Genomic DNA, 72089 nt, shown 5'->3' with positions numbered 1-72089 from the left:
GACGGTTTAGAATTCACAAATGAATTCTCGTTGCAAGTATAGTTTCTAAACCAAGCAATAATCCTTTCATACAAAAGATTGTTTGTCACAAGTAACAAACCCCTAAATTCTATAAACCGAAGTATTGGAACCTCGGGTCGTTCTCCCTAGGAATTACAATGAAGTGTCTTGTTATTGGTTATGGATTGTATTTTGGGGTTTTGGGATAAGGGACATGAAATGTAAATGACAATGAAAATAAACTAACAACTAAAAAGCACTTGGCAAGGTTGTGAGAATTAGAAGTCCTATCCTAGTTATCCTCCTCGATTGTGACCACAATTGTCCATTGCTACCACTTAGTTAACCTCTAATAATGGAGGAAAGTCAAGTGGACGAATCAACTTGATTCCACAAGTCCTAGCCAACTCCCAAGGAAAAGACTAGCTTTAGTGGTATCTAAATCAATTAGCAACTTCTAATTATCAATCAACAAAGACATTAGATAACTCAAGCGTCACTAATTACTCTACCATAGCCAAGAGGAACAAAATCTATACTAAAATCCAACCAAGCATTTCATCAAACACTTGGAAGGCATAAAAGAAAAGCAAAGTAAATTGACAACAAAAATAGAATTTAACAACAATTATGGCAATGAATTAACAACAACAATCAAAAGGAACACAATTATTATGAATTACCTCTAATTGAATTGAAAGAAAATAGAAGGAGCAAAAGTAGATCTACAACAAAACATAAGAACAACATAAAGGAAATTACAACAAAAGAATAGAAGAAGAATGAATGTAACAACAAGGAATTGAAAGGTAGAAGTAGAAGAAAGCAAAGATTAAAACCTAGATCTAAGAACTAAACCTAATCCTAATCCTAATTCTAGAGAGAAGAGAGAGCTTCTCTCTCTAGAAACTAACTCTCACTACTAAACTAAGCTAAAACTAAACTAATGGTAACTAACTTCTAAAGTATGAAAAGTATGTAAAAGTATGTTGATTCCCTTTCAATCCTTGGCTTAAATAGCATCAGAAATGAGTTGGATTGGGCCCACAAGGCTTCTAAAATCGCTGGCCACGTTTGCATTAAGTGGGTCATGTGCCACCATCGGCGCGTCCGCGTACCGTGCGCGTGCGCGCCCCTATGCGCGATGCAACTATGGCAAATCTTATATCGTTTCGAAGCCCCGGATGTTAGCTTTCCAACCCAACTGGAACCGCATCAATTGGACCTCTGTAGCTCAAGTTATGGTCGTTTAAGTGCAAAGAGGTCGGCTTGACAGCTTTCCGGTTCTTTCATTTCTTCATGAGTTCTCCAACTTTTCATGCTTTCTTTCTTCATTCCCTTGATCCAATCTTTGCCTCCTAAACCTTAAATCACTTAACAAACATATCAAGGCATCTAATAGAATCAAGGTGAATTAAATTTAGCTATTTTGAGTCCTAAAAAGCATGTTTTCACATTCAAGCACAATTAAAGGAGAATATACAAAACCATGCTATTTCTTGAATAAATATGGGTAAAAGGTGATAAAATCCCCAAAAATCAATACAAGATAAATCCTACAAATGGGGTTTGTCAACCCTTTGTTAGCCAAATTTGAGCCTACGATTAACCCACTTTGTTCTTAATTTAGCACATTACAAGCCTTAAAGCGGAAAACAATAAAAGTCCTTATTTGGATCTTTGATTAGCTTAGGCTAGTGTGTGTGAGTATCATTCAAGTGTGGGAACCTTGGGACATTGGGTGAATAAAAGGGTAGTTTTGTATTATTATTGTAAATATTGGGAATTGGGTACATACTCATGCGTTAATTAAATGTAAGACCTTATGCATTGATATTCTTGAAAAAAAAATGAGAAAAAAAAAAGAAAAAAAAATGTGAAAAAAAAAGAGAAAAAGAAAAGAAAAGAAAAAGAAGAAAAAGAAAGAAATAAAAAGAGGACAAAATGTCCCAAAGTAAAGTCCAATAAAGATCAATGCATAAGTATTGTGAAATGAAAAGCGATGCATGAGTATGTGAAAAAGTGAGGAAGGGGTAGTTAGATTAGTACTTAATTGTATAGGTCATTATATAGGTTAGGTGGGAAAGCTTAAGTTAATCAAAGATTCAAATCTTAAGTCCACAAGCCATGAAGAAAAAAAAATTAGAAAGAAAGAAGAAGAGAGGAGGAAAGAGGAAGGAGAAAGGAGGAAGGAGAAAAGCAGGGAGCAAATCCCCGCGCGCGCGCACAGCGCGCTTACGCGTGGATGAGCTTGTGCTCCCAGCACAATGCTGGCACAACGCGCGCACAGCGTGCTAACGCGCCGATGGCCGTTTTTTTTTTTTTTTGCACCAATCTCAGCATTCTAAACCTCCAAGCATCTACCAAAACACCTAAAACCTTATTTAACATACTAAACTACCAATTAAACTCAACTATCTAAACAAAACATGAAATTAAACTAATTCTATCAATATGTACAAAAGAGAAAATGAAAGGATTTTACCATGGTGGGTTGTCTCCCACCTAGCACTTTTGTTTATTGTCCTTAAGTTGGACTTATGGGGAGCTCCTCATCAAGGTGGCTTGTGCTTGTATTCATCTTGGAACTCCCACCAATGCTTGGTTCTCCATTGTGCCCCAAGATTCTTCATGAATTGAGCCAAGTCTTGATGGAGTTCTTCACAAGCTTGGGGCTTCCAAAGTTGATCCTCTTCTTGTAATCCGGGATCCCACACTTTGTTTTCACACCCGTCTTGAGGTTGATCATCATTATTAGTCCAACCGGGTGGTGAGTGAGGTGAATTCTCTATATAGTGGCCAACAATCCTCCTAGATCCATCTAATTGAGCACTACTCCAACCTTTATATCTCATGTTTGATGCATCAACCATAATGAGCCTTGATTTACAACGCCAACCACGAAACATCTTTCGCTTACGCTTCATCCCACAAAGGATCCTAAGTTGACCATCCGTTTCAAGCAAGCCATACTCAAGTGGGACAATAAAGCTAATAGAAATGAATTTTACCCACTCAAGTGAAGGAGTAGATGGCCACCTAGGCAAAGATGCTTCCAAAGATCTTGACAAAGCATAACCAACCCCCGTTCTTTTATTTCTAGGGACTTCCACCTCTTCACAAGATTTCTCTAATTCAATCCTTTGTTCATTAATAATCAAACTATCTAAGCCTTTTCCCTTAATCAAACTATAATTGGGAGGGTGAAAGGAGTTTACCTCCACAAACTTTTCAAATGCACCGGGAGAAGGTTCTTCAAGTTCAAAGGATTCTCCACTACTAGGACTTGATGCTTGCTCTTTATTGCCATGGGAACTCAGTTCTTGCTCTATCCCATCCAAGTCTTCATATGGAATATGCCTTGGAAGGTGTGCACTTTCCTCCCTAGCATCAATTTCAATCATCTTGGAGGGGTTTTCTTCAACTCTATGTTCCCATGGAAGCTCCGCATCTCCTAAGTCTTCTACCACTTCTTCCTTGTCTTCAACAATTAAAGCTTCCTCCAATTGTTCCAATACAAAGCAACTTCCCTCATTTTCCGCCGGAGTTTCCAATCTCTCCTTCATGCTATGTTCTTCATTTGATTCTCCACATGTAGCCATGAGAGTTCCTTGAGTGTTCAAGCATTGGGAGGCTAATTGATTTGTTACCGCATCCAAGGCGGCCATGAAATTTTGCACATCCCTTTTCATCTCTTCTTGCCCTTGAACAAGAACACCAAGGGTTTCATCCCTTAGAGATTGGGGTGGGTGGAAGGTTTCATTAAATTGGGGGGAGGGTTCATAGTAGGAAGGTGGTTCTTCTTGGTAGAGTTGTGGTGGTTCTATGTTTTCCACTCTTTCCACTTGTTGCACAACACACTCCATGGTTGCTTGAAATTGATCCAATGCTTCCTTGAGACGATCCCTTGACTCTTGTTCCTCTTGGATAATATGATTAGGATCATGTGGCTCTTGGATCAATGGATATGAGTATTCTTCCATGGGAGGTTGTGGTGGAAAGTAGTATTCATCTTGTGGTTGAAAATTTTCATATATTGGAGGTGGTTCATCTTGGTAATAATGTGGAGGAGGTGGCTCTTGAAAATATTGATGTTGGAATGGTGGTGGTTCCATGTATGGTTCATATGGCTCATAAGGTGGTTGGTATGGTGGATAAGAATTAGGGTCATATGGAGGTATTTGGTGAAAATAGGCTTGTGAGTGTGGTTGAGGTTCATGTTGAGGATATGACTCATAGGCATATGGTGGTGGTTCTTGAAAGTCACAAGGAGATTCACCATAGCCATTGGGTTGGTATGCATCATAGAATGGCTCTTCTTCATAGTGCATTGGTGGAGGTTGTTGCCATGAAGATTGATCATATGTATATGGCTCCACCCACCTTTGGTCATCCCATCCTTGATGCACATCTTCATTGAAGTTCCCATTTCCTACAACATAGTTGTAATCACACTCATAGCCAAAGTGAGAATTCATAGTAAAAGTAAAAATAAGAAACAAAAGCTAACAAGAAATAATGAAACAAAGTCCTAGAACAAGCAAAACTAACAAGCAATCCAAAAATCAAGCTATTCACAATATTCACATATATACAATAACCAATAACATAACACCATTGCAACTCCCCGGCAACGGCGCCATTTTGACGAACGGATTTTTGACGGTTTAGAATTCACAAATGAATTCTCGTTGCAAGTATAGTTTCTAAACCAAGCAATAATCCTTTCATACAAAAGATTGTTTGTCACAAGTAACAAACCCCTAAATTCTATAAACCGAAGTATTGGAACCTCGGGTCGTTCTCCCTAGGAATTACAATGAAGTGTCTTGTTATTGGTTATGGATTGTATTTTGGGGTTTTGGGATAAGGGACATGAAATGTAAATGACAATGAAAATAAACTAACAACTAAAAAGCACTTGGCAAGGTTGTGAGAATTAGAAGTCCTATCCTAGTTATCCTCCTCGATTGTGACCACAATTGTCCATTGCTACCACTTAGTTAACCTCTAATAATGGAGGAAAGTCAAGTGGACGAATCAACTTGATTCCACAAGTCCTAGCCAACTCCCAAGGAAAAGACTAGCTTTAGTGGTATCTAAATCAATTAGCAACTTCTAATTATCAATCAACAAAGACATTAGATAACTCAAGCGTCACTAATTACTCTACCATAGCCAAGAGGAACAAAATCTATACTAAAATCCAACCAAGCATTTCATCAAACACTTGGAAGGCATAAAAGAAAAGCAAAGTAAATTGACAACAAAAATAGAATTTAACAACAATTATGGCAATGAATTAACAACAACAATCAAAAGGAACACAATTATTATGAATTACCTCTAATTGAATTGAAAGAAAATAGAAGGAGCAAAAGTAGATCTACAACAAAACATAAGAACAACATAAAGGAAATTACAACAAAAGAATAGAAGAAGAATGAATGTAACAACAAGGAATTGAAAGGTAGAAGTAGAAGAAAGCAAAGATTAAAACCTAGATCTAAGAACTAAACCTAATCCTAATCCTAATTCTAGAGAGAAGAGAGAGCTTCTCTCTCTAGAAACTAACTCTCACTACTAAACTAAGCTAAAACTAAACTAATGGTAACTAACTTCTAAAGTATGAAAAGTATGTAAAAGTATGTTGATTCCCTTTCAATCCTTGGCTTAAATAGCATCAGAAATGAGTTGGATTGGGCCCACAAGGCTTCTAAAATCGCTGGCCACGTTTGCATTAAGTGGGTCATGTGCCACCATCGGCGCGTCCGCATACCGTGCGCGTGCGCGCCCCTATGCGCGATGCAACTATGGCAAATCTTATATCGTTTCGAAGCCCCGGATGTTAGCTTTCCAATCCAACTGGAACCGCATCAATTGGACCTCTGTAGCTCAAGTTATGGTCGTTTAAGTGCAAAGAGGTCGGCTTGACAGCTTTCCGGTTCTTTCATTTCTTCATGAGTTCTCCAACTTTTCATGCTTTCTTTCTTCATTCCCTTGATCCAATCTTTGCCTCCTAAACCTTAAATCACTTAACAAACATATCAAGGCATCTAATAGAATCAAGGTGAATTAAATTTAGCTATTTTGAGTCCTAAAAAGCATGTTTTCACATTCAAGCACAATTAAAGGAGAATATACAAAACCATGCTATTTCTTGAATAAATATGGGTAAAAGGTGATAAAATCCCCAAAAATCAATACAAGATAAATCCTACAAATGGGGTTTGTCAGTCCAGCTGCTTCTCCTATTGCTGCATGATGCTTATCAAAATTGACGACTATGCACAAACCTTCTGGCAAATTATGCACATCCTTCGCTAATAAATGAAGGCGTGTACTATTTTCGTATTCATCTAAAATAGACAAATGAGTATAAATAAATGAGTAAATGAGCGACTAAAGAATAAAATAAATAAAATTCGCTTTACTAATAAAATGGTAAAGTCTTATTTAATTAAAGCCCTAAAATACAGTTTAGTTAATGTTAATCTACTTTAATTTTTTGGGTATTGCTGCCAGAATTTTGTTCCCTTCCCATTAGAACATTACTCTGATCTGTTGCTTCTTTTTTTTTGGACAGAAAAATTTCATTAATAATAGGCCTAGCCTTTTACATAGATTTATCATTACAAAGCACTATTCTATATTAAACCAATAGTTTTAAACAATGAAAAACTAACTATACAGCATTAAATCACTTCAGATTATGTAGCATTCTGCACCAGACCACTAATATTCATTAAAGCTGGCACTCCGATCTGTTCTAACATGGATATGATAGTTTTTCTCTGTACACTCCGATCTGTTCTAGCATTCTGCACCAGACCACTAATAATTCATTAAAGCCTTGCTATTCCTTCAGAGCTAATCAAAATCTTTCAAGAAGGTGATAGAGGAGCCTCTTAGACTGAGTAGTTTGCATCTAATTTCGTTATTCTTTTCGGGCTTTTAAGTCCCGTTTTAATACCCAAAAAAAAGCCTTGATGTATGGTGCTACTCCCTAGGTTCAAAAGTAGATCTAAATGATTTTTAATTCTTGTACTACAAGTCTACAAACTTGAGACTTATTCATGGGCATAAAGAAAAGTAGTATCTTTTCAGATTTCTAATGCTATTGATAATAATAACATAATAAAATATCTATACATACCTATGGCATCAACAGTCCAATGATGTTTAGATTCACGTCCACGTTTACGTTTAGGTTCGGATGGATGCTCAGAAGAATTTGAAGCTACCGACTTGTCTCGGGATGAACTTGCAGCTGCTGCCGACTTGTCTCGGGAGGAACTTGCAGCTGCCGACTTGTCCCGGGAGATCGATGCTCAAAAGCGAAATCCAAAAACTTGTTTAGACCATCTTTATACTCGTGCGTGTTTCGTGGTTTTCCAATCCATGACTTATCGATTGACATGACGAAGAGGGACTACAAAGAGGAATATTAAAAAATCTATTCATTAAAAATAAATCTCTCTCTCTCTCTCTCTCTTTCTCTCTCTCTCTCTCTCATATTTACTAGGCAACTAACTAGTATACATCAGCAGGCGCTATTATAAAAAGAAATTCTTGTGTGTGGAAATTAGATATCAAACAAATACTTAAATAGTATTCTAAAAGAAATTATAAAAAAAATTATAATTACCTCTTTCAAATGATAATTTTGTGGCTATTACAGTGGCTTTATGAACTTTTCCTTCTCAAGTAGTTGTATATATGCAAATTAATTTTTTTCTACAAGATAAAAAGAGACAAAAAATAAAGCAAATATATTATTCTCAAATTATAATTTATAAAAACAATTCGTATAAAATTCGTATTATATTAACTAACTAACTAATTAGTTTTATATTCATATATTATACTGTTTTATTTATTATTTAATTAAACAGATTATATTACAACAATATGTGGTTGTCAAGCTAATGGGTGCAGAGTACAAACTGTTAGTAACTTAGTATTATAAGGTTTAGTGTAACTGGTGGAGTCCAAACTCCAAACTGTAATATATTCATACTTGATTACAATCCCAGTGACATACAAATAGATATAGGCCCCACCTATATATATTCACATGATTTAGATAACATCACATACGTATACATTACAAATAGAGCTATATTCCATCCCTAATATGAATAAGAAATTAAAGGACACACTTTTATATAACTCCAAGACCAATTATGCACCTTGATACTTATCTTCAATAATGACAAACAGCTACAAATAATAATAATAATAATAATAATAATAATAATAATAATAATAATAATAATAATAATAATAATAAATAGTTATAATAAAACAGAAAAACCATAGAAAGGACATTATATATATATATAATTGATTGAACACATAATAATAACAAAAACAAAATATATATATATAAGGAAAAATAACAAAAAGAGCATGCATTCAATTCAGGCACTGCTGCTCTTCACTCAGAAAGGGAAGTCTTGGTCTTCAAGTGATAGAGGGAATCTTAGAACCTTAGAACTAAGCTATTAAATACGGAAAAGAAACAACTGAACCAAAAAGAAGTAACGTAAATCATTAAAAGAAAACACTAAAACTTATTTTTTACAATGTAGTGGCTGCATTCTTTGGAAGACGTGATGACCGCGAAGCACTAGCCTATGGTATGAGTTCTTAAGTGTATGCAGTTTTGGTCTGAGTTCTTAAGTGTATGCAGTAGTAGTGAAGAATCTATAGTGTATGAGGAAAGGTTGGTGGAAAACAAAGATGATGTTAAAAATGTATTGATGGAAAAGAGTAGGAGCAATCTAGTTTTGGTAGGTAGGATTCCACAAGCAGCACCTTTGGTAAACACAAGTGATTATTCAGAGCTTGGTCCTGTTGGAAGCTACTTGGCTTCTTCAGATTTCTCCACTTCTGCTTCTGTTGTAGTGTTTCAGCAATATAATCCAAAATCAGACATACACCCACTGGTACTGGAGGTTTCTGATTACTCAAATATGCCAGATACACCAAATCATCCTTTGTAGAGTTCATAGATAGATTCATTTTGTTACATAGAAATGTAGAAGTAAAGTTTGTGTATGGAGTTGTTGACTCTCAAGACATGTACAAATAAGATACCAAAAATAAAGGCAGAACAAAATCTGAAACTACTAGCTGGTTTGTAAAAGTTAGAAAATATGAACCTTTAGAAGTTAGAATTTCACTCCATATTGAGATACCATTTCTGATTCCATTGTTTCAAATAATGGAAATTCAATCATTAAACTTAATGATTAATGAGCAAGACACACAAAGAAAACACTAAAACTTCCAGAACTAAGTCTAGCAAATTCACCAACTAAGAACATAAGAATATGGAGAATAAGACTAATTAGTAAACAACAATTGCATCAAGAATGGTCCCCAAGCTCAAAAACTGCAATCTGAATGACCAAAACCCAACAAACCAATTGCAAAGTAACATCACCTACCAAACACAAGTTCAAATGTTCTGTAAAAAACAAAACTTAGCAAAGGATATATGAAACCAGCTGGTAACAGCTCAGAAAAACAAATAAGAAGAAACCTTCACATGAGAAACAATAAGAAAGCGTTAATAGCACAGAAAACCAGCAATTCAATTATCACATAGCAAATGAATTGTAAAAACAAAATCCTAGTAAACAACAGAGCCTAGAGTATATATGTTCTGAACAGCTCAATCAATCACTATATATATATGAACGAGAACAAGGAAGAGAAATAATTATTATTAATACCATTATCAACAACAAAAACAATTTTAAATTAATCTCCAAAGAAGGATTTACCGTCGTGGCTTTCTCTTTCTCTCTTTCTGTAAATGAGATCTGACTATCTAGCTTTCACGGCCTCTCTGGTACCATGTTTTCAATTTTCTACAAACAAACAAAGAAGAGAGGTCAAACGGTGAATATAATTAATTAATTAATCATTATTAATTGTTGTGAATAAATAACGAGCATGGAAATTGGGAAATAAGGATTTGACAAAACTTCATGTACAGATTTATTGATCAACGATTTAAAATTACAATTTTAAATAATTAGGGATTTTAAAAAATGACAATGATTAACCAACACAAGATACCGGTGAAAACGACGGCGATTGCAAAAACTGCGCAACACAGTGAAAATTCAAACGAAAAGAAGAAGAAGAAGAAAAGTTGCACTAGTGGATCTGGATTGAGTTAGGTTGCATGGAGGTGAAGGATGAGAGAAATGGAGAAAGGAAACTGGGTGTGCAGTGTAGAGATCTATGAGTGGCTCACACCTTGATCGAAATTCATGAGATTTTCATTTAAGCAAACCAAAAATCAGCAAAAACGAAGAAACCAAAACGAAGAAGCTCTCCGTGTAAAGAACTTGAGAGGGAGCTGCAGAGAAACAAATCAATAACTATTTCAGTTTAATTTGAGAAGGAGAGGTACCTAGAGAAATGGTAACCGGCGGAGAGAGGAGAAGCCAGAGGGAAGAACGGCGTTGTCGGAGGGCTTCGTTACACGGAGGAGACGAAGGAGAGAGAAGGGAGATCGAGAGCGCTGTCTGGATGTGTTTCGTTTAATGAGCTAGGGTTCCAGTTATTTTGTTTTATATACGTATGAAAATGGCGGTTCAAAACCGCCATAATCACCTGAACCGCCACCAAACACAAAGTTAATTATGGCAGCAACTAACAATGCCATAATAACCGGGTATTACGGCGGTTCTTTAAAACCGCCGTAATATTAATGCCATTTTAAACTCTTTTTTTGTAGTGATACCTCAGATAAAACAACTAATATTGGCACGATCCTGAAGGGAGATGCAAAAGAATTACTAGTACAGTTCTTACGAGATAATGTCGATCTCTTCGCATGGAAAGCTGCAGACATGCCAGGTATAGATCCCAAGCTAATGTGCCACAAGTTGGCGGTCTACTCAGGATCTCGGCCGGTACAGCAGAGACGAAGAAAACTTGGGCCAGAACGATCCCAAGCTGTGGAAGAACAGGTACAAGCAGTACTGGAGGCAAGATTCATAAGAGAAGTCAAGTATCCACTATGGCTAGCGAACGTCGTCTTGGTGAAAAAATCAAATGGGAAATGGCGAATGTGCACCGACTACACCGATCTCAACAAACCCTGCCCAAAAGATCCTTACCCACTCCCAAGTATCGACGCTCTGGTAGATGCTTCATCCGGATATAGATACCTCTCGTTTATGGATGCATATTCTGGATACAACCAAATCCCCATATATCCACCAGATCAAGAAAAGACCTCATTTTTGACACCAAAAGTAAATTACTGCTACATTGTGATGCCTTTCAGTCTCAAGAATGCGGGAGCTATTTATCAAAGGCTAATGAATAAAGTCTTTTCAGATCATATCGGAAAAATCATGGAAGTCTACGTGGACGAAATGTTAATAAAGACACAAAGCGAAGAGACATTATTGTCCGACCTGGCTCAAGTGTTCGACACTATAAGGAAGCATGGCATGCGACTCAATCCTGCAAAATGCACCTTTGCAGTAGAAGCGGGCAAATTCTTAGGTTTCATGCTCACACAAAGAGGAATTGAAGTAAATCTGGACAAATGCCAGGCCATACTCAACATGAAGAGCCTAACTTGTGTCAGAGAGGTACAACAACTCAACGGGAGATTGGCAGCCTTATCCAGATTCTTAGTGGGATCAGCGATAAGATCTCTCCCCTTCTATGCCACTTTAAGGAAAGGAAAGAAGTTCGAATGGACAATGGAATACGAGCAAGCCTTCCAGGATTTCAAAAATTTCCTGGGATGACCACCTATCCTAACTCGACCACGAGAGGAAGAGCCACTCGTATTGAACCTTGCGGTAGGAAGTCAGGCAGTAGCCTCAGCACTGGTTCGAGAGGACGACAAAGGGCAACAACCTGTATACTTCATTAGTAAAGCGCTGCAGGGATCCGAGCTGAACTACCAAAAAATAGAAAAGTTCGCCTATACTCTCATACTGACATCTCGACAACTTCGCCCGTACTTCCAGGCTCACACCATTAAGGTTCGGACCGACCAGCCCATAAAAGGGATATAGCAGAAAACAGATCTAGCAGGCAGAATTTTACAATGGGCAGTCGAGTTATCTGAGTTTGACCTCCAATATGAAGTTTGAACATCCATCAAATCACAATACTTGGCCGACTTCATTGCAGAATTCACAGATACCCTGGAGACCCCCTGATGAGCGGATAATTTATACGCTTTTTGGCTTTATTTTTAGTATATTTTCAGTAGACTTTAGTTAGTTTTTATTATATTTTTATTAGTTTTTATTTAAAATTCACTTTTCTGGACTTTACTATGAGTTTGTGTGTTTTTCTGTGATTTCAGGTATTTTCTGGCTGAAATTGAGGGACCTGAGCAAAAATCTGATTCAGAGATTGAAAAAGGACTACAGATGCTATTGGATTCTGACCTCCCTGCAGTCGAAGTGAATTTTCTGGAGCTACGAAAGCCCAATTGGTGCATTCTCAATTGCGTTGGAAAGTAGACATTCTGGTCTTTCCAGCAATATATAATAGTCCATACTTTGCCCAAGATTTGATGGCCCAAACTGGCGTTCCAAGTCAGCTTAAGAATTTTGGCGTTTAACGCCAGAACTGGCATAAAAGCTGGAGTTAAATGCCCAAACTGGCACAAAAACTGGCGTTTAACTCCAAGAAAAGTCTCTACACATGAAAGCTTCAATGCTCAGCCCAATCACACACCAAGTGGGCCCCGAAAGTGGATTTTTACACTAAAACACCCTAGCTTACTCATTTTCTGTAACCCTAGGTCACTAGTTTACTATAAAAACTACTTTTAGTAATTCATCTTGTACCTCATGACATTCTACACATTTCAGATTGTATCTTCTACGGCATGAGTCTCTAAACCCCATTGTTGGGGGTGAGGAGCTCTACTGTATTTCGATAAATTAATGCAATTACTACTGTTTTCCATTCTATCACGCTTGCTTCTATTCTAAGATATTCATTCGCACTTCAACCTGATGAATGTGATGATCCGTGACAATCATCATCATTCTCACCTATGAATGCGTGCCTAACAACCACTTCCGTTCTACATGCAATCAAGCTTGAATGTGTATCTCTTGGGCTCCTAATCTAAGATTAGAACCTTCGGGGTATAGGCTAGAATTATTGGCAGCCATTCCTGAGGTCCGAAAAGTCTAAATCTTGTCTGTGGTATTCCGAGTAGGATCTGGGCAGGGATGACTGTGACGAGCTTCAAACTCGCGAGTGTTGGGCGTGTGACAGACGCAAAAGGATCAATGGATCCTATTCCAGCATGATCGAGAATCGACAGATGATTAGCCGTGCGGTGACAGCGCATTTGGAATATTTTCACTGAGAGGACAGGAAGTAGCCATTGACAACGGTGATGCCCAACATAAAGCTTGCCATGGAAGGAGCCTTGCGTGTGTGAAGAAGAAGATAGTAGGAAAGCAGAGATTCAGGGGACAGAGCATTTCCAAAACCTCAACATGTTCTTCATTACTGCATAACAAGTATTTATTCATGTTCTTTTACTTTTTACAATTAAATCTGAGAATTATTGATATCCTGACTAAGAGTTACAAGATAACCATAGCTTGCTTCAAGCCGACAATCTCCGTGGGATCGACCCTTACTCACGTAAGGTATTACTTGGACGACCCAGTGCACTTGCTGGTTAGTTGTGCGGAGTTGCAAAAGTGTGATTGTAATTTCATGCACCAAGTTTTTGGCGCTGTTGTTGATGATTACAATTTCGTGCACCACCCCTACAGAATGGAATCTCTACGTGGACGGGTCCTCGAATAAGATTGGAAGCGGCGCAGGTGTGATAATAGAAAGCAACCAAGGAACCCAAGTTGAGCTTTCCCTCAAATTTGGGTTCCCGGCCTCGAACAACCAGGCGGAATATGAAGCATTACTTGCTGGTTTAAAGCTGGCTAAGGAGGTTGGAGCTCAAAAACTCAACATCTTCAGTTATTCACAAGTAGTCACCTCACAAATAACAGGGAGCTACCAAGCCAAAGACCCCACCATGAAAAAGTATTTGGATAAAACCAAGGAACAGCTCGGACAACTCGGGGAATATAAGATCTGTCACATATCCCGCGAACAAAATGCCTGTGCTGATGCACTCTCAAAACTAGCCAGCACCAAACCAGGGGGCAACAATAGAAGCCTCATCCAGAAAATGCTGCAGAACCCGTCAATCTCGGAAGAGGAAAAGTCCTAGCCATAACAAGTCAGGATCAAGGATGGATGACCCCCATAATTAATTACCTCAAAATAGAAACACTCCTCACAAATGAGAAGGAGGCAAAGAGGTTAAAACAGGAGGCTCAGTACAACACTATCATAAACAACACCCTATATAAAAGAGGGATTTCAATACCACTACTAAAATGTGTGCCGACCTCCAACACAAGGGAAGTTTTAGAGGAAGTACACAGTGGCATTTGTGGTAATCATCTCAGAGCACAAGCTCTCACCAAAAAAGTACTCCGGGCGGGATTTTATTGGCCAACTCTACAAAAGGAAGCTACAGAATTTGTAAGGACATGCCCACCATGCCAGAAACATGCCAACTTTCACATCGCCCTGCCAGAAGAGCTCATCAGCGTAACATCGCCTTGGCCATTTGTAAAATGGGGACTCGATCTTCTCGGACCCTTTCCCCAGGGATCGGGACAAGTTAAATTCCTCATAGTCGGGGTAGACTATTTCACAAAGTGGATCGAGGCAGAGCCCCTAGCCAATGCCACTGCTCAAAGGAGCCGGAAATTCCTATATAAGAATATTGTCACAAGGTTTGGGGTTCCATACTCCATCACTACAGACAATGGCACCCAATTCACAGACGCGGGCTGCAGAAAGTTAGTAGCCAACTTAAACATAAAATACCAGTTCACCTTCGTTGAACATCCCCAAGCCAATGGACAAGCCAAAGCGGCCAACAAAGTCATATTGGCTGGGCTAAAACGGAGACTGCAAGATGCAAAGGGAGCCTGGGCCGAAGAACTTCCACAAGTCCTATGGGCATATCGAACAACGCCATATTCCACCATAAACGAATCACCATTTCGACTAGCATACGGAGTGGAGGCAATGATCCCAGTAGAGGTCGAGGAAAGGTCGCCTAGAGTGGTTCATTAAAATGAGGAAGCCAACTCCCAACTTCAAAGGGAAGAGCTCGACCTACTTCCTGAAATCCAAGAAAAAATTTGGATCAGGGAAGAAGCACTAAAACGTTGAATGGCTTCCAGATATAATCAAAAGGTACTGCCGAGAGGTTTCGCTGAGAATGATCTCATCCTAATCCAAAATGATATTGGAACAACTCGACCCGGAGAAGGAAAGCTGGCAGCAAACTGGAAAGGACCCTACCGAGTCATAGAAGTACTTGGGAAGGGCTACTACAGACTGTCCGAACACGAGGGACAAAAGCTTCCCAGATCATAGCACGCCTGCAACCTAAGAAGGTACTATAGCTAGAAAAAGTAAAAGATCTCATCATAGGATGCACTCTTTTTCCTGAAAAGGTTTTTTAATGAGGCACCAAGTTGAGATTCAGAAATTATTCGACTTAAAGGGATGAAAAACTCCCACATGTATATATTTACATTTTCTTTTAAATAAAGCATATTTTAGATATTCTACAAATTCTCAAGACGCATTAATCTGAAGCATTCATCGTCCGATTATAAAGCAACGGATCGGCAAAAAAGTGAAAAACAGATTCATTGCATGATCACGATAAAGACCAATAGAGATGAAAACGCGATTCATCTAAAGGTCAACCAAACAAAGATAGAAACCACCTTCTACAAATCGGTAAAGATGAACACAGAATAATGTAAGAAGTTATCGAAAGTGATCCGGAAAAAGAACCTGATGAGGTCTTATGGATTGCTAAATAATAACTTAAAGACTGGCCGACGTTAAAAAGTCGGACCAAGTCAACCCAAGTTATCAGCAAATCCCTGGAAAGAGGTCTGGCCAACCCTATAAAAGAGGAATTGCTATAACTTAGAAGAGATCGACATGACGAAGTCGGTCTCCTACGAAAAATAAGTTATAAAAGTAATCCCTGAAAGAGACCTGACAAAGGTCCAAGAAAGAGGATTACAAAATAACTTAGAAGAGATCGACATAAAGAAGTCGGTCTCCTACAACAGACAAGTTATAAAAGTAATCCCTGAAAGAGACCTGACAAAGGTCCAAGAAAGAGGATTACAAAAATAACTTAGAAGAGATCGACATAAAGAAGTCGATCTCCTACAAACGAACAAGTTATAAAAGTAATCCCTGAAAGAGACCTGACAAAGGTCCAAGAAAGAGGATTACAAAATAACTTAGAAGAGATCGACATAAAGAAGTCGGTCTCCTACAACGGACAAGTTATAAAAGTAATCCCTGAAAGAGACCTGACAAAGGTCCAAGAAAGAGGACTACAAAAATAATTGGAAAGAGGACCAACGTAAAGAAATCAGTTATGGATGGCCAGAAATAAATACAAGTAAGAGCCAGAAAAATGAAATACAAGTTGGATCCACACATCCACAACCTCAAAGGATCCAAGCTACAAGCAATAGGTACAAAGCAATCCAAAGAGGCCGAGCAGCAAGGCTTCAGCATTCTCAAAACCCAAAAAGGTGCCAAGACAAGTGCAAACAAGCATGATATGAAATACAATATTATAAACAAGCTTCAGGATCAGGCCCAAAGCTTGAAAGCTACTTGTTGTTTTTTCAAAATGAAAAGTTGCTAAACAAGCAACTAGAAGGAGTATCAACAGTCAGCAAAATATTCAAATTACAAAATAAAGAGTTTAAAAGCCCACAAGTCGGGCCATCTACACAAACACCCAAGAAAAATCAGCTAAGATCGAGAGCCTTCTCGGCAGCATCAGTACGGGGAGAAGAAGGGCGAGTCTGAATAGGCACAGCATCCACGGTACCATCATCCCAGTTCAAGATCTGACAGTCCGGATCAGAAACGGAATGACCGACCTCACCTGGAGGAACAATAGAAGTTGACACTTTGACAGAAGGCACAGGGGGAGGCTCGATATCGTCATCATCTTGGTCATCAGGGACAATCTTACCATCCCTCACAATATTATCCAGGCTAAAAAGACTAAGATCGGCCTCGGGAGCAATAATTCGAACCTGCTCCTTCAGGTTCTCGTAAGCAGCATTCACACTGCCAACAAGATGACCCTGAAGCTCAGAATAATCAGCTCGGGCGTTCTCCAACTCCCCCTTCAAACGCATTCCCTCCCGATAGGACATAATGTAGATGTCTTTATGCCTCAACGCCGTGTCCTCAGCCAACCACACAGAAGCCGCCAGAGCAAGGGAACTCGCCTTCTCATTCTCTAGATCCTTCTCCAGTTTGGCCACCTTCACCTCAAGCTCCTCTTTCAAGCCCTTCATCCGATCGAATTCCTGTTTTGCCTCCTCCATGAAGGCTTTGGTGGCATGGAGAGGAAGATTTTGAGTCGTTCGATACAAGGCAGCTCCCATATGTGCCATTTTTACACTACTCTGAGTTATAAAGTCCAAATGACGAAGGAGTGATACATCATCCATAGGGAGGACACCGTATGGACCGATCTGCTGATCTACGAACTCGACTGCGTCAAAATCAGGGGCATCAAGGTTGAAAGGCTCAATTGTTTTTTGTTTCTTGTTGGGAGGAACACCAGAAGTAGCAGCAGAAGACTGTGGAGGCTCGGCCAAGCGAACCCGAGGAGTGAGAATTACCCTCCTCGGGCCAGGAGAACTCGGCACGGGCGGCTTCACCGGAACTTGAGAAGATCCCTCTCCCGCCACCTTGGCCGAGATATTTTGAGCAGCTGCAGCCTTCTTTGCTTTCTTGTAGGCCTTCATGGAATCGTTGTTTTTCCACATCTCTGAAAATACAGAATCGACCACAGTAATGGGTTACAATCACAAAAAGAAGAAGCAAAACTAAAAAGCAAGTATAGAAATAAGTCAGACAGTACCCAAAGCAGTTCGAATCAAGGATGGATCACTCAAAAATCTTTTCGTATCAAGATGGGGTGGTTCCCCCCATAAATCTTCAAGAACAATTACAAAAGCCCGCTCAACCTCGTCAAGCATCTCCCATGTATAGCGAGACACTCTCACATTCTTTTTCCATTCTAGAGGAAAGGCAGGCTCATCATTTTCATCAAGAAAAAAGGGCCGGGCCCCCTCAACAGCACGGACTCGAAAGAAATAATTCTTAAAATCTTTAAAAGACTCATCATACATGGCAAAAACTTTATGCCTCTTGGCCGACCTGAAAGAAACCCATGAAGCTTTCTTTTTGGAAGACCCTCCAGGCTTGGCAGAAACAAAAAGATAGAGGAAAAGAGTCTGAGAAGTTGTTATGCCTAACTCTTGGCAAAGCAGCTAAAAAATCTTGATAAAACCCCAGGAATTCGGATGAAGCTGGGATGGGGCAATGTTACACGACCACAACAAGTCGGTCTCGAAAGCAGTAAAAGGAAAAGTAATGTCCAACTGACTAAAGAAATATTCATAGGCGTAGAAAAAGGGACGCTCCCCCTCGACAGAAGTAGGAAAACAAACCCTCTCGTCAGAATCGGGTGCCACAAGCTCATAATCTCTCTCTCGGGCACCACCACCACAAACCCTATGACGTTTCCTCAGCTCCACACAAAAATCAGCATCCACAACAGAGACACACATTAAGACAAGGGAGTCCAGCCAATCGGACATCCCCTCGAGAACTTTAAAAGACATCTCTACAATGTTATTGCGAGAAGACATGAGGCCAACTAATCCTACAATAAGAAAAGAAGATTGGATTACTAAAAAATATCTCGGACGAGGGGCAAAACAACTCGACTAATATGATACAGAAGAACAAACAGAAAAGGAAAACCCCAAGACTCAAACCAAAGCCCTGGGGCATCCTTTGGAGGCAGTAACAAAGCAAGATTTCAGGAAAAATCTACAGCTCACGTCCCGACATTTCTCAAAACAAGAAAAGAAGATCTCAAATAACAAAACGTTTCGAAAAAGGAAAACACGAAGTCATCAAAAGCCACTATCTTCCCACAGTCTATCAGCAAAAGAGCATCGCCAACATCAAACATGCCAAGCGGAAATCGTCAAAGATGCAATCTTTTTGTGATTCAAACAAAATCATCATTCCAAAGCTTCAAAATCAAAAGCACAAACAGAAACGGAACAACATGCAAGCATCAAACAAGAGGAAAAGTGAAAAGGTTAACGCGAAAGGCGAAAAAACTCCCAGAACACACATTACAACAGCAATCAGGCACAGCAAAAGCAGAAAGATCTAAACTTTCTCCAAACAAAATCAAAACTTTCTCAAAATCAGACATGAAAAAGTGACACGGAAAAGAGAAAGGAAGAAAAACCAACCTGAGCGAAGAAGCCTCGAAGGAGATTGAAGACGGAGAGACGGAATCACCCAGAAAAACTGCCAAATGATGCCACAACTCAAGAAATACAAAAGGCGAAAATAGAAAAGCGAGAGAGTAAAAGAGAAGTTACAAAGAGAAATGAAGAAGAGAAACCATTTTCTGTGAGCAAATTTCAAAATAAAAGCCAAGGGAACGGGGTAATTAAAACCAATTAATGAAGGTATTAAACCCTTGCACGTTCCCAAGAACAGAACGCTACTATAAAAGCGCACGCTTTCAGAGGAAAATGTTCCACATTCAAAAATTCTACAAAAAGAAAGAAGTCGACAAATGCTCGAGTTCGGCTTCACCAGAGAAGGATCGAAGTCTAAGACTCGACCTCAAAAAGAAAGACCAAGCTCGAGCAGGGGCACTGTTCACACCCTGGGCCGAGCTATCCGACCCGAGATGTTCAGTGACAAAGCGACCGACCTCTTCAGGTCAGGCTATCCGACCTCTTCTCAAATAGGTCGGCCAAATCGACAGGAAAGCCCAATAAGGGGCCCAAATAAAGGAACACGGCGGTTCCCTTGAAGATAAGCTGACCTCAACTCAAAGATAAAGATAAGATAAGATAACTAACTTATCTTATCTAGAAAGGTCACTCTACAACCACTATAAATACACTGGAGCACCCAGGTATAACTCATACTCTGATTCTACAATAAACATGCTTAATACCCATGCTAACTTAAGCATCGGAGTCTCTTGCAGGTACCCCCCACCCTCCGGTGACCAAGGATCAGAAGTGCAGCTAGTCCAACAAGTCAGACACAATAGCTCCGGCCGCCACCAGCCAACCGGACACGTCATCTCTGACCAGTACAGAAGATCTCATCCGAGATCGACCTACAGTTTCAGGTAACCCTCGGAACAAAAATCAAAGGCGGTTTTGATTTTACATTAAGTTACATATGTATGATTAGCATATGCGAGAGAAAAGGAAAAAGAAAACGGGAGTGAGAAGAACGTAACCGCGAAAGACCGTAAACCCATCAAACTTCCGACTTCGATTTCTTGCAATCCGTAACTCCAATCAAAAAATCTAATCCGGTAAAAGTATTCGTATCCTTCTCTTCTATACGTTGGCACCACTTTTGACCGGTAGAAGTTGATGGTGACGTAGCTCCTCTACCCCTTGAGTTTGACCAACTGGAGTTTTAGGAGGCATAGACGATTCTGGACATTTTCTTCTTCGATAGCTCAGCCAAAAAGTTTCTCCGGAGCTTCGAATATTTTGATTCCGTACGAAGGTATGGTTTTGGTTTCTCGTAGTTAATGTTTAATGTCACATGAAAATTTAGGCTAGAAGACCTTAAGATAGGAATGAATTGAATGTATAATTGATGGATTGTGCATATTGGATAAAATGTGTGGTTTAGCTATTGTTAATAATTTGCTGTTGAAGTTGGTCGGTTTGGAAAAGATTTAATATTGGTATTTGTTTGACTTTGAAATAATTTGTTACCGGAAATGATTTGAAGGACTGAGAGGTGTTTGATTTGATAGTTGGGACCCTTGAAGGATGGCAGAAATTTGAGCTTTAGAGGAAATACTGCCAAAACTTCTATAAGAATTGGAGTTTTGAATTGAGGTGGTACTTTAAAAAGAAAGAGATTATTATGTGGCTTGTGTATTTGAGACTATTTGTTGACCCTCTGTCGCAAGATGTGACCGGGCACTTTAACTCTCCGGATTCCCCATGGGCATGCATATATATGAATATTGAATATTATATTTGAGCTTGGAGTTCGACTCCATGGAATACTATATTATTGAGCTTGGAGTTTAACTCCATGGAATACTATATTATTGAGCTTGGAGTGTGACTCCATGTAATATTATATTTGAGCTTGGAGTTTGACTCCATGGAATATTATTGAGCTTGGGAATGCGCACACAGAGGGACTATCCAATGGTTAACTACCAGGACATGTCGGGTTGGCTGTATAACCAACAGATGAGACTCATCAGCCATAGGACAGGCATACATCATATGCAATTGTTTGTTTGCTTAAGTGTGCATTGTTTTGGTTTGCTTAACTGTTTAATTCTGCTTATCCGCTACTTGTTCTACCTGCTGTAAATGCTTCTCTATCTGTGGTTTCCTTGCTTGAACTGTACGTGTATGTTTTTTGAGAAATCCCTCTTGACAAAGGTGTGAGGGGAGAGGGTTGTTCCACCAGTGATTCGGAGGATTGGAGGCGACAGAAAGTGAAGTATTAAGTTAAAGTTAGATTCAGAACTAGAATACCTTAGACAACTTACCTAATTTCTGGTTTAGTTGAATTCTTAAGCTGAAATCTGAGTGTCGGAGTATAGGAATGCCTCTGGCTTTCCTGAGACCTTTTATATTAACTATGTGGGCACCTTTACTATACTGAGAACCTCCGGTTCTCATTCCATACTATGTTGTTGTTTTTCAGATACAGGTCGAAAGGTATCTCATTAGGTGTCTGGACACCTGAACCGAAGTGGTTACTGTGTTATTTTGTTGTGCAGTGATGTATATACACGTACTTAGCTTTCTCTCCACACAACTTATCCTTTTTTATCTTCTTAGAGGTTTATGGAGAGGCAGGACTTTGTTTATGTACATCTTGGGTTTTGGATATGTATGTATGTATATATATATATATATATATATGTAAATATTCTCCGGCCAGCCTTGACTTCGCAGACTGAGTTAGGAGCTTGTTATTTTGTACCTATGGCTTTCGATTCCTACTTTTATTGTCTTACGTTTTATAGTTATAGTTTGCCTCACACGCAAGTTGTTCCGTTTCCGGAGCGTGGCGCTTTTCAATTTGCGATTTTGTTTTACCCATTTTTCAAGGCTCCTAGTGTATTATATTCTTTCTACTATTACAAGTATGTATTTTAATTTTTAGAAGTCGTAATACCTCGCCACCTCTATTTTACGACTTAAGCGTAAAGTTTTGGGTGGTAGGGTGTTAATATTTTGATACACTAAATAATATTTTGATACACTAAATAATATTTTAGAGTAATTTTAGAGATTTAATTAAATTTCAGATTAACACTAAATCCCCAAAACACAACCCTAACCTTAATTCCCTAACCCTATCCGTCATACTCCTTTCCCCAAAAACAAACCAATACCTACAGATAATAGGTTTTGTTCATAGTTGGAGTTGCACCAATCTCTCTCTCACTCGATAACTCTGTAAACTGCGATCTTTCATAATTATTTATTTATTTATTTTATTTCTTTCGGATGGTGCAAGAAGTCTGTGAATAAAGCTAGTGGCATAAGCTTTAGCTGATTTCTAGCTAACTATATGAGAACTGAGGGCACTAACCAGAAAAAAAGAAAAAGAGAAAGAAAGAAAGGGAGAAGAGAGAACGGGGAGAGCAGAGGGGAGACGGAAGTAGGGGAAGGGGAGAAGAGATGGAGCTACGATCCATAGAGGAAGGAGGAGGGAGACCACTGCTGCAGCTGCGCCATCGCCACCGCGTCCTGCTACTAGCGCCGCCGCCGTTCGTCCTCTCCGCTGCTAGACGCCACCGTTGGAGTTGCGAACAGAGAACGCGCGCAAGGGAAACCATCGCGAAGCTGCCGTCGCCGCTGCGTTGCTGGGCTCGCCATCATTCTGCCCGCGCGGCGGCTGCGTTGCCGGAGCTCCTCGCCACCACCGTTGGCTCCAGAAACCACCCTTGAAGCCTGTGTCTGTTGGTAAGCCCTAACCCTGCTTCAGCTTCTTTATTCGTTAAGTTTCCCTTTACCGTGAGAGTTGTCGCTGAGGTTGTCTGTACCAGGTTATACGGTCACCGTGAGTTTCTCTACCACCTTTGCTCTGAGATGTTGTTGTTGTGAGTTTTTCCGCTGCAGGCTGAAGCCGCTGCCGTTGGAGCTTGTCGGAGTTAACCTCTAGAGCTGCGGCTGTGCTGTACTTTAGTTCCTTGCTGGTACAGTAAGTTATTCTTGCTTTAAAACTCTTTTAGTCACTGTTTTGTTATGTGGCTGAGGTTTTGTGATGCTATTTGCTATTTGATTGAGTTTCGATTATTTCTTGTTGCGATTAGAGTAGCTATGGTTGCTGCAAAAGTGGTTTGGAACTGCGATTGTGGCTGCCGCTGTGATGAGCCGAGGAAAAAAGGGATTCAACGCGTTTAATTATGCGGATTGCGAATAATTGAGGTAGCAGTTTTCTTAAAATTTATTTTATCTTATAGAGTTGTTATAAATAGATATTAATGTGAGAAACATATTTCTGTGATTATGATTGTCTTATAAATGTGGTTGTTTGCTGGACTGAATGACAGATTGCTTGATTGCTTGAGTGGTGTGTGATTGTTGAAAAGAAATTAGTTTTAAAAGTTATTTAGTTGATTATTATGAAAAGTGGGTTTTCTTGGTTTTGAAGTTATTTTTGATAATGTAAATGAATCGGCTTTGGAAATGATTTGAGATATGAAAATGAATTAATTTTGAAAGCGGTTTAATTTTGAATTAGTTTGATTTTATAAATGATTTAATATTTGAGCTGGTTTAATTTTGAAAAAGATTTATTATTGGAAATGGTTGGATTTGAAAATAACTTGATATTAGAACTGGTTGAGTTTTGAAAAATGATTGAGATTTGAAAATTGTTGAAAGGGGTTTGAGGAAGGTTTGGACAGACCCAAAAAGGGTGGCAGAGTCCGAATTTTAGAGGAGATGCTGCCGAAATTTTATAAAATTGGAAGTTTTGTTTTAAGTAATTATTTGGAAAGGTTTGGTTTTAAACATTATATTTTTTAAGATTGATTTATTTAGAAAAGAAAGAATTATATTTTAAATTGGGATTGTTGATGAACGGAATGGAAAGAAGGATGATGAGAATTGACTTTGAAATATGATTTTTGAATGAATTTAGAAATGAGATATGGATTGACGAATGATGATGATATTGAGAATGACTTAGATATTGATGAATATTGAATGAATTATTCATATGGCTTATGAATTTGAATTATCTGAGACACGAATTTCCCTGGGTGGACGCAGTGGCTTACCAACACTTGTTCCAGGTTGAGACTCGATACTTTATTGACCCTACGATGTAAGGGTGACCGGGCACTTATAAATTCCTGAGAATGGTACCCCCATTGAGCAATTTGATATATATGAGAAAAACTATGCATAGACTCATGGGGATGCGCATTGGGGGACAGTCCAATGGTATAACAAACCGGACTTGTCGGGTTGGCTGTATAACCGACAGATGAGCTCATTAGCCATAGGACAGGCATGCATCATATGCATTTGTATGCTTTTCTTGGGTTTAAATTTGTTTTGGTTTGCCTAATTGTTAAACTGTTCTTAACTACTACCTGAACTATTTGTTGTAACTGCTACCTAAACCTGTGCTTTCCTTGTCTGTTTTGCCTGCATTTGTCCTTGTGTGCTACTTTTGAGAATGAGCCTTGGTGTTGAATTGATGATTGTGTTGATTGATTGTGTGGTTGGTTTCTGATTAAGATTTTCTTATAAGAAAAGAAAGGTTTTGGCTTTCTGAAAGATTAAATAATGTTTCTTTGAAAAGGTTTTGAATGATTAGCTATTGGTTTTTAAAAGATTCATAAGGCAATGATAATCATTGAGCTTGAAAACAGTTTTCTTATTAAATATCTTCTTATGAAAATTCTAAAACTTCATGGTGAGACCATGTGGTTAGGTTCTCACCCCCTACAGCTTTACCTTTTCAGGAATCGGATGAAGGAGCATTATGAAGAATTATACTGCATTTTGGTTTATATGATATTGCACTAAATAGATAATTTTTCTTTCCTCGTCTTTGTTATTACAATTTTGTAAGAGGGATAGGAGTTGTATGTTTTATTTGTATATTACATTATAAGCTATTATGTAAGAAGTCTTGTATATAAATCTATGTCTGTTTGTTTTTTTAAGATAAAGTATTTATTTTCGGTTTTCAAAGAAATCAGCAATACGGTGTCGAGTCAAAGGCTCCTATTTTAATATTAAGTATATATAGTAGTCGTAATACTTCTTGCTATCAGAGTGGCGCAGCCGCAAGCGTGACATTCTGGTAGTGAGGGTGTTACATTATGGTATCAGAGCCGTTCATCCTGATTAGAGCCTTGGAGATGGACTGACCATGCTTCATTACATTCTCTGAGTGTCTGTCATGTTGTAGGTCTTGTCCAAGTAACAAGAATTAGAATTTTATGCACATGACTGCCTATTAATTAACATTGTTAGCTTACCGTTGCATATCTGTTGATGTTAAGTCTGGCCAACTTAATGTTGATGGCTTATGTGAACGGGAAGTCAATAGGTTATTATAGGCGAATTGGAATTGATAAGAAATAGGTAACGCTTATCGCATGGCTTGGGAACGTTAGGAGTTAATTCTCGAGGATATTCTTTTATGTGTCTTGAAAATTCTATTGATGACCTGTAACATGTTCTTTCATAGTTTGCCTTGAAAATCCTTATTTGAGATTTCTTTTTAAAAAGTAGTTTGATTATTTCTCAACCTTATCTCTTGTTGAAATGCATTCTCGTTTAATCCTAACTGCCTATGTTTAATTAAATTTCTTGGAGGATTTGTTTTTATCTGTTCAAACTCTTTTTTATTCATGTACTCTTTTATGTGATTTTGAAATTGTTTAATGCATCAAAAAGGTCTTTGAAATCTTTAAGAAATTGCTATTGATTAGGTTGTTTTTCTTTAAGAATTTTGTATTTCTTCGGATTAGCTGAGAACTTATTCGATTTGTCATGTCTTGTGAATTCTGTTCGTGTTTCTTGATTTAAGTTACTTTCTCAAAATGTGAGTGGGTTTCCTTCCTTACATCTCTCAATCTTCTTTAATATCTTTATGAGATTGTGATTTAAAAAAAGTTACACTTGGAATTTTAGTTTTAAACTTTTTAAAAGAGATTTTTGGTTCTCTTAGAAGAAATTTCAACTCAATCCTCTCTTATTTGATTGTACCTATAATCATTCTTTAAATTTTGATAAAGGTGTTTTGAATTTAGTATGTCTTTATTCATATGTGTTTTTGAAACCATACCTCAAATTTTCCTTTTAAAAAAAAATTGAAATTCCTTTCAATTTTACCGTGATTTCACTATATACTCCTAATTGACTAAATGCTTGAGTATCTTTTGAGATTTCTGAGGAATTACTTTTAGTTCTTAGTCCAATTAAATTCCATCTTTCAAATTTCACATATTTTGTCTTTACCTTAGAAATAGTTTTGGCGAAAAACAACTTGATTTCCTACCAACCTCGCTTTGTTTTTATACAAATTCTTAATTGATTATGTAAGGTACCTTTCAAGATTGTCGAGAAAACATTTCATCCTTAGCCTAGCTAATTTCATTTCACAAATCTTGTATAATTTAGTTCGACTTGAATTTGTTTTAACATGACACAATATTTACGTTTTTGATGATTCTCTTGAATTTTGTAAAGCAATTGCCCTGTTCTCCTCTATAATTTCTATTGGAGTTCTTTGAAATCAAAATTCTTTCCTATTTGTATTTTGATTCTTCCTTTTGGCATACCTTATGACTTTTGACCATTCCTATTTGTTGGTGATTTAAACCATTCCTTCATATTCTTGTGAACCTTGTGCTCCTCTGATTTGGTTTTAGTTTATTTTTATCTAATTTACTACTACCATTTTCTTGTACCTTTTAGAGTTCCTAAATTAAATATTTCTTGTTATGTTGCGAAATGACTCTTTCCGAAACGTTTTCTCGTGCCTGTACGTCGTTGCTTAGTTGCAATCCTACACCTCCTTCCGAATTCATGAGAAACATAATTTTGTCGCTTATTCTTCTCTTTCTGCGAATTGTATCTCTTTGAACGTACTTGTACTTATCTCAGTGTCACACGTGGTCCTTAGAGGTAAAAACCGATGTGTTAGCTCTTTAAGGAACGACTGGTAGAAGAGGAGGTATAAGTTTTCAGTAGCTCGATTAAAAGCTTGTTCGACGTCTTATGCCTAATTGATCTTGTTTGAACTCCCTTGATTTAAGATCCTTTTTCATATGGCCTGATTTCTTTTTAAGTACATCTTAATATTTTTGAATGTTCTTATGTGATGGCAATTTTGTTTTGATATGAACTTTTAAAACAAATTTTTGGATTCTCTTCTTAAGAAAGTTAAATCAATTTTTCTCGCTTAAATTTCATCCATAGCTATCCTTTAAATTGACAAAGTTATTTTGAAGTTGGCATGCACTGTTTTAAATAAAGTTTTGAAACCGACTTTTAAGCAAATTTTTACTTCGAAGTTCTTTTCTAAATAAAGTTTAACTTCTTCTTCTTCCATATTTGCTAAAATTTTAATACACGCTTGATTGAATATAAACCTTGAGAATTTTTAAACAAACATTTGATTTTCTTACAACCTTGCCACGATTTTACTGTATACCTTTATTTGATTGAATATCTAAATGTCTTTTAGGATTTTTGGAAAATTGTTTTGGCCTTAACCCAATTGACTTTCCCTTTTCGAACCTCACCTATTTTGTCTTTAACTTGTAAATTATTTTGACAAGAGGCAATTTGATTTTCTTCCGAGTTTTATGCCTACTTTTGGTTAAGTGGTGCACCTAACTATTTTTCTCAAATATTTGAGGGAATATTTTTGTTCTTAGCCAAATCAGTGTTCATTTTATTTTAAAACTCTACATAATCTATTTCAACATGGAATTGTATTAACGTAATGCCACAAATATACTTTTGTTATTTCTTTTACAAAGTGTTTGATGCGCACTTTTCCTTTGAAAACGTGAAATAGTTTTTGAAATGTTTTTCATTCTCTATGAGCAATTCATTCGAAAGTATTCTTAATTCTACTCGAGACTTATGAGCTTTGTCTTTGGTCTTAGGCATTCTTTTTCTGTAAACCTCATATTCCTTGACTCGACTTAATTTTGTTTCAAACTACTGCACTACTTTTTCTTTTGTTATTCCTATCGGGTTTTGCTGATTCGGGAATCATTATTGAGATTGTCAAACTAATTTTCTGTGTGACACTCTTCGTTCCTTATGCATTCCTGATTACTTCTTATTTCAACAACCTTTCAAGCCCTGGTGGATTTTGTCACTTGTCTTTTTCCAAGGTCTTGTATTCTTTTGAATAAACTCGAGGATTGCCTTAGAATCACGTATGACTTTTAGGGGTAGTAAACAAAACTTTAAAAATATTGTTCGTAAATGTGAAAGGTGGATTGGTAAGTGTACAACATTATGAGGAGTGTGGTAGTTGTTCCTCGTAAAAGTTTGTGGATGTTAGGTTGTGACTGGTTATAGGGTTGTGAAGTGACTGATGGAGTTGGGCAGTTGCAGTTCTGAAGTTGGTACGAGGTCTATGCGCAGACGTTATCCTGTTTGTTTACGTCAACCTATTTTCAAACTTTTGCCATCTAAATACCGCTTTGTTTTTGCGAACACCCAACTAGAACACTTGCACCTTCTTGCACTTAAAGTTTTGATAAAACAGTATCCCCATGTGATCTCTATATTTTGGATCATCTTGTAATTTTTGCTCTAGACCACACTTTTTTCTTACATCCAAGTTTTACGGGATTTTTGGTATTTGAAAAATTATATACATATATCTGCCAAGACCCCTACTTTTCTAAAATATGCAAAAGTAAAGTATTCGAAACTATTTTAGTAATTCTTTGTACCAAATTAATTTCCGAGGACGAAAATTTTTATAAAGTGGGTAGGATGTAAGACCCAGAAATTTCAAAAAATCTTATTAAGAGCTAATTTTGATTTATTTATTCATTAAGTACTTTAACCTCAGAAATTATTTTAGTAAAGATAAACTAAAGCAAATTTTGATTAATTGAGTTTAAAGTAATTTAAGATTTTATCTGATTTTATAATTATCGAATTATTTTCTATATTTAAATAATAAAGTTTAGCAAATATAAAATAATAAGAATTTTATATTGCTTGGTTTAGGTAATTGAGATTTCGGAATTTAATACTAATATTTTTATAAATAAAGAAAATTAATTATATTACCTTATAATTTCAATTAGAGTATTTGATTTCAAATCAAATAGTATTTTGATACACTAAATAATATTTTAAAGTAATTTTAGAGATTTAATTAGATTTCAGATTAACTCTAATCCCCGAAACACAACCCTAACCCTAATTTTCCTAACCCTAGCCGCCATACCCCTTTCTCCAAAAACAAACCAACACCCACAGATAATAGGTTTTGTTCATAGCTGGAGTTGTACTAATCTCTCTCTCTCACTCGATAACTCTGTGAACTGCGATCTTTCATAATTATTTATTTATTTATTTTATTTCTTCTAGATGGTGCAAGAAGTCTGTGAATAAAGCTAGTGGCATAAGCTTTAGTTGATTTCTAGCTAACTATATGAGATCTGAGGGCTCAAACCAGAAAAAAAAAAAAAAGAAAAAGAGAAAGAAAGAAAGGGAGAAGAGAGAACGGGGAGAGTAGACGGGAGACGGAAGCAGTGGAAGGGGAGAAGAGAGGGAGCTGCGATCCACAGAGGAAGGAGGAGGGAGACCGTTGCTGTAGCTGCGCCATCGCCACCGCATCCTGCTGCTAGCGCCGCCACCGTTCGTCCTCTCCGCTGCCGCCGCCGCCGTTGGAGTCGCAAACAGAGAACGCGCGTGAGGGAAACCGTCGCGGAGCTGCCGTCGCCGCCGCATTGCTGGGCTCGCCATCGTTTTGCCCGCGCGGCTGCTGCGTTGCTGGAGCTCCTTGCCGCCGCCGCTGGCGCCGAAAACCGCCCTTGAAGCTGTGTCTGTTGGTAAGCCCTAACCCTGCTTCAGCTTCTTTATCCGTTAAGTTTACCTTTACCGTGAGAGTTGTCGCTGAGGTTGTCTGTACCAGGTTATACGGTCTCCGCAAGTTTCTCTGCCGCCTTTGCTTTGAGCTGTTGTTGTAGTGAGTTTTTCCGCTGCAGGCTGAAGCCGCTGCTGTTGGAGCTTGCCGGAGTTAACCTCTGGAGCTGTGGCTGTGCTGTACTTTAGTTCCTTGCTGGTACAGTAAGTCGTTCTTGCTTCGAAACACTTTTAGTCACTATTTTGTTATGTGGATGAGGTTTTGCGATGCTATTTGCTATTTGATTGAGTTTCGGTTATTTCTTGTTGCAATTAGAGTAACTATGGTTGTTGCAAAAGTGGTTTGGAACTGCGGTTGTGGCTACCGCTGTGATGAGCTGAGGAAAAAAGGGATTCAACGCGTTTAATTATGCGGATTGCAAATAATTGAAGTAGGGATTTTCTTAAAATTTATTTTATCTTATAGAGTTGTTATAAATAGATATTAATATGAGAAACATATGCCTGTAATTATGGTTGTCTTATAAATGTGGTTGTTTGCTGGACTGAATGACAGATTGCTTGATTGCTTGAGTGGTGTGTGATTGTTGAAAAAAAAATTGTAACAACCTCCCTTCACCCCTTCTAGAAACAAAATTAAATTCGAATTTTGAAAATCAGTTAGGAAATGAGTTTAGAATTTTGAATTATGGATAGGAATCTAATAACCGCCATTCTTTTAAATTTAAAATTATCCAAACCACCATACCACTGAAAGTATATAAATAGGGGTATGCCAATAGATAGAAGATCACCCCTCTCAAACACTAATCCTCCCCTCTTCCCTCTACGAAAATATTTCGTGTGCAAACACAAGAGGCAGGCTCATAGGCAATAAATAGGCGTTAGAAAGAGTAGGGAATTATGTTTTTCTTTACTTTTATGTTTGGCATGTAGTATGATCTATTTTTATTTTCTTCCATCTATGCATGTTATCATGTTTCCGTGTCTTATGGAATTAATTATCTTTTACTCATCCTTTATCCACATTGATCATGTTTGTCCATTATGTCATTCATGTTCTCCTGAGTCCAGAGTACATACCTTCTTATAATGTTTTATTTAATTATTTAATATATCCTATTTTATTATGTGCATATATATGATCTTTTATACCATTATATTATTAATATTTCTTTAGGGTCGAGAGTACATACCTTCTTATAATGTTTTATTCAATTATTTAATATACCCTATTTTTATTATGTGCATTTATATGATCTTTTATACCATTATATTATTAATATTCCTTTAGGGTCGGGAGTAAATACCTTCTTATAATATCTTATTCAATTATGCCCTATTTTATTGTGTGCATTTATATGATCTTTAATGCCATTATATTATTAATATTCTTCTAGGTTCAAAAAATGTACCAATTATTTAATATGTCCTATTTTCTGTACTTTAATATGATCTTTCAATGTATGCCATTATGTTACTGAGATCTTTTTAATTAGAGAGTTTAGGCATATACGGTGTCTTATAACTAGGGTCTCATTATTTCACATGTCCCTTTTATCATCATATTTGTCCACCTTCTTGCATGATTTCTTCTTGTATGATTTTCTTCTTGTGTATGCCTAAACAACCCTAATTGTAAATTAAACCGAGGGAATGATCCTTCGGTAAGGGAAGGTGACCCCCAAAGACAAGATATCGAGATGATCCCTCGGTAAGGGAGGGTGATCGATCGAGATGATCCTTCGGTAAGGGAAGGTGATCGCCAAAATGTTTGGGATAAGAACCTTCGGTAAGAAAAGGGGACTCCCATTTTATACCGGTTTGAGCTCAATACCTTCCAAAAAAGCTACAAGTTAAGAAAGGAGGAAGTATGAAGGAAAGTTTGATTATAATTATATTTTTAATATTTATTTATGTGATGTTTCATGTGTTATTATCCTTTCTATTTGACTTGCCTATGTGCTTTCCTTTTTGCCTATTATGTTTTACGTTTTACAAAAAAGGTTCATATTACATGCCATGTCGTATGACTTTTTTAAAATCCCGCACGTGAGCTGGGGATAGATATGGAGGTGTTACATAGCACTCCTACCGAGACTTTAAGTTCTCATCCCTTCTTTTTTCCCATACTGTCTCCAGAAGAATATGGTACAGCGGATAGAGACGACGCAGCACCCCCGAGGGTAACTTCCGAATATGACCCCTCGAAGCACGCGTGGGTAGTTATGACCACTATTACCGTGCGCCAAACTATCTACTTAGGTCAAGATTTCGTAGAAAGAAACCCCCAGCTGCCCGTCGTAACCTTTCTAGATACGAACACTTCAGCACTCAAGAAACAGTCACCCGAGGTGGTATATCTCGAATCAGATTTCGAGACAGATGAAGAGGAACCTGACAGCCCTAGCCAAGAGGAGGACACAATGGAGGAGAATCCAGAGGAGGAGTTGACCTCTTGCGGGAGTGCAAAGGTGGAGTACGTGCCCTATTCCCCCACTCCGGAACCTCGTTGGATCTTAGTTCACCCTACACAACGGAATGTTATCTTCACTGCGCAAAAAAGTATTGGAGGAAGAATTCTAGTACCTCGATTCGTGAAAAACTGAAGAGTCCTGACCAAGGATAGGACATGACACAAGGATGGGAGTTTCTTCGATGAAATTAGTTAGGATGTATTGGTTTCTTTTTTCTTTCATCATAATTACCTTTAAAGCACTTTCTTCTTTTAGAACCGTACTCATGGGAATTTTGTTGTTATTCTATTTGCTCGAACCTCTTTGAGTGTATTTGACTCCGTCATTTCAATCCTATTCGATTTCTACCCAGAACTTCACGCGTATTTTCCTTCTTCCTTACATAACGATTGAGTTCATTGGTTTTCTATCAAGTGTGACACCCTATTGAAAGGCCTTCAAGGGTAGGATTTTACCTAGGGTGTTAAAAAATTAGTTTTAAAAGTTATTTAGTTGATTATTATGAAAAGTGGATTTTCTTGGTTTTGAAGTTATTTTTGATAATATAAATGAATCGACTTTGGAAATGATTTGAGATATGAAAATGATTTAATTTTGAAAGCGGTTTAATTTTGAATTAGGTTGATTTTATAAATGATTTAATATTTGAGTTGGTTTAATTTTGAAAAAGATTTATTATTGAAAATAGTTGGATTTGAAAATAACTTGATGTTAGAACTGGTTGAGTTTTGGAAAATGATTGAGATTTGGAAATGGTTGAAAGGAGTTTGAGGAAGGTTTGGATGGGACCCGAAAAGGAAGGCAGAGTCTGAATTTTAGAGGAGATGCTGCTGAAATTTTATAAAATTGAAAGTTTCGTTTGAAGTAATTATTTGGAAAGATTTGGTTTTAAGCATTATATGTTTTAAGATTGATTTATTTAGAAAAGAAAGAATTATATTTTGAATTGGGATTGTTGATGAATGGAATGGAAAGAAGGATGATGAGAATTGTGTTTGAAATGTGATTTTTGAATGAATTTGGAAATGAGATATGGATTGACGAATGATGATGATATTGAGAATGACTTAGATATTGATGAAAGTTGAATGAATTATTCATATGGCTTATGAATTTGAATTATCTGAGACACGAGTTTCTCTGGGTAGACGCAGTGGCTTGCCACCACTTACTCCAGGTTGAGACTCGATACTCTGTTGACCCTACGATGTAAGGGTGACCGGACATTTATAAATTTCCGGGAATGGTACCCCCATTGAGCGATTTGATATATATATATATATATATATATATATATATATATATATATATATATATATATATATATATATATATATATATGAGAAAAAGCTATGCATAGACTCATGGGGATGTGCGTCGGGAGACAGTCCAATAGTTTAGCAAACCGGACTTGTCGGGTTGGCTGTATAACCGACAGATGAGCTCATTAGCCATAGGACAGGCATGCATCATATGCATTTGTATGCTTTGCTTGGGTTTGAATTTGTTTTGGTTTGCCTAATTGTTAAACTGTTCTTAATTGCTATCTGAACTATTTGCTATAACTGCTACCTAAACATGTGCTTTTCTTGTCTATTTTGCCTGCGTTTGTCCTGGTGTGCTACTTTTGAGAATGAGCCTTGGTGCTGAATTGATGATTGTGTTGATTAATTGCGTGGTTGGTTTCTGATTAAGATTTTCTTATAAGAAAAGAAAGGTTTTGGATTTCTGAAAGATTAAATATTGTTTCTTTGAAAAGGTTTTGAATGATTAGCTATTAGTTTTTAAAAGATTCATAAGGCAATGATAATCACTGAGTTTGAAAATAATTTTCTTATTAAATATCTTCTTATGACAATTCTGAAACTCCGTGGTAAGACCGTGTGGTTAAGTTCTCACCCCTACAACTTTACCTTTTTAGGAATTGGATAAAGGAGCATTATGAAGAGTTATACTGCGTTTTGGTTTATATGATATTGCACTAAATAGATAATTTTTCTTCCCTCGTCTTTGTTATTACAATTTTGTAAGAGGGATAGGAGTTGTATGTTTTATTTGTATATTACATTATAAGCTATTACGTAAGAAGTCTTGTATACGAATCTATGCCTTTTTTTTAAGATAAAGTATTTATTTCCGGTTTTCAAAGAAATCAGCGATACGGTGTCGAGTCAAAGGCTCCTATTTTAATATTAAGTATATAAAGTAGTCTTAATAGTTCTTGCTATCAGAGTGGCGCAGTCGGAAGCGTGACATTCTGGTAGTGAGGGTGTTACATAAACTCCGCGAGCTGCAGCTAGATCCCTATGATTATTATCTTTTTATATATCTATTCATATGTCTCGGTACTGTAGGTATACCTTGTGCTTTATTTAGTGTAGTTTCGTGTGAATGTTTTGTGTTTTTTAAACTCTGTTTTTGAGCTTAATTTTTTATCGGACTTTTATAATATATTATTTCTTTTTACATAATATATATAAACCTTAGAATTATCGTAACCTTTAATTAACCTTTGTTTTACGATATAAAATAAGGCTTAGGATAATTAGGGTGTTACAAAATCCATCATAAGTGTTCATGAACGGCAATAAAAGTAATTATTGTGTTGATAATAAGTATAAAAGTATAGCCCATTGCTTTTGTCTATATAGTATTTAATTACTAGATGTTTTGGAATAATAGTTAATCTTTTATACTAATTGTTTGAGTTTGAACATATTTAAGTTTTATTCTCTTCAATTTTTGCAGTCATTTCTTAAATTAATTCCTAATTTTCATTTTCTTAGTATAATTATCTAGTCAAATATTTATGTTTTATACTTATTATATTATTATATTCTGTTAAATTCTGATTAAATCTTTAAATTTTTAGCTCTATCAATTTAATTATTAAGTGTTTGTTTGGATACTATTAATATTTGTTTAGGTACTATTAAATTAATAAAAAATATTTTTTTAATGAAAAAGATATTTTTTTATTTTTTAGTGTGTTTGACAAATTTTTAATAGTAAAAGTAAAAACACTAGAAAAATTAAAAAAATATATCTTTTTTGAAAAGCTACAATTTATATCTTTTTTTAAAAGATATTTTTTCCTTAAAAAAAATTTTCACATAATAAATGAACAAAAATATACTTTTATCTTATTTTATCCAAATAGAATTGATAGATAAAAAATATTTTTACATGAGATATCCAAACATAAAATTACTTTTACTTTTGTAAAATATCTTTTAAAAAATATCATTTAAAAAAAGATTTTTTTTTTAAAATGGCACCCAATCAAACCCTTAAATTGATAAAAAAAAAGATATTTTTTAATGAAAAAAAGAAATTTTTTTAACATGTTTGATAAATTTTTAAGTGTTAAGTATGGTTTTGGTCTCAAAAGTTTTGCGCTAGAATCGAAACCGTCCCTCTTCTAATTTTCGATTTAGAATCGTCGTTAACGTTTTTTTTCGTATTAAAATCGTCCTTTTTATTAAAATTTTTAATTTAATTCCTAAACTACCCTATTCCTATTTTAATAATAAGTTATAAAAAAAAACGTGTGTTGGGGGGGAAAGAAAAGGGTATACGAAGGGGGAGGGGAGGGGAGGGGGACGGCGCCGGCGAAGCTTGGAGCTACCGTCACCATTGCCGAAAGAAAGGAGAGAAAGGGATACAGAGAAGCGGGGGGTGGGGAGAGAAAGAAAGGGAGGGAGAAACAGGGAGGAGGGGGAGAGAAGGGGTCCTCGCCGCCGCTGTCGTGCCCTCGCGCCTCGCCCTCCTCGTCGAGCCGTTTCCGCTCCTCTTCCTCACCCTCGTCATCGCCACCGTGACCTCCTCCTCATCGTCGGCTTCCGCTCCGCTACTCCTCGCCGCTACTCCTCGCCGCCTCTACTTCTTGCTTCGATCTCTGTTTCTGCTTCGTCTTTTGCTTCTTCTGCTTCTTGATTTGTTGAATCTGATTTGATTTGTTGAATCATTGTTGGTTTTGTTCTAGTTTTGATTTCTGAATTGCTGTTGATTGATTTCTGAATTGCTGTTAATGGAAGAAGTTGCTGTTGTTTGGTGTTTTTAGTGTTGGTGTTGGTTGGTGTTAGTGGTGGTGTTTGTGTTGGTGGTGGTGGTGGTTGTCTTGGTGTTGGTGTTGGTGTTGGTGGTGGTGATGGTGGTGGTGGTGCTGGTTGTGGCGATGGTGTTGGTGTTGGTGGTGGTGGTGGTGGAGGAGGAGGTAATTGTGTTGGTAGTGGTGAGGGTATTTTTGTCCAAAAAAAATTAAAAGGACAATTTTAATACGAAAAAAAAAGTTAAGGACGATTCTAAATTGAAAATTAGAAGAGAAACGGTTTCGATTCTGGCGCAATACTTTTAGGACCAAAACCATACTTAACCCAATTTTTAATAGTAAAAATAAAAGTACTAAAAAAATAAAAAATATCTTTTTTAAGAAGCTTCAATTTACATTGTTTTAAAAGATTTTTTTTAAAAAAAAATTATTTTTTACGTAATAAATAAATAAAAAAATACTTTTATATAATTATACCCAAACATAATTGGTAAATAAAAAAATATTTTTACATAAATTATTCAAACATAAAATTACTTTTACTTCTTTACAAAATCTTTTAAAAAAAATACTTAAAATTTTTTTTTTCTTAAAAATTCACCTAAACAAACCCTAATTCAACCTTACTTATAAATCACGTTGTTGCAGATATTTCCATATGTGAATAAAGAAGATGTATACAAATTCAATTAAATATGGTAGTAATAAAGTCCAACTTCCACCAGATAGATGAAGGCAAAGGTCTTTTGTCATGTACTTGGGATGCGTGGTGGTTGCTGCTGTTGGTACGTTCCATGCATTATAAGTTCTTCCTTTTATGAATTCATCTCTCATAAGTAATAAGTCTTGTATATCTGTCACGGTGCCATTTGTATTTGCATTGCTGTGATCTTCTTTGCCATGGATGCCACGTTCATTGCTATCTTCATACCACCTGTCTCATCCCTCTTTCTATTCTCATTATTATTATTACAGTAGTCAAAGATGCTTCATTTTTTCCCTCTACTTTTGTGAAATAAGTTATTCGAGTAAATGCTCTTTTTATCTCAAACATCAGGTTTTAATTTTGTCTGAAATATTTTTAAAAGTACTCAATGTCAAAACATTAGTTCAGTCGTTGATTGACCAGAGTATCACCACACACCTGAGTACGTTTGGAAAACTTTTATTATTATTGCTTAATTGTATTAAATAATTAAAGTTAACAATAGAAACTAAAACAGGGGCACTATGCTACTACTCTTGCTGTTCTATTTAAGACAGTTGAAAGTGTTGGTGCTCATAGAGTCAAGTAGAAGAGAAGTGTGCAAGGAGTGAAAGAAAAAAAAAATGAATAAACAAAACGCCAATAATGATGGCGTATTAGATGATCAATCATCAAATGTAGGTGCACCGCCAATATCTCTGGTTACACCACCACCTCCACTACAGCTTCAAAGAATGTCTTCCATTGAATCTGAACCAAAAACCCTCTTTCATGGAGAACTCAATATAGCAAGGGTCTCGTTCTCACTTCCTTATCATTCTATTATATAGTGTTTATATTCTTTTCTTTTTCTCATGTTCTATTCTATAGTAATTTATAGATATATGTTTACAAATGTTTTTCTCTTTTATTTTTTTATAATTTGTTATTATTATTATTTTTAAAATCTTTGTGCAGGAGGCAGCAATTGAAGTCCTCAACAGTCATCCAAGAGAACAAGCTCTGAAAATATTTTTGGCTGTAAAAAAATAACATATATGAGTATTTATTTCTCTTCTGTTTTAATTTTTTTGTAAATTATCTGGCACATATAAAAATAATTTATTCTTTTAAATTCAAAAGCTCTAGAAAGTATTATCAAATTTCTCACCTTTAATCATGTGCTGATTTTTATTTTAGAAATTTAAAAAAAATCTATTGCATGTTATTTTTATATTCCTAAATTAAAAATACTTGATAAAAAAATATTAAAAAAAGTCTAATTTTATTACTTTTGATCTTATTTAATATCTTCTACAATAAATAAATATTAAATAAGTTAAATTTATACGGTTAAATTGATTATTTTTTCTTCTTTCTAACATTATGATCTTTAAATAATGAATGAATGTTGGATTTATATGTGCAAATGAGCAAATTTATTATAAAATTTCTTAACTTTTTTTTTTCATCGTCATTAGGGTCTGCAGCCAGTTGAAATTGCAAAGGATGCAACTGAAGATAATATTGGATCTGACTTAGATGATGAAGAATAACAAAGTCTTAGATTGCAATAAAGAATTATTACAAGAATATGATATGATGTTGATGTTGTTTTATTGCATTAGTTGGCATAATTAAACTTTTTATATTACCATAATCTATCTTACTTTGTACTAGTATCTGTACTTAGATGAGCTTATTCTCATTCAAATCAATGGAATAAAATATTTTAAAGTTTTCTTCAACCAGTATTAAAGTGTCTATTGATGACAGGTACATAAATGATGGATGGAGTAACCAATTTGCTTTGTAGAATTTACATTTAATTCATAAGCAAAACTATTATCATTTCCAAGGGGTGAAAAACTTCATTAATTAAAGCAATTTTGAATTTAATAATCCAATATAAATATATATTCTTTGTATGACATAGATATAGATATAAACATAAAAAGGATATATGACTGTATAAAAAGACTATGTTATTTGAATTATAATTTATTGACGGTTGTTATTTGTTACTTATCTTATATCAGTTATATATATATAAAAGGTTGTTTTTCCACATTCTAAAAAAAAGGATACCATAAAATTTAATATATAATTGACAATGCCAATGTTTGTGAACATTATAAGCTATTGTTAATTTTATTTTGGTTCCCAAAATCATTTCCAATCAAATATTTTCATTTTTACGCACAAAAAAAAAGGAGACATTTTTTGGTACTCAATTTTTTCAATTGAAAATTAGGATTAATTTGTTACTAATTTTTTAAAAGTCAAACAAACAATAAATATATACAAAAATACATGTGAAATAAGGTTTAGCTGTTTGAAATAAATGTCTTATAAAAATACTATTAAATCACACAAATTATCATTAGAAAAAAAAAACTGTAACTAAGAATTAGAATAAAACAGAATATGCATACATACTTAAAAGATTCATTAAAATATATATGTCTTATTGTACATCAATAGATATATGTAATAATTGTTTTCTCAATTCTATGCAGAAAATAGGGAATAAATATACATAGACAAATGGTGGACTTACAAGAGTACAAAATAAACATGCATGTAGAAGGTGAGAAACATTGCCCACTGGTGACTGCTGTAATGCTCAAACAAGCTCATACAATTATAAAGCAAAGCAAGATAAATCAAGGGAGAGTTACTTCGTATGTACGTTTTTCTTTATGTTGTGTGCATTATCCAGCAGCACGTTAATTATACAGCCGTTAACAAATTTGTATGTATGTTATTTAATTACTTTGTATGTACGTTAACAACTGTGATGACTTCAATTTTTTTTGTATGTATTTGTATAAGTATCTTAAAACTAAAAATAACTCTTATTTATCATATTTATGGGTGATTAAAGATTTTTTTATCTATATTTTTTAGAAAAAAAAATACTTGTGCCAGAAAAAAAAATTATAAAATATTATGAAAAAATACTTTATGTTGGTCAATAAAATATATTTACCTCATTTTTTCTATAAAAATTTTATTTATATATAATATAATATAACATAATATAATATACATATGCAGAGTTTTTAAATTTTTTTATTTTTATCTCTTAAATAAAAGAATATGCTTTTAACATTGAATTAAAAATGATTAAAAAAATTGAAAAAGAATATTTGTTGTATAAGTTATTAATAAATAGGAGGTTGTCTTATTTTATATAGATATTGTATTTGTTTGGACATCATTAAATTGATAAAAAAAATTTCAATAAAAAGATCTTTTTTTTTATTTTCTAGTGTGTTTGGCAAATTTCTAATAATAAAAATAAAAGTATTAGAAAATAAAAAAATATTTTTTTTAAAAAGCTACAATTTATATTTTTTTAAAAGATTATTTTTTTAAAAAAAATACCTTTTACGTAATAAATAAACAAAAATATATTTTTATCTTATTTTATTCAAATATAATTGATATTACTTTTATTTTTTTTATAAAAAATCTTTTAAAAAATTATTAAAAAAATATTTTTTTTAAAATAGCGTCCAAACAAGCACGGTATTTATTTATTACACTTTACAAGGTGTTGCAAGTAAAACATTACCATGGCACCTTTAACTCGTGTACTCATGTGCATGGTGTGTGCTTTGCATATAGAAATTTCACTTCTTTTTATGGAGTGATTTAATTGCATAAAAAATTTTTAATTTTAAATTAATTATTTTTTGGAATTGAATTCGATCATCTAATCATTCAATTCTAAATTTTTAATATGATATTAGAATTTAGCTTGTGTGCTGTGAATTGAATTGCTGATAAAATTTTCGTCTTATTAGTTAATAAAAAATGCTACTTGTACAATAAAATTCAGCTTTTGATCAGTCTTTAATATTATTTAATTAATTTTTAATTAAAACATATTCCTAATTAATACACTACTTAAAGAAAGTCTCTTTTAAAAGTTCTACCTCATTTAAAAATGGGTATACTCCTTTGCACCAAAAAGCTAGCACAATATATGCATGGCTTTTATTTTCCATCCTAGCTTGTATGTATATATAGCACCATTGTTGAGAAGAAGCTTTTCACTCAAAATACTAGGCTTCATAATATTTTTGAAATAATTCAATGGCTCTAAGCAGGCGACCAGCAAGATTTACAAGAAGACCAGATTCCATGCAACACAAAACAATTAGTGAAGAACAGTTAGAGTCACTCAGGGTGAGGGTGTGTGAATATTGATGAGATAATGCAATTTTGATACCATATATTTCATTTCTTTTACTTTTAACATTTTTTATTTAATTAATTTATTCTTGTCTTTTCTCTTGTCTTACATTGTTGATATTATAATCTGTAGGCTGCTGCTGCTGGTATTTACACTGACAAGCAAAATCCCGAGGAGGACAAATATCCAGTAGGTGATTTGATAAATTTTAAATTATATTTTTTATTTTATCCTTTTTGTTTTATGTTGTTTGATTCTACAGGCAAAGGTTCATCAGGAGGTGATGGGTATTAAAATGGAAAGGGTCATAAAAAAAGAGCATGGTGATGACGATGTGAAGGTGGATAGAGAGGTGGCGCATGAGGATACAAAGGAAAAGGAATCACCAAAAAAGAACAACAATACGAAGAACACATCAATGTAAGTTCTTTTGTAGTGAAATATAGGATCCAAAAATTAAACTTGTATTTTAGTTAATCAAAAATTTAATTATAATTAATTAACTAAATTGGTTTATATTATAAAATTAGTTATTAATCGGTTATAAAATTTAAAAATTAATTTTTAATCGATTATAAAAATAAAAATCAATTTAAAAAAAATAACTAGCTTTTGTTAAAAAAAAAGTTGTTTTTTGAAAAAATAAAACCAGTTTTTGGATAAAAAATCGGTTTTTAGAAAAAAAACTGGTTTTTTAAAAAAACCATTTTTTAAAAAATTAAATTTTTAATCTAAAAAATTAAAATTAAAATTTGTTAAAAATTAATTTTGGTTTAGTTTCGGTTAATCAGTTAAAAATTAATTTTTTTTAATTTAATTTTGGTTAACCAATTTTAAAATATATGAACACAAATTTTAAAATTATTTTCTTAAATTAGTTAACTAAAATATGATTATAGTTTTTTAATCGGTTAACTATATTTTGATTTTTTAATGTACAGCCTTAGTGAAACACAGACATTTTGAGAGTCTAGAGCTTGGAAAATGAAACATTTATTTTAAAGAGAAGTAATGTTTGCCATTTTTTGTGTATGTTTTTATTTTTATGGTATAAAAAAAAATAGTTTCTCTAATTTTTTATTAATTATTTTTAATAAAAAATAAAAAGTGTAAAAGTGAATATAAGTATACAACATTCCTAATCCTTTACTCTGGGCTTTTTTTGGTCATATGTGTGATATGGAATGTTTTGCAAAATAGTATAGGCCTTTCAGAATATAGGTTTAGACTTTTAACATCTGGGTATTCAGGCCCATCCCATGTTAGTAGAACACCTATTTATTTTAGGTTTAATTAATTTTTGTCTGTTTAAAAATTTCTTATAAAAATTTATAATTAGATTTTTTATTATTTACTATTTTTCAGAAAAATACAATAATTTTAGAATATTTGTTTTTAGAATATTCTATATTTCATTGTACATAACAAATAAAAACAAAAATTTAAAGAGTTTGTATTTTTAACAGAAAATAATTAGAAATGATCTAATTAAAATATTTATCTAATACAGAGACTCGATTCTAAACTTTAAACTATAAAGATCTAATTAAAAATTTGAAAAAATTATAATTGAGTCTTTATTTTATCATTATAAGTTTTAGTGTGATTTCTATTCTAGTAGAGTAATAGTAAAATGCTTATTCTTCAATGTATTTAAATATTATTTATAATATTTCTTATCTTTAAGTAAAAGATAAAAAATAAAAATGAAAAACAAATCTTCCTAGCTTTTTTCCAAAACCCCATTAAATCCCCCATACATCACATGTATTATTTTGGTATCACATTCCTTGGAGTTAAATATAAATATAAAATTACTTAAACCAACTAATGACAAATTTTCATACTCTTTCTTTTATATCAGTGCTCAAGAAAAGTCATTATAATAGAAAATTCTTCCTGAGTGAGGAAGAAGCTACTAAGATCCATTGATATTGTTTTTCCATGCAGTACCATTGGCTCAAACAGCCAATGTCACAAGTAAGAAGAAGCAAATTACAAGCATTAATGGGGGGAGTGTAGAAAAGAAGAGCATTTGGCTATAGTATGAGTTGCATACAACATGGTGCAGCTACTACAAATGACAAAGTTGGTAGCAGTTTGATGTTGTTGGACAAATGTTTTTGAGACCCAAAACATGTGTCATCATGATTCATCATTATCCTTGTGTAGTTCCATTTGTGTTGTTGGATTGCTTCCCTTGTTGTTGTCCCATCTCCATGGATTCTTCCTCTGTTTGAGTTTGGTTCTTTGTAGCACCTTTCTTGTCATGGTATATGAAGTATAATATTAGTTGCATTGCCCCCAATGCAGAACCAACACCATTTGGTACCTGAAAATAAAAAATTACTATTTTAATTCTCAAAGACGATCAATCAGTTTGTTGACAAAATAGTCCCTCAATGGTTTAATAATTGAAATTCTCTTCCTAAATAGCAAACGAGAAATGTTCAAGAGTCAGCAAAATTTATTATTTTTTACTAATATTTTTGGAATTAAAATTGCATATAATTTAGAAAAGTGCTTACAGCAACAAAAGGGTCACGGCCTAGAAGACCAAAGATAAACCATGAAGTGCCACATAGAAACACAAACAGTGAGAGGAAGAAGGGCATGAACTCTGTACTCTTTGTTTTGATCACTAGCCTCTGCACATAAATCCATAATCAATAAATATACAAAAATATTATGTACGCACAAAAAATAAATCACTAAAAGTTAAACTAATTCTTAATATATATTTTGTATTTTAATGTGTATTTTTAATATTTTAATATAGCATGGTTTGTTTAATTTTGATGAATTCTATAAATCATAGGGCAAGATTAATTAATTGAATAAAAATATGAAATAAAATGGAAACAAGGTAAGCTTACCATAATTGAGAGTGGTGAACCGTACATGATTATGGAAAATATGGAGGCAGCTAAGCCACAGAAGAGTTTCCTGGAATTGCCATGAAGGGCAAAAAGGGAAATAAAAACTACAGCTGCGAACACAGTAAGAACAAAGGCGGAGAGACCAATAATCTTGGCCTTTTCCTTCTTCGGTGCCAAAATGATGAAGATCAAGACGTAAATGATTTCAATCACTGCTCCTGCACCATTCACAGTTGATACCAATATATTGTTGGGTGACACAAATGGCAACCCATACCTGTTTGTTTTTTTATTAAAAAAATAAAATCAGAAAGAAAAAAAGTTAACACTTTTGTACTTACTTTCATCTTAAAAAAAAAATAAAAATAAAATCAAGAAAAAACAAGTGTATAGTTTATCTTCAATATGATAAGGTATAATTTTGACAAAAATATAAATAGTAAGAAAGACATGCTTTTGTATAGTCTATGCTTAATCATTAAATTAAACTACACATCTAAGAAAGAAAGAAAACAAAAGAAACTAAGAAAGAAAAGAAAAGAAAGAAAGGTGACCAAGCAGAAAGAAGACAATTGAGGAGTGTCATAACGTAAGGAACGCCCGAGAATTTTTCAGTGGATTTGTTGCAAATAATCCTCTTGAATGTGATCCTACAAAAACAAATCCAGATTTATTACTATTAATCACTGACAAAAAAAAAGGAGAAAAGAAGAATGTGATGATCCATACACTGGAGACAAGAAGAGGAACAAAGCAGAAGCATTCCCTGGCACCAAAAGAAGAAGCAGAATGAGAAAAACAGAGGAAGAAACTAAACAATATGGAAAACAAAAAACAAAAGTATAACCCACCAAATATGCCAAACAAGAAATGTGCAATCTCCATTTTTCTTTGAATCTTTTTTCGTTTCTTTGTTGAAGCAATGTATGTAAGGTAGCTCAGAGAATGAATGGATTCAGTTTCTTGAGAAATGGAAACAGGCTAATCAATCAAGATGTGATACTAGTTTGATAGGGAGAAAAGAGTGAAGATTTGAAGATAGAGAGTGTGGTTTATTTATATAGAAAGAATTAAAAGAAGGTAAGATAATTAATTTCTTTTTTGGTGTCATGGTAAGGTAATTAATTAATTAATTAATTAAATGAGCTATTATGCACGGATGATACAAACATGGATATCAGACACGATACCAAACATGTAGATACACAAATTTTAAAATTTTATAAGATACAAAAATACGACATATATATAAAATATAAAATAATTTTTAATTATATAATGTATTTAAAATATTTTTTATTTTAATAAATGATAATATATATTATTTTTAAACTTATTTTAAAAATATATGTTAGGAATAATATTGAATACGCTGATACGTGCTGATATTTAAGAGTGTCAAAGTGTGTTTAAAAAAATTTATTTTTATATTTAGATATGATTAAACACAACAGATAATAATTATTAATAAATATCATGTTTAAAATGTATCTGATATACAGACACAACAACAAATATTCGTATTTCCTAGTAAATTAGTGACAGTAGTAGCAATTAGTAAATACGGTATTTGATGGGTTAAGGGTGTGACTTGTGACTTGTGAGCCCCATTTTGAGGAACATGTATGAGGTACGTATATGCGTATGTATATAGTTTGTTTGTTTGAGAGATGCGCCAAAATGAGAGGTTCAGAAATTCAGATGCCCATGCTAGGATATGTCATATTCATGGCTCACGGGACTATACCTTCTGCCACTATATTTAAGAGAGAAAATAAAAAAATAAATAAAAATTTAGGTTATGATTTTTATGCCATACTTTTGCTGTAAAAAAGGAAGGTATTTCTTTAATGGTGTTTACTGTTTAGTTTAATACATGAAATATGAAAGAGTAAAGTATTGTTTGTCCCAACGTTGGAGTAAATTCTATTTGTATCCCTAACGTTTAAATCATCTTATTTGTATTCTTAACGTTTGTAAAAGTGATTCAATGTTATTCTTGTTAATTACACATCATGAGGATTTTAGTTTAAGTTTTAAAAATCTCTTCTTGAAGTTAGAATACATAGAATCGATGATCTACTCCGAAAAATAGCTCATCAAATGTTGAAACTAATTCCTACAACATTTACATAATTCACTTTTCTAGGGACATAATTAAATCTAAACACAAATAGTGGGTATAATATTAAAATCGAACACATCCAAGTGAGACCTAATTGAGAATGAATACATCCAAGTGAGAATAATTAAAAAATATAATATGATTTGTTAGTATAATTGATAGTAGGATAGCATTGAATCACTTTTATAAACGTTAAAGATACAAATAGGACGATTTAAACGTTAGGGACACAAATAGAACTTACCCCAAATATTGGAAACAAAAACGATACTTTACTAATTAAATATGTAGGTGTTCTTATCTTGTTGAAAATTTGTGTCTCTTCTTTTTTTTTTTGGCCTAATTAAATCTTGATTTCTATCAAATGTTCAATTTTTTATTTTGATTTAATAAAATTTAAAATATTTCTATTTTAATCTTTGTTAGTTTGTTCTGCTAATACTAGCATTGTAAATTAAATATTGATGTAACGCATCTTACTATGTTAGTATTTAATTTATAATGTCAACTATAATAACTAAGAAATTAAAATAAAAATCTTTTAAAGTTTACAAAACAAAATTTTATAAAAATCAAACCCCAAAATGAATCTTTTATTGAAATAAAAAAATTATTTAAACTATTCTTTTAAAGAAAAATTAGGGACTAACATTTACCTACTAATATATGTCTAACTAGATATTAGTATAATTAAAAATAGTTTATATTAAAAAAAGTCGTAAGACTAAAATTTTTTAATTACGGACGTACAATCTAACACTATTGACTTTGTGTGTATTTTTTTTCTGTATGAAAATACATAATTGGTAGGTCCGATTGTTTTGTAAAAAAATTTTTAAAACATTTTTAATTTGAAATCGGATGATTTGTTTTGCTTCTTGTGATTTTTTTATTTTTACTTTCAAAAATTTGAAGGGTTCGATTTTTATGCTTTAAATCAAATAGTATCATATTTGAAATTAACATTATTACAATTTATGATTATCAAAAATATAATTTTCATTTCAATATAAAAAATAATTTGCAGAAATCATAACGTGCAAATAAAATTGAAATGTAAAGAAAGAGATCAATGAAAAAAGAAAAAAGAAAAAAAAAATTTATACAGCAAGTTGTGGCTAATTTTTTTGGTTATGGAGGAGGGATAGGTGTTGTGCCGGATTATGGAATGAGGGGGTGTTACACCGAAATATGGGACAGTTTTTGGCTCAGTTTTGGTAGGAAGAAATCGGATCCTTCGAGTTCTTTGTTTTGAAAATTTTGTAAGCAAATTGGAGGGTCAATTTTGCGTGTAGTATACGAAATTCATCTAGAACAAATCGGACCGTGTGACATGTCCTCACCAAAACAGATGATCCGTTTTCTTTGTTGTTTTTTTTTTTTATTTTGTTATACTAGTCTTTGGGTCCGATTTGTGCTTATGAGAAAATTTTTTTTAATTTACAGAAAATCGGAGGGTCCAAGTTCCATCAGCAACTCGTAGAGTTCGATTACTGTGTCTCTCTGACACCACAGCCCGATAAAACTCCCCTCCTCTCCATATCCGCGCGTCTTACACTAACGTTGTTTCCATAATAAAATTAATTTGCTGGCAAGTTGTGCAGGTTTCCAAATGTACCTAAAAAGGCGTTCTTAAATTTGTGTGTTGATGGAAGAATATACAATTATCAGAAGATTTCAGCATCAAGCTGGGCATGTGTCGTTTGTTTGTTGATATATTTATAAAGCAGACACCACATGCAGCAAGTCAATCAAATTAAAGGAGGTGAGATAGATATATATCCGTTCTTATTAATTATTAGGTCAGTTTATAATGATGAATATAATGAATGAACTGTTGTACTTTCACTACTTTGTAACTTGCTTTATATCATGTTTTATGTTATGGGGTCCAATAACCAAATTAAACTCAACAACAAGAAGTAAGCTAGTATGTGCCTAGTTGTGGCTTGTTGTCCCCAATGCATTGTCTATAGATTTTCACGACCTTTGGTGGATAAATCCGGACATTCTCACATATCACATTGTTCCAATTTATAATCTAGTCTAGATTATTTTTTTTAATTAAAATTAGGGGTGAGATTCTATCTCAAAATTTCTATTTAAGAAAAAAGAGATTATGTTATTTGAACTATATTCCGTTGGTAATAATCTAGATTAAATTATAAACTAAAACATAATTATTTTGATTTATTTTATAATTATAATTTTAATATATTAATAATATAAAATATAAAATATTTTATATAATTATTTAATTATATTTATAGTTTTAAGAATTATTTATGTAGTTAATAATAAAAATAATTATTTTTATTAATATGACATTATGTAATTAGATATTTGTATAAAATTATTTTATTAATATAAAAATGTTTCCTCCTAGTTAAATATCCAATTACACATTTCTGAGGCTATTCAGATTTTAGAGACTCACTCCTTTTTTAATTTTATTATTTGTAATGTATTTTTTAGTTATAAAAAGTATTTAAAATAATTTTTTATAATTAATAATATATTTTATTTTTAAAATTATTTTAAGAATATATATTAATAATAAGGTTTAACACGTTAGTATGTGATGATATTTAAGTGTGTCTAAATATTATTTTAAAAAAATTATTTTTATTAATACACAGTGAGAACACAGAAAATATGTATATCGAACGAATGTCGATAAATATTATATCCAAAACGTATTCAATAACAAATATCAAATAAAAAAGTATCCGTATTTCGTAAAATGTATTAATATTAAAATTTTACTTTTGACCGAAATATGAATGTTAAATATTTAATATTTGTCTTATTGATGATTTAATACTAATTAATAATTTTGATTTTTTTATTGAAAGTACTGATCCTTAATATTTCCCTTAACAAAAACTATTGTCTTGTTTAATATAAATCTACTACCATATCCCGAATCATTTTCTTAATTTTTACCTTAATATAAAATGTTAAAAACCAATAACTATTAGATAGAGAATATGATTAAGAAAATAATTAGGTAATAGTGAATTTCACGTATAAAATATTTAAGATAGAAGTTAGAATCCTATATTAACATTAAGATAGTAATTGCTCTCTTTAATATTAATTTATTTAATATTTAACATATTATATATTCAAAATAATTATTATTAAGTATTTAATTAAAAATAGTTACTTTTAACTCTGAATACATATCTAATTTTTTTAGTGGTTCTTTTTTCTCTATACATTAACAACATATAAATGAATTTAGGGTGTCAGTTAATAAAAATGTAAGTACCAAATTAGATAAAAAAAAAAAAACGTTATAAACAATTGTTTTATTTATGTTTCATGCATAGAAATTAAATTCAAGATTTATATTATAATTAATTTTATTTAATATATAATTCATCAATAAATGTTAAATAATGAAAGAGTAGGATACACCAATAAGCACATCCTTTAATTTCCCTAGTAACAATAAAAAATGAGGTAGTGTAATTTTTAAGGGGAAGATTTATATACAATTATCTTTTTGTGAAGTTAATATTTGAGAATCATTAAATGATTTGATACTATTTATCGATTCTTAAAATATTAATTTCAGTTTTCATTAATTTTTAAACTAATAGGAAGTAATAATAAAATGGCATTATTTCATAACGTATACCTTTCTAAGTGAGCTTATTATATTTTACTAAGTATTTTTATAATCAATTATTGATTTTTATTTCCCAGTAATACTCATACAAATTAAATGGTTAATGCAATCGATATTAGGATGATTTGCATTAATTAATCTCATTTATTTTAATTTCCTCTGGTAACGAGTAAAAAGTTTTCACCATGGCAGAGATGTAGTGCTTTCTGACCTGCTATAACAGCTCTATTTCCATTTATGATGCAACACTTCATTATGTTGCTTCTGACTTTCCTTCAATTGGACCAATAATATACAATCTACCTTTATTATAATGTATCCGTATATATATACTATACATGTATTATGTAACTAATCACGTTATTCACCAAAATTGAATATGGAACAAAGATTCTATTAAGAGTGTTGATGAGACGAGTGAAATCAGGTCTGATATGATTTAGATTTGGTCCGAAATATAGACCGGGTCTATTTGTTAGATTCGAATTTGGTCCTAGATTCAATGAAATCTAAGTACTTTCGGATCACGATTATATCGAGTAAAAATTGGATAAAAACTGAGCCGTTAACATTATATTATTTTGATATCTTCTTGTAAGTTAGCATGTAAAAATATTCAAATTTTTAAGATTCCAATTATTATTTGACATGATAAAATTCACTTAGAAAAATATAACAAGAACTAACTATTTTTTAAAATAAAGCATAATCACAATCAATACTAATATTGTCTAATAACACCAAATATTTAAATCAATACAAAAAGCACAATATTATGCATTAGTCTAAAATCTTATGCATTTTTTTTTTGTGACTAAATCTTATGCATTTTAAACATAAAATATTAACTTATAGTCTTATAATGACTAATAACACAAAATATTAAGGTTTACAATACTTAAATTCCACATAAGAATAGCCATCACCTATCACTAATAACACAAAATATTAATTGTGTATGATAACCTGGCCACTGGGCCGAGTTCGGGTGGCCCGGACTATGGCTCGGATTCGACCCGAAATAATTATCAAATTTATTTTTGAGACCTTTACCCAATTCTAAATCCAGTAAAATCACATCAAATTAGCTTCTAAAATATTCGGAGTTGGATCAAATTTTCAGCCCGGACCGAATCATGCACATCCCTAGATTCTATGATATTTTTCTAACATATTTAATTTTAAAAAAAGAATTATTCAATTCACGCACGTAATTATTTCAACAGTGAGTACCAGCAATTGAATTGACAGTTGCACACATGAATTTGATCTTTTGTGAAAGATATTCGAGTATAAGTCATACTTTAACTAGCTGGAAAACCCAGATACTTCTAATATTATCCAGATAGATTCATTCATAAAATTGCATGTAACATCATAATAAATCATATCTTATCTGGGGCCATATTAAGTACCTTTTTTTATTAGGAAGGCGCATGCATTTATTTGCATTATACTGCTTGATGTGGAAATGTCTCTTCTACATTTTTTAATACTGTATTTTTTAAAACAGCTTCTTACATTATTACCACTACAAAAGAGGCACTAAATTACAATGTTTTTTTTTTTTTTTGAAATTTGCGGCGGTTTTGGACCCCACAAATAATGTTATATCAGTTTAAAAAAAATGACGCGATTAAGTGTCTTGTTATTTAATTGCAATGATTTTTTAAAAACCGCCGTTATCTAGAATATATTGCTTAGTTTATTACTTTTGCAATTAACGGCAGTTTTTCAACTTGTGGCAATTTAAAACCTTTGTAATTTGACAAGCTAAAATTTTTTAAAAAATTGCGAGAGTTGGAACCTCCACAAATTAGTGACCCAATATTAAAAAAAGAAAAAAAATCAATTGTTCTTAAATTTATAAATTGTGAGTCTTCATTCGTATTTAATTCAATTACCGTTGACAGAGTATTGACATAGAGTTATTAATTACAATATCAATATAATATTTTTAACAATAACAATATAATTAAGACTTTAATATAATTAAATAAATATTTTTAATTAATTTATTAGACTTATTTTACTATTTAATTTATATACCAATATAAAATTAATTAATCAAAATGAGTCCAATTAAAATTTTATATTATGCTGCGGTGTTAAATTTATAAATTTATAAGATTTAACTTAGAAGAACACTTTTCAACTTGGGTTCAAGTAAATCATTAAGTTGTTTAGTAGTAGGAGGGTTTTGATGCATCGGAAAACAAAGTTTATCATGATCGTCTCATGTGCAATGAGTATCATAATTAGATAAAAAATAAAACAAAATAGCCTTCTTTATCATGCATGGGGCCTTTGTTCAAATGGAAAAACCTAACTTAATTATTGAACCATGGAATTGGAGGGTAATATCAAAAATATAATAAAAGAAAAAGTCTAGGGGTCAGCAACTTTGTTAAATTCTGGCCAGTATGTAATCAGCAAAAAAAAAATGAACTATTAGATGAAATTTCACACTAATCTCACACCATTAAAATCATCATTGATGACTATTTGATAGCTACAAATCACAAAAATTGCTGGTCCCTAGTATTCCTCTAAATAATATTCTTCCCTACTTGATAAGAGGGTCTTCCCTAATTGTGGCTCTTAAGTGCAATTCTGTCTTTATGGGCTATCATCTCCTAATTTTGGTCACATACATATATATGCCGCTGATGTAATACGACATATACGATGAAAGTAGTTATATTATAATTTAACAATCAACTTTATTAGGTAATTAATTAGGGATGCATCTAATTAGTTAAAAGAATCCATTAAAAAATAGCTTTTTTTTAGACGGATGTGAATTTAAATTATCATCAGAAAAATTTAAAATTAACTAAAAAAAATATCTAAAATAAAAAAAAAAACATCTGATATTACATGAAAATAGACGTCTACAATTATTGTAAAACGAATATTCAAAACCTAATAAAAAAAAGCATAACAAAAAATAAAAAAACTTAACAAAAAAGAGATACGCAAGATCATTTAAAAAAAATAAAAACCTAACAAAATAACACATCCAACAATACTAAAAAAAGAACATCCAAAAACTAAAAAAAAAACATCTAAAACTATTTAAAAAATCATCTAAAATCTAAAAAGAATAATCATCCAAATATAAGAAAAAGAAACGTTTAAAACATATAAAAATCATAAAAAACCTAAGAGAAATAAATATCCAAAATTAGTCAAAATAATCATCCAAAATTGAAGAAAAAGAAGAAGGTATCGCGACTGGTGCGTGAAGCTGTGGTGGGCACGACGCGCGACAGAGTGATTCACGGGGGATAGGCGACCTGGCACGCAACGGACGGTGATGGGGCGGCACGGCGCTACAGTGCAAATTTGACCAAGAGAAAGAGGAGGAAGAAGAAGATGATGATGAAGAAGAGGCAAAAGACGTGTGAAAACGTGTACATACAAATATTGGGAGAGTGCTTTTTTTTTTTAAATTTAAAAAGTTGGCTCAAATTAACTATATCTTTAGTTAGTTATCTATATTTTTTCTTTAATATATATAGAAATATTGTCTTTAATGACCTAAATTATAGACCAATTCGATATCTCATTTATAAATTCTAACCTCTTCTTTTTTTTAATTTAAATTTACAATTTAAGATAAAAAATTTATAATTTAAAATAAATAAAATAATTTTAAAATATTTGACTGATTTAATGTTTTTTAATAAAATGAAAAAGTGATGTTTTTAGTATTGTTTACATTACAATATGGAAATTTTGAATATGAAATTGAAATAAAGTGAATCAATTCATAGGATGACGCGTAAGAGTGGTGCTTGGATGCTCTGGCATGAGAGTTGTACAAATTAAACTAGTTGCTAGATTTAATCAATAATAATAATAACAATAATGTTAGTGAAAGAATAATGACAATAGATAATGATCAATTTTATCATTGAAGATTCGGTCATTAATATTGAATTAAAGCAATATTAGGATAGCGTGTTGAACTTTTACCAACATGAAGGATTACATTTATAAAGTTTAGCGTAACTTCCATTTAAAAGTTACTTGGTGCATTGGATTTCTTAAGAAAAGCAGTATCAATAAAGAACATATAAAAATTATTGGGTTAGTCTAGTAGTTAGTTTATTAACGTGGAGATTTTAAATTTTGTATGCAGTAATTCATTGATCAATAACAAATTCTTAAATAAAACTTAGTGCTGCAATGGATTAATTTTTAACCTATTAGATTGAAGAATACCGTAAGAAACTAAAAAAAAATAAAGAACACATATAATAATAGGATATCACAACTAAATCGACACAAAATTGTAATTATTTATTTGGTGAATTCTACTCTATCTTTTCGAAAATAAAGAGTAAATTACTTCTGTAAATATACAGTGATTATTAATAAAGTATTTTTCTATCAGAACTTCAAGATCGACGTTATCTTATTTTTTCTTTTCAATTGACACTATGTTTCTCTTGAAACTTGATAACAGTGTCATTTTTATTATCTCCACTAAATATACCTCTTCTTCTCCAATTTTAAAATTATAATTTCTCTCAAATTTAATCACTATTTTTAATCAATTAGATTAGAATTTTGAATTTGTTTTTATGCTTTTAATCTCCAATTTCAACCAGCAAATTTATATATTTTTAGTTCTTTGCTTTCTAAAATTTTCTTTTTATTAGTATTTTTTTAAAATTCAGCCGGATTAACAACAGTACTCCTTTTTAGTTAATCAATCCAAGGGAAGGATTTATTCACAAGGGAGTGGGGGCAAATGTCCCCAATAAAATTTTAAATTTTTTAAAATAATTCTTAGTAAAAAAGTTTTTTTTCTCCCACTATATTATTAATATTGACTCTATTATATTAAATTATTATAAAAATTATTTTATTAAATTTAATTCTACTAATATATAAATTTATTGTGTTAATTAATCCCAAATTAAAAAAAGTTATCTTATTAAACTTATTTTAATATTAAATTTTAAAAAGAAAATTAATAAAAATATAAAAAATTAGAAATAAAAATAAATGATAGCTTTACAATTATTCATTTATTCTAATTATCCCAACTCTTTAAGTCCCTAACTTTTAACTGATGTTCTATCTTATCCATTAAATTTTTTTTTATTTAACTTTTGATACTTAATAGTCAACTTGAGAACTTCATATTAAATGTGCATTTTGATTATCAATTTTTAAATTTAAAAAAAAAATTAGTGTTTATTTTTCAAAAATTAGTTGAGACTCAAAAAAATATTATTTATTTATTAGTTTTTTTTTAAGTTAATTTTAGTTTTGTTCGTAATAAGTGCATCAGTTGAACTATCTCTACTATAAACATCATAAAAAGTTGACTTTATAATTATATGAGAGATAAATTTTTAAATGAATATTTAGTAACATATATGAAAAAAAGATATTTGATTGTAATGACAATAAAAAAATTATTTAATTTTTGAAAATATAAAATTCAAAAGAATAAATTTTAAATTATTTGTTATTATTTTAAATTATAGTTAAATATGATTTTGGTCTTTAATGTATAGGTCGAAATTTTTTTTGTCTTCAATATTTTTTTCATACAAAATAGTCCTTAAAATTTAACTTAATTTTAAAATTGTCCCTAAAATTTGACTTAATTTTAAAATTTTAGTATATATTTTATATTAATAATTGATTTTAATATACGCTTATCATCCTAATAGACTAATTGATAACTCTTAATGGCCGATTTTTCTTAACATTAGTTTGAATATAGTAATTTGTAGCATATCTCTGTATTGAGTGAGGCTATTATTTTGACGAACAAAAGCCTCAAGGAATATCAATTAATATATATAAATATATTTGGACTAATTAAAATATAAGATACTCTATACGTTAATGACATATGTATGTATTTGTTCTGGATGGATTAATATAAGATCAAACTAAAAAACGTTTAAAAATTAACAATCAACATATAACAGATCTTTAAATAAATAAATAATGAATAATATTATATGATAAAATTCGAATAAATTTTTTATATCCGTTGTTAAGCACTATAAATATTATATTTTTTTTGTTTTAATATTTTTAAAAATAATTTTACCATACTAACTACTCGTATCATTCTAATTCACTTCATTCATCTCACATTTATTGTCGTGCACTTATATTTATATAATCCCTTTCACCTAATAATTGTTTATTACAGTTACACTTTTTCATATATTTTTTTGCCTTAAAATTTTTAGTATTCTTATACTTTATCCTAATATTTTGTACCAAATACTTTATTTCATGAGTTTTATTTCTTAAGTTCTATTCCTTCTAAGATTACTTTCCTCTCTATTTAGCTATTTTATTATACTCTTTTGTCAGTAAATATCACAATGTCCTCCTTTTTGACATGTAATTCCTATAAAAATTAAAACACTAATTCTATACTTATAATAATAGCTTCACCATTAGATTTTTCAATAACATTCTCTCCCATAAAATACTTTATCATACCATCAAAATCCTTAAGGTAACCAACAACAAAATTATTAAGGGTAAGAATATATATTTACATACCCACCAAAACCATACCCCATTAATTTCCTCCATATTTGCTAACCTGAATTCATTATATTTTTTCTTTTTTATTACACTCCATTGATTTACAAGTGCATTAACATGCTGCCAACTGTTATTGATATCAGACACTTTATTTTCATTCTACTGTGCCAGATAATTCAAATAATAGTAAAGAATAATTTATGTCACTTATTTTTATATAACCCCTTAACATCTTGTTGCATCTAATTCTCAAACCAAATTTTAATAGAAAAAGTCTAGGGCCAGCAATTTTTATGTTTTTTGTTCAGTACTTAACCATCAAAATAAAAGTGAGTGATCTCTCACTATTAAATGTAATCTTATACCATTAAAAATATTATTGATGACCAATTAATAATTATAAAACACTAAAATTGCTGACTTCTAGCATTCCTCATTTTAATATTATTGGCTCCATCCATTGTACACATCCTCCGTTTAAGGCCATCCACTCTAATTCACTAAAAAGGAAATAATGCAAGAAAATATGATTTACCGTTTTTTTACTGACTCACAAAGTACACAAGTTGTATCTTCTTGAGGTCATACTGACCTTTTTAGAGCGTTGATATTCACCTTTCTAAAATGTTTGATATTGTATAACAAACAGTTAATTGGCATCAGACAATAACTATTGGAGGAGATATATAAATACATATTTGTGTTTGGCCTAATATATGAGCTACTTAAAATTTATAATGATTTCTTTAATTTTGACCAGCAATTTAACACTGTATTTTTAGTTAATATTTTTAAATATTAATAATTAATTACTAAAAAAATAATAAATTATATTTATTTTATAACATTACCTATAGCATAATCATGATATATAAATTTAATTTAAACAATAGAGTATGTTTATAAATATCTTTTTTGATATAATCTTACAATTTAACGAGTTGACAAGTTCTCATCATCTATTATCAATAACGCAAAGATAAAAATACTCTTAACAATATTATTTCATCTCTGATCTAGACCATATCAATCTAATGAAATTTTATTTTGATCATTTTGTCATATCTATAGTCTTCTATCTTTAAAGGTAACTTCAATACATCAACGCATCTAAAGTGGTATATATATAGAAGATATGCTGAAAATAACATCTATTTCACAATCAAATTTTTTAGAGTGTGCCATCTTTATGGTTGACTAATGATTTTTTGTTTTTTAAAGTTAATCCAGTGATCATATCGTTCATTCAAAATTTTAAATACCAGTTAGTGAAATTTTTGTTTTTTGGTGTAATTTGTTTTTTAAACAAATTACACCAAGTTCAAATTTTAACTAAGACCAGAACGAGGTTTAAAAAAACCTCAAAATGTGAACAATAAAAAAAAAGATGATACAATATCTTTAACTCTATAACCAATTCAAAATTGTGAGACATGTGCGTAGTTCCAAATTACTAGTCATCGTGCTATCAAGGCAACACCAATAGTTCTAAAAGTTTAGCCAAGGACCCTTTAAGCCACCACCAAAATTTTTAAGGCCACACGTCAAGAAGAGGCTAATTTAGGATTAAGCATCTTTTTCGGGCAATGAACAACTTCAAAGATTGCCAACCTTCATCTCAAATTCTCAATCATCATAGCATCTTCGATGTCTTTTTGTTGCTTTTTCATGTCCCCACCGAAAGTGCAAAGACTACACGCTTCATTATTGTGACACATACATACATTTTTATGCATTATTATTGCATACCATAACTTCAATTAATATTCAAATGGAGGCTCACTAGTCACTACCCTTTTGCCAAAACAAAGTGCTTTCCGCATATTCTAGTCTACTCGGGCCTTACCTTACCCAAGTATTGAACTTTCATTTAATTTGCATAAGCCATATGCCTATTGCAAAAAACTTTAGCATATAACACAAAATTAAATTTGGACACCTATAAGCTTTCGTGTGAATTCATGCCTCTAGTAAGAGATTAAGGTTGGGAATCTTTCCAAATTATTCTGATGGCGAAAGGGGGTGTATGTTCCAAATGTTGGTCACTTGGTTAAGCATTTCATCATTATCACAATAGACAAATGAACTTGTATTGAGATAGAAGCAAGAACTTGTGAATCACATCAACATCACTATCGTAGTTTCATTCATCATTCACAGTTGGTCACTTCCTCTTTGTACTTGTTCCCTTTTTCTCACTCTTTGCAAATTGAATAAACTGACCATTAAAACCAAGAGTTCTACTCGTGTGATTTACACCGTTCAGTACCTATATCTTAATTCTAGGGTCCATCCTTCGCACATGTTTCATGTTTGTAAATATTTTTTTTTATTTAAATGTGCTAAAATTGATTTAGAACAATGCTTAAAATTACTATTTTAAACGGTTAAAATGACCAGTATTAAATTATTTAACTTGAGCTTGACCTTACTCGAATCAACTCGATCGTCGTTGTAGTGGTTTTCACTTTTTAATAAAAAATCGGACGCGATCCGTTGGCCTTGCGACTAATCGTTCGCCATTATAAAAGGTTGAGTTCTAGGTTTTCGGCAACGACGTCAATATTTCGAGACGTACTTGGAACGAGTTGAAAATTATTGGGTTTTGTGAAAAAGATTGAAGATGGAAGTGAGGGTGCGTGATATGTCTTCATGTCAACTCTGAGACGACTATTAGAGGTAATTGCAAAGAATTTTAATACTAACACGAGTTCTGATATCCATACTCAGAATGAGTTTAGTAGATTAATCCACTTAACTTTTTTACTAATTTTCTTTAAACTAGACATGTCTCATTGAGTTCATTATTGAAGGAGGCTAGTCTATTTTAGGCCACTTTTAAAATTTTTTAAAAGAGTAAAGTATTGTTTTTGTTTCAACGTCTGGGATAAGTCTTAAAGTTGTCCCTAACGTTTTAAAATTGATTTAATGTCGTTTGTCGCTAGAGATCTGTTAACAGAATTGACGGCGGGACAAAATTGAGACAATTTTAAAACGCAAATAGGACGAAAATATTGGGGACAAAAACGATACCTAGAATTAAATTTTAATTTTATCCTTCAATAATATCAATTTTTTATGGTACATAATTATTTAATTATTTTTTAATCATATTACTTAGATGTGATTAAGTGTAATTTACTTAGATGTGATTAAAAAATAATTGAATAACTATGTACCGTAAAAAAATTGATATTATTGAAGGATAAAATTAAAATTTATTTATATGTATTATTTTTGTCCTGAATGTATTCGTCCTATTTAAGTCCCTAACGTTTTAAAATCGTCTCAATTTTGTCCTGTTGTCAATTCTGTTAACAGATTTCTAACTACAGGACAACATTGAGTCAATTTTAAAACGTTAGGAACTTAAATAGGACTATTTAAACGTTACAGACAAGTTTAAGATTTACTTTAAACGTTAGAACAAAAACAATACTTTACTCTTTTTTAAAACTATTGCTATTATTTAATTTGATTCAATTTTATCACTAATATTAACAAAAAAAATCAATTTTATTCTTGCCGTTAATTTTTTAACTATAAGTTATGAGCCAAATTATTTTTTGCCCATTTTACCCTTATCCCCTAACCTCAATTGTAACACCCTACCATACAGAGTCTTATGCTTAAGTCATAATTCAGAGATGGCAAGGTATTACGACCTCTAAAACAAAAATTTAGTACGTATAGTAGTATGAATAAGGATTATAACTAGGAGCCTTTGTGGAAAAAGGGGTAAACAAAAAACGTAACTCGAAAACGCAACACTCCGATCGATAACGTAACGAACAAGAATAAAACAACACGAGATTATATATATACAAAGGAGTGTCAAAAACAGGAATATCAAAACTCAAATCCGGATGCGAAGATAACCGGTCCGAGCATAGCAATATATACATATAATAAAATAAGGAAACCCCAAAGGAAACCCAAAGGGACACAAATACAGAAACCTATTCTCCAAAAATCTCCTATAAGAGGAGTCATCACAGTTTGTATTATTTAATGGAGATAAAAGTATCTAAACAAGATATATAAACCAAAACAGAGTCTCGAGAACAAAGGATCTTCGCTAATCCAGGAGTCTCCAGCATGCCTCAACGAGAAGCCTCGCGTCCTGCATCTGAAAAACCACAAAATCCACATGGGTGAGAACCAGAGGTCCCCAGCATGGTAACAGCTTCCACATATATAATACATAATAATAGAGGAAAGCCGAAGGCAATCCTAGAACTTCCTCCAGATATTATCAAAGCTTATAAACAAGCTAAACCGTAAGTGGCAACTGACTAAAGATTCTTCAGTCTAACTAATACTTCCCTTTCCAATTCCTTCAGACCTCCCAACCACCAGCAGGAGTATAATATAGCAAACACAGTTATATCAGATAAGAGATATACAAATAAGAACAATTAAGGCATTTAGACAAATAGCAAGTAATATGCAGTCAAATAGGCAATCTCAAACAATTCACATAGTATGCATATGATGAATGCCTATCCCTAGTGGCTGATGATATCATCTGTCGGTTATAGAGCCAACCCGACAAGTCCTGGTAGCTAACCGTGGACTGTCCCTCTGTCGTATCTCCCCAACTCGAGTTATACTCAATATAAATTGATCAAAATCATGATCCACATCCATCACCCTCACTGGTGAATATTTATGGAGGTGAGCTCATCCGGGGCTTTCACAGTGCCCGGCCACCCTGACGACATAGGGTCAAAAGAGCTTCGAGTCTCAACCTGGAGCACGTGGTGGCTAGCCACTGCTTTCTCCCAGGGAAACTCTCATCTCCGATAGTGGAAGTGCAAACATTCACAATTCATTCAACAGCATATATGTATTTATAGTTGGCCATAATCATGGCTCCGCCGTAACACGGCAATAATCTAGCCATCCGGCTCACGGTTAAATCCATAACCAGCCAATTCATTAACAATTACGGCCCTTCAGCCCATGGCACAACAAGCACTTCCACCGCCATCCTCCGCATCTCACATAATCATTTTGATCCTCATTGATCTTTCATTTTTCCCTTGCTTCACTCGCAAGTTACCATATTCGCTAGCTCCTCTTCTCATGCTAGGCATATCATAATGATTTAAGACATAAATGGTGAGATCGGAGGCTTAGAAGTATGAAATTTGGCTTTTAAAACACAAAAATCAACTTTGGGATGAAAACAGGGCCATGCGTACGCGCACGCGTGGATGGCCATAAAACTCATCGGCACGCAAGCGTCATACGCGCGGACGCGCGGGTTGAAAAATAGCCAATCGACGCGCAAGCGTCAGCCACGCGTACGCGTGGGTGTTCTTGCGCCCAGGCACAAAGCTAGCACAATTCTGGCACAACTCTCTGGAAAATGGCTGGGCATTTGGTGCAGCGCATCGGCGCGCTCGCGCACACCACGCGCACGCGTGGATGGTGCTTTTTCGAAGAACGACGCGTACGCGCCAAGTGCGCCTACGCGCGGAGGGTCATTCTACTAAAATTTTTCTAAGTTAAAAGCTGCAGAATTCGCAGATTCAACCCCCAATCTTCCGACGGACATAACTTTCTCATTTTAAATCGTTTTTCACCCGTTCTTCAAACGGCATGGACATCCCGGATCCAATTTCATTTCTAAACAGATTTGGCACAAATCAGAGGTCCGTAGTCCAAGTTATGTCCCGTCAAACTATGCCCAAAAACCATGTTTTCATACAAAACCATAAAATGCCATTTTCAAAAACAAGCCACTTTCAACTCTTTTCAAAATCAATCAAAACATGCCAATTTCATCCCTTTCCTTTGAAATCAATCAAAATGTACCAAAATCAATACCAAGTCATCCTCAACTCACACATTGACACTTTACAAGGTTCCCAAAACCACATCCAACCATTTTAACACTTCTCAATCAAATGGCTAAAGGACAAACATAATATCATATCATACATCCTTCCTCATCCCAATTTCTAATAATTCCATTCCCAATCAACCATCATTATACATAATCATCATCATACTCACCATCAACATAGTACCACCCATCAATTCAACCTCATTCATTCATCAAGCATATATCACAACATGCATTTTCTTATATATCACATAATCAAGGCATCAATATTCATAATCACATATATGATCACATCATATATCTCAACCATTCAACAACATCATCAATTCAATGCCTATCTTAGGGCCTCTAGCCTAAGTATTTCCTACCACATTACATATTAGATACGGGAAACCGAAACCATACCTTAGCCAATTTTCCAAGCTCAACCGGAGCACTTCCAAACCACTTTTCCTCAAGCTCTCAAGGTCTCAACACCTCCAAGAACAGATTTTGTCACACAAAACCCTCTCCCAAGCTTTCCAAAATCACCAATCAAGCTCCAATATTCACATATACACAACCTAAGCCACAATCATCATACCAAAACACAAGAGCTCAACACCCACAACCACAAGTTCAACATTCTCACTAGGGTTTGAGATATCTTACCTTACTCAAGATCCAAAGAGACAAGATTAATCTTTTCTTTCAAGAGAGTTGGGTCCTATAACATCAAAGAGCCCAAAATCTCAACATTTTTGCTCATGAAACTCGAAATCAAGGTTGGAAATTTGAAGAGCAAAACGTGGCTTACTTCAAGATTGATTGTATGGGTTTTGTAGAGCTCTCCACGGTGAACGCGTGGCCACAAACGGTGCGGCAATCGGAGCTCTAGATCAAAAGTTATGGTGGTTTGAAGATCAAGTGAGAGAAAGAAGTTGAGAGAGTGTTCTTCCCTTCCTCTCCACCATTTCAGCGTGTTTGAGTGTGTTGTGAGGAGAGAGAGTGCTGAAAACTAGGGTTTTGGTTTAGTTTAGTTGGGCCAAGGGCCCACTTTGGGTCCGGTTGGACCGGTTTGGCCCGTTCGGTCCAATCTTGGTCCGTTTTCTATAAAATTGGTACTGAAATTCTCGTCTCAATCTCCTCTATCACATTTAGCCATAAAAAAATAACATTTTTGGCTTTCTAGAATAAATTCTCATTTTATGGGTTAATTAGCCGTTAATTAACTGGGTCTTACATTCTACCCACCTAATTGGGAATTTTGCCCACAAAATTCAAATTCAATTACGTGAGAATAAGTGCGGATAATCCGTTCGCATCTCCGACTCAAGTTCCCAAGTGTGTTCCTCAACACCGCCTCGACTCCAAGCCACCTTGACTAATGAAACCTCTTTTCCACGCAACCGTTTGATACTAGTGTCATCAATTCTGACTGGAGCCACTGGAAGCGTCAAATCTTCCCTTAACTGAACCGATTCAGGTTCTAACACATGGCTAGCATCAGGAGTATACTTCCGAAGCTGTGACACGTGAAACACATCGTGCAGGTTCGAAAGATGAGGTGGTAGAGCCATCCGATACTCCACTGGTCCAATCCTCTCCAGGATCTGAAATGGACCAATGTATCGAGGATTCAACTCCTTCGCTTTAATTGCCCTACCTACTCCTGTGGTTGGAGTAACCTTCAGGAAAACATGATCTCCATCTTAAAATTCCAAGGGCTTCCGCCTCTGATCGGCGTAACTCTTCTGGCGACTCTGTGCCGTAAGCATCCTATCTCGGATTTTCTTAACTTGTTTAGTAGTCTCAGCTATCATCTCCGGTCCCAACAAGCCTTTCTCTCCAGCTTCATACCAACATAGCGGGGATTGACATTTCCTCCCATACAATGTCTCATACGGAGCCATTTCGATGCTCGCATGGTAACTATTATTGTATGCAAACTCCACTAACGGCATATACCGATCCCAACTCGCCGGTTGGTCCAAAACACAAGCTCTCAACATATCCTCTAGTGTTTGGATCGTCCTCTCGGATTGACCATCTGTTTGAGGATGGTAAGCTGTACTCAAGCTTAATCGGGTTCCAAAAGCTTTCTGAAATGCACCCCAGAATCTCGAAGTGAAACGAGGATCTCTATCAGAGATTATAGTAGCAGGTACACCATGAAGTCTCACAATCTCCTTTATGTACAACCGTGCTAGCTCCTCAAGGGTGTAAGCCATCCGAATGGGCAAAAAGTGAGCTGACTTAGTCAGTCGGTCCACAATCACCCAGATAGCATCAAAACCAGTCCTAGTCCTTGGCAATCCCGACACAAAGTCCATAGCAATACTTTCCCACTTCCATTGCGAAACTTCTAAAGGTTACAACATCCCGGAAGGTCTTTGATGTTCAATCTTTACCTTTTGACAAGTTAAGCACTTTGAAACATATTCCGCCACATCATTCTTCATACCCGGCCACCAAAACATCGCCTTTAAATCATGGTACATCTTAGTACTCCCCGGGTGAATGGAGAATCTGCTTTTGTGTGCCTCCTTTAAGATATCTTGCCTCAAAGTACCAACATCTGGCACAATGATCCTACCCTTGAATCTCCATAACCCATCTTTTTCTTCCGACACTCTCCACTGTTTTCCTTGCTCGATAGCCGGTAACACCTTCCATAACGCTTCATCATTTTCATGAGCCTTTAGGAGTTCGGACTTAAAGTCACTCGAGATTTCTAATCGGCTCAAACACAAGGTTCCAGATACTTCTCGAACACCAATTTTTAGACTCTCGAATCCTTTGAGCAACTTCTCCTCTTGAAGCATCATCCAAGACGCATATAACGACTTCCGACTTAACGCATCCGCCACTATATTCGCCTTTCCCGGATGGTAATTCAACTCAAAGTCGTAGTCCTTCAATAATTCCATCCACCTCCTTTGCCTCATATTAAGCTCTTTCTGATCGAAGAGATATTTCAAGCTCTTGTGATCAGAGAAGACTTGGAACTTAACCCCATAGAGATAATGCCTTCACACCTTCAAGGCAAACACGACCGCAGCGAGTTCCAAATCATGCGTAGGGTAACTAACTTCATGAGGTCTCAACTGTCGTGAGGCATACGCCACCACATTATGATGCTGCATCAGCACGCATCCTAGACCCTTTAATGAGGCATCACAGTACACCTCAAAAGGCTCGTTCGGCTCAGGTAACACTAACACAGGTGCAGTGGTCAACTTTTTCTTCAATGCCTGAAAGCTCTCCTCGCACTCAGGAGTCCAAACAAACGGAGTGTCCTTGCGAGTTAACTTTGTCAACGACAAGGCTAATTGCGAAAAGCCCTTGATGAACCTTTGATAATAGCCAGCTAAACCCAGAAAACTTCTTATCTCAGTTACTGTGGTTGGTTGCTTCCAATCCATCACAGCTTCTACCTTAGTTGGATCTACGGCTATTCCCTTCTTACTCACCACGTGACCCAAAAACTTCACCTCATCCTTCCAAAACTCACACTTAGACAATTTCGCATAGAGTTTCTTCTCCTTTAGAATCTGCAACACGGTCCGCAAGTGTTCTGCATGCTCTTCTTCAGTCTTGGAGTAAATCAGTATGTCGTCAATGAAGACAACAATGAATTTATCCAGAAACGGACGGAACACTCTATTCATGTAATCCATAAACACTGCAGGAGCGTTTGTCAACCCAAAAGACATTACAGTATACTCGTAATGACCATAACGAGTCCTGAAAGCGGTCTTAGGGATATCCTCACCCCTCACCCTTATCTGGTGATAACCGGATCGCAAATCGATCTTAGAGAAAACCCCAGCTCCTTGTAACTGATCCATGAGATCATCAATCCTCGGCAATGGGTACTTATTCTTTATGGCGACCTTGTTCAGCTGCCTGTAATCCACACAGAGCCGCATACTTCCATATTTCTTCTTTACCAGTAACACTGGAGCACCCCACGGGAAAACACTCGGTCGGATAAAGTTCTTACCCAACAATTCCTCTAACTGAGACTTTAGCTCGGCCATCTCTAATGGTGACATTCTATAAGGAGCACTTGAGATTGGTCCCGCCCCAGGCACCAACTCAATAGCAAACTCGACCTCTCGGTTAGGTGGAAATTCCTCAATATCATCGGGAAACACTTCCGGAAACTCACACACTACCGGAATCTGATCCAACCTTTGATCATCACCCGAAACACCAGCGGTTAACAACAGGATACCCTGACATTCGATTCCAGAACAGTTCACCATCATCGAATTCAAGTAATAATTATTCACCACGACCGGCCCTTCTGTATCTTCCGGCATAAAGTACACCGACTTTGTAGAGCAATCAAGCAGGACATGGTTCTCAGATAACCAGTCCAATCCCAAGATAAGGTCAAGACCGATCATCGGTAAGCAGATTAAATTATGGACAAAATCACGCTGCTTGAACCTAAACGAAACTTTCGGGCATCCTAGCCTAGTTACCATGGCTTCATGGGTAGTAGTATACACTTTTAAGTCATAACCTAAGGTTACGATCTTCAATCCTAACTCATGGGCTTTCTCAAATGCAATGAATGAATGCGATGCTCCCGAATCAAATAAAGCATTTAAAGTTTGACCAACCATTTCACAGTTACCTCGAATGAGTGTCTCGGATCCCTCTGCACCCACAGCTGAGGTGGTGAACACCCGACCAGTCTGTTGTGCTTTTCCAGCACCTTGTTTCTGTTTCTCCGGACAATTTGCGGCTTTATGCCCCGCCTTTCCACAATTGTAGCATGATGAGCGGATAATTTATACGCTTTTTGACATTGTTTTTAGTATGTTTTTAGTAGGATCTAGTTACTTTTAGGGATGTTTTTAATAGATTTTGTGTTAAATTCACATTTCTGGACTTTACTATGAGTTTGTGTGTTTTTCTGTAATTTCAGGTAATTTCTGGCTGAAATTGAGGGACTTGAGCAAAAATCAGATTCAGAGGTTGAAAAAGGACTGCTGATGCTGTTGGATTCTGACCTCCCTGCACTCAAAGTGGATTTTCTGGAGCTACAGAACTCGAAATGGCGCGCTTCCAATTGCGTTGGAAAGTAGACATCCAGGGCTTTCCAGAAATGTATAATAGTCCATACTTTGGCCAAGAATTGACGACGTAAACTGGCGTTCAACGCCAGCCTTCTGCCCAAATCTAGCGTCCAGCGCCAGAAAAGGATCCAAAACCAGAGTTGAACGCCCAAACTGGCACAGAAACTGGCGTTCAACTCCACAAATGGCCTCTGCACGTGCAACACTCAGGCTCAGCCCAAACACACACCAAGTGGGCCCCGGAAGTGGATTTATACATCAATTACTTACTCATGTAAACCCTAGTGACTAGTTTATTATAAATAGGACCTCTTACTATTGTATTTGACATCTTTGGTCTCAGTTTTATTCCATTGTTCATCTTAGGAGACTATTGATCACGTTTTAGGGGGCTGGCCATCTCGGCCATGCCTGGACCTTCACTTATGTATTTTCATACGGTAGAGTTTCTACACTCCATAGATTAAGGTGTGGAGCTCTGCTGTTCCTCAAAGATTAATGCAAAGTACTACTATTTTCTATTCAATTCTTCTTATTTCTCTTCTAAGATATCCATTCGCACCCAAGAACGTGATGAAGGTGATGATTATGTGTGACGCTCATCATCCTTCTCCCTTATGAACGCGTGCGTGACAAACACTTCTGTTCTACATGAATTAAGCTAGAATGAGTATCTCTTAGATCTCCTAACCAGAATCTTCGTGGCGTAAGCTAGAATGATGGCGGCATTCAAGAGAATCCGGAAGGTCTAAACCTTGTCTGTGGTATTCCGAGTAGGATTCAATGATTGAATGACTGTGACGAGCTCCGAACTCGCGATTGCAGGGCGTTAGAGACAGACGCAAAAGGATAATAAATCCTATTCCAGCATGATCGAGAACCGACAGATGAATAGCCGTGCCGTGACAGGGTGCGTGAGCAGATTATTCACTGAGAGGATAAGATGAAGCCATTGACAAAGGTGATGCCTCCAGACGATTAGCCGTGCCGTGACAGGGCATTAGATCATTTTCCCGAGAGATGACCGAAAGTAGCCATTGACAGTGGTGATGTATCACATAAAACCAGCCATAGAAAGGAGTAAGACTGATTGGATGAAGATAGCAGGAAAGCAGAGGTTCAGAGGAACGAAAAGCATCTCCATTCGCTTATTTGAAATTCCTGCCAATAAATCTACATAAGTATCTCTATCCCTTTTATTGTTTATTTTAATCTAATAAAATATCATGTTTAAATCCGCCTGACTGAGATTTGCAAGGTGACCATAGCTTGCTTCATACCAACAATCTCTGTGGGATCGACCCTTACTCACGTAAGGTTTATTACTTGGACGACCCAGTACACTTGCTGGTTAGTTGAACGGAGTTGTGTCCACACATAGTAAAGAGCCATAATAATGATTCCATACAATAACAAAGAGTACTACATTAATGTGATCACAATTTCGTCCACCATAGCACAAACCCCATCCGGCCTTGCATGGTGCTCCCGGATGGTGACTTCCACACCTAGTACAAGCTTGATCATTCTAAGGCTGTTTCCCAAACCTTTTCCCTTGGGAGTTGTGGTTGTTAGGCCTCCTAAAAGAACCTCCCCTCTTGAAAGACGAACCTCTAGGTGCAAAGCTCTTCCCTCGGTTCTGTGGGAATGATCCTTTGTGACTTCCTTTCTCAGCGGCTGCCCTCCTCACACACTCTTCAGCAACCCTACACTTGTTCACCAACTCGGAGAAAGTCCTAATCTCCATTGGCCCCACCGAACCAAAAATATCGCTCCGGAGTCCTCCTTCATACTTAACACACCTCCATTCCTCATATTCTACCGGAGTCCCTTGACACATACGAGAAAATCTGAACAGCTCCTCGAACTTGTCAGTATACTCAGATACAGACATAGTAGCCTGCTTCAGCTGCAACAATTCAAGCTCCTTGGCCGTCCTAGCAGAAGTCGGAAAGTACTTCTTATAGAACTCCTCTCAGAAGACATCCCAGGTGATATAGTCATCACCCTGCTGCAGGAGGCGTCGGATACCTTGCCACCAATGCGACGCTTCACCAGTGAGCAAATAGGTAGCAAACTCAACACGCTGTCCTTCAGGCACCACCTGCGCTTGTAGTGCTCGCTCCATAGCCTGAAACCATGTATCAGCTTCAGTCGGGCTAGTAGTTCCCTTGAACTTTGGTGGATTAACCTTCAAGAAGTTTGCCAGTGTCATCGGGCCCTGAACTCCACCTCCGTCATTACCATGGTTGTTCATCTGTTGACCAAGAGCCTCAGCAGTGGCTTGCATAGCAGCAGCTATGTTCTCCAATGCAGTCATAAAGTTCACCGGGTCATTAGTGTTAGTCTCCGGCGCACGAGTATTAGTACGACCTCTCTCACGGCCTCTACCGCGTACACGAGACGTCATCTGGTCCCTATACACACCAAACAATCGATATTAAGTTGATCAGTCTTAATATCGGAAGTCTAGTGCTTCAAAGTCCCAAATGCATGCTCATGAATGTTTATGCCAATTATATCAAGCAGATATACTAATAGCACATAACACACACACAGAGAATGCACAGAAGCATAGTCAGTCCATTCCTTAGGTTCTACAGGAACGAACTGCTCTGATACCATAATGTAATACCCTACCATACAGAGTCTTATGCTTAAGTCATAATTCAGAGATGGCAAGGTATTACGACCTCTAAAACAAAAATTTAGTACGTATAGTAGTATGAATAAGGATTATAACTAGGAGCCTTTGTGGAAAAAGGGGTAAACAAAAAACGTAACTCGAAAACGCAACACTCCGATCGATAACGTAACGAACAAGAATAAAACAACGCGAGATTATATATATACAAAGGAGTGTCAAAAATAGGAATATCAAAACTCAAATCCGGATGCGAAGATAACCGGTCCGAGCATAGCAATATATACATATAATAAAATAAGGAAACCCCAAAGGAAACCTAAAGGGACACAAATACAGAAACCTATTCTCCAAAAATCTCCTATAAGAGGAGTCATCAGAGTTTGTATTATTTAATGGAGATAAAAGTATCTAAACAAGATGTATAAACCAAAACAGAGTCCCGAGAACAAAGGATCTTCGCTAATCCAGGAGTCTCCAGCATGCCTCAACGAGAAGCCTCGCGTCCTGCATCTGAAAAACCACAAAATCCGCATGGGTGAGAACCAGAGGTCCCCAGCATGGTAACAGCTTCCACATATATAATACATAATAATAGAGGAAAGCCGAAGGCAATCCTAGAACTTCCTCCAGATATTATCAAAGCTTATAAACAAGCTAAACCGTAAGTGGCAACTGACTAAAGATTCTTCAGTCTAACTAATACTTCCCTTTCCAATTCCTTCAGACCTCCCAACCACCAGCAGGAGTATAATATAGCAAACACAGTTATATCAGATAAGAGATATACAAATAAGAACAATTAAGGCATTTAGACAAATAGCAAGTAATATGCAGTCAAATAGGCAATCTCAAACAATTCACATAGTATGCATATGATGAATGCCTATCCCTAGTGGCTGATGATATCATCTGTCGGTTATAGAGCCAACCCGACAAGTCCTGGCAGCTAACCGTGGACTGTCCATCTGTCGTGTCTCCCCAACTCGAGTTATACTCAATATAAATTGATCAAAATCATGATCCACATCCATCACCCTCACTGGTGAATATTTATGGGGGTGAGCTCATCCGGGGCTTTCACAGTGCCCGGCCACCCTGACGACATAGGGTCAAAAGAGTTTCGAGTCTCAACCTGGAGCACGTGGTGGCTAGCCACTGCTTTCTCCCAGGGAAACTCTCATCTCCGATAGTGGAAGTGCAAACATTCACAATTCATTCAACAGCATATATGCATTTATACTTGGCCATAATCATGGCTCCGCCGTAACACGGCAATAATCTAGCCATCCGGCTCACGGTTAAATCCATAACCAGCCAATTCATTAACAATTACGGCCTTTCAGCCCATGGCACAACAAGCACTTCCACCGCCATCCTCCGCATCTCACATAATCATTTTTGATCCTCATTGATCATTCATTTTTCCCTTGCTTCACTCGCAAGTTACCATATTTGCTAGCTCCTCTTCTCATGCTAGGCATATCATAATGATTTAAGACATAAATGGTGAGATCGGAGGCTTAGAAGTATGAAATTTGGCTTTTAAAACTCAAAAATCAACTTTGGGATGAAAACAGGGCCACGCGTACGTGCACGCGTGGATGGCC

General features: G+C 34.5%; 4 protein-coding genes across 8 annotated transcripts in view; 2 read left to right on the top strand and 2 right to left on the bottom strand.

Annotated features, from left to right (window-relative positions):
- LOC112765169 (uncharacterized) overlaps positions 1-10587 on the bottom strand; it is a 14581-nt gene extending 3994 nt beyond the window's left edge. The window contains exons 1-7 of one of the 5 annotated variants that reach the window (XM_072223534.1): positions 10433-10586; positions 9795-9881; positions 8821-8964; positions 7649-7737; positions 7157-7432; positions 5345-6359; positions 670-4432 (exon numbers count right to left, since the gene is read on the bottom strand). In XM_072223534.1, the coding sequence (XP_072079635.1) occupies positions 2556-4432; positions 5345-5411 (1944 nt within the window). In that variant the 5' untranslated portion in view covers positions 5412-6359; positions 7157-7432; positions 7649-7737; ... (1 more) ...; positions 9795-9881; positions 10433-10586 and the 3' untranslated portion in view covers positions 670-2555. Of the gene's footprint in view, positions 6360-7156; positions 7433-7648; positions 7738-8820; positions 8965-9794; positions 9882-10432 lie in introns of all 5 variants that reach the window. The other 4 variants (XM_072223535.1, XM_072223533.1, XM_072223537.1 and 1 more) reach the window with 4 other exon arrangements.
- A 27268-nt stretch (positions 10588-37855) lies between these two features.
- LOC112765257 (uncharacterized) lies at positions 37856-39278 on the top strand. The gene is made up of 3 exons (XM_025811173.3): positions 37856-38342; positions 38506-38568; positions 39009-39278. The coding sequence occupies exons 1-3, from the start codon at positions 38172-38174 to the stop codon at positions 39081-39083; spliced, it is 309 nt and encodes a 102-aa protein (XP_025666958.1). The 5' UTR covers positions 37856-38171; the 3' UTR covers positions 39084-39278.
- Positions 39279-41535: 2257 nt separating this feature from the next.
- On the top strand, positions 41536-42155 carry LOC112763832 (uncharacterized). Its single transcript, XM_072222022.1, has 3 exons — positions 41536-41724; positions 41864-41920; positions 41994-42155. The coding sequence occupies exons 1-3, from the start codon at positions 41632-41634 to the stop codon at positions 42153-42155; spliced, it is 312 nt and encodes a 103-aa protein (XP_072078123.1). The 5' UTR covers positions 41536-41631.
- Positions 42156-43611: 1456 nt separating this feature from the next.
- On the bottom strand, positions 43612-45690 carry LOC112765256 (bidirectional sugar transporter SWEET1). Its single transcript, XM_025811172.3, has 6 exons — positions 45462-45690; positions 45340-45376; positions 45165-45260; positions 44608-44887; positions 44260-44379; positions 43612-44063 (listed from the first exon to the last, which is right to left on the bottom strand). Exons 1-6 carry the CDS (start codon positions 45493-45495, stop codon positions 43890-43892), a joined length of 741 nt encoding a protein of 246 aa, XP_025666957.1. The 5' UTR covers positions 45496-45690; the 3' UTR covers positions 43612-43889.
- Positions 45691-72089: the final 26399 nt, after the last annotated feature.

Source organism: Arachis hypogaea, chromosome 17 (genome assembly GCF_003086295.3).
Source record: "Arachis hypogaea cultivar Tifrunner chromosome 17, arahy.Tifrunner.gnm2.J5K5, whole genome shotgun sequence".
Lineage (NCBI taxonomy): Eukaryota > Viridiplantae > Streptophyta > Magnoliopsida > Fabales > Fabaceae > Arachis > Arachis hypogaea.
The sequence above is the reverse complement of the archived record's forward strand: the minus strand, read 5'-3'. Positions and strand labels throughout refer to the sequence as shown.

Excerpts from the sequence above, each read along its gene's own strand:
- LOC112765257 (XM_025811173.3), top strand. The coding sequence starts at position 38,172 with ATGAATAAACAAAACGCCAATAATGATGGCGTATTAGATGATCAATCA. Across the intron at positions 38,343-38,505 it reads GAGAACTCAATATAGCAAGG|GAGGCAGCAATTGAAGTCCT; the intron begins GTCTCGTTCTCA and ends ATCTTTGTGCAG. Across the intron at positions 38,569-39,008 it reads CTCTGAAAATATTTTTGGCT|GGTCTGCAGCCAGTTGAAAT; the intron begins GTAAAAAAATAA and ends CATCGTCATTAG.
- LOC112763832 (XM_072222022.1), top strand. The coding sequence starts at position 41,632 with ATGGCTCTAAGCAGGCGACCAGCAAGATTTACAAGAAGACCAGATTCC. Across the intron at positions 41,725-41,863 it reads AACAGTTAGAGTCACTCAGG|GCTGCTGCTGCTGGTATTTA; the intron begins GTGAGGGTGTGT and ends TATAATCTGTAG. Across the intron at positions 41,921-41,993 it reads CCGAGGAGGACAAATATCCA|GCAAAGGTTCATCAGGAGGT; the intron begins GTAGGTGATTTG and ends TTGATTCTACAG.
- LOC112765256 (XM_025811172.3), bottom strand. The coding sequence starts at position 45,495 with ATGGAGATTGCACATTTCTTGTTTGGCATATTTG. Across the intron at positions 45,377-45,461 it reads TTTCTTGTTTGGCATATTTG|GGAATGCTTCTGCTTTGTTC; the intron begins GTGGGTTATACT and ends TTTTGGTGCCAG. Across the intron at positions 45,261-45,339 it reads TTCCTCTTCTTGTCTCCAGT|GATCACATTCAAGAGGATTA; the intron begins GTATGGATCATC and ends TTGTTTTTGTAG.